The sequence below is a fragment of the Bufo bufo genome, chromosome 1, assembly GCF_905171765.1.
Source record: "Bufo bufo chromosome 1, aBufBuf1.1, whole genome shotgun sequence".
Lineage (NCBI taxonomy): Eukaryota > Metazoa > Chordata > Amphibia > Anura > Bufonidae > Bufo > Bufo bufo.
Genome location: NC_053389.1, coordinates 357,739,757 through 357,811,845, shown reverse-complemented (window position 1 = coordinate 357,811,845; position 72,089 = coordinate 357,739,757). Strand labels below are relative to the sequence as shown.

Sequence of the window (72,089 nt, the reverse complement as noted above, 5' to 3'; positions counted from 1 at the left end):
CGATCAATGATGGTATTGACCCGGCGGTTTGTTCTGTAGTATATACATCGTTCGACGCGGCGGTGAGTTGGGTGAGGCGTTTTGGGGCGGGGGCATTAATGGCAAAGACGGACATTGAGGCAGCGTTTAGGTTGTTGCCGGTTCATCCGGAGTGTCAGCATTTGTTGGGGTGTTTTTGGGATGGGGGGTTCTTTGTGGATCGTTGTTTACCCATGGGGTGTTCGCTGTCGTGCGCCTACTTCGAAACTTTCAGTTCGTTTTTGGAGTGGGCGGTTGTGAACTCGTCAGGTTGTGAATCGCTGATTCATTACCTGGACGATTTTTGGTGTATTGGTCCCCCGGGGTCGCCAGTTTGCGAGTTGTTGTTGGAGACGTTGAGCTCGATTTTTGGGAAGTTTGGGGTCCCGCTGGCAGAGGGCAAGACGGTGGGGCCGGTAACAGAATTGAGTTTCCTTGGCATAGTGATTGATTCGGTGAGGATGGAGTGCCGGTTGTCGGGTTATAAGCTGGAAGATCTGAAAGGTTTGGTGGCTAGGGCGATTCGGGCGAAAATGTTGCAGTTGAGGGAGCTTCAGTCGCTGTTGGGGAAGCTTAATTTCGCTTGCCGGATAATGCCCATGGGGCGAGTGTTCTGTAGGCGGTTGGCGCAGGCGACCGGGGGGTGGTGGTTCCGCATCATTATATTCGGTTAAGGAGGGAGCTGCGGGCGGACTTACAGGTTTGGAGTTCTTTTCTGGACCAGTACAACGGTCGCTCGCTGTTTATGGGGGGAGTGGTTGAGGCTTTTGATTTTGAGTTATTCACTGATGCGGCGGGGGGTTCAGGTTTTGGGGCGTTTTGTGGAGGTCAATGGTGCGCTGCGGTTTGGGTGGAACGGGGCTGGGTGAGGAATTTAGCTTTGTTGGAGTTGTTCCCTATTGTGCTGGCGGTTGCGTTGTGGGGAGAGCGGTTCCGGGACAGGAAGGTTCGTTTTCACTGCGACAATATGGGCGTAGTTCAAGCGATAAATGGTCTGTCGGCGTCGTCACCATTGGTGGTGCGGCTGCTGCAGCGGTTAGTGTTAGAGTGCTTGTCGCTTAATGCTTGGGTTGTAGCGGTACATGTGCCAGGGGTGGACAATTGTATTGCTGACACCCTTTCTCGTTCGCAGTGGAATCGTTTTCGGCAGTTGGCTCCGGAGGCGGATGCGGTTGGTTTGGAGTGTCCGGCTTGCCTGTGGGAGCTGTTGGAGGAGCATTGATGGGGCTTATTCGGGCGTCATTGGCTCCGGGTACGTGGGATACGTATATGAGGGCTTGGAGGGCATGGGAGGATTGGTTTGCCGTTTCGGGAGGGGGGCTGGAGGAGCCGGAGTTGGCTTTGTTAATGTTTTTGGGTCATGGTAAGGAGCAGGGTTGGTCGGTTAGCAAGTTTAACAGTTACATGGCTGGGTTGGCTTTTGGTTTTAAGGCTCGGCGGATGGTGGATGTTACGAAGTCCTTTTTGGTGGTGCAGGCATTGAAAGGGTGGAGGAGGATGGGTGCTGGGGTGGATGGGAGGAGGCCAGTCTCGTTTGGGTTGTTGCTTAAGTTGGGGGGGCAGTTGCAGACGGTTTGTCGGTCGGAAGGGGAAACGCGGTTGTTTCGGTTGGCTTTTTCGCTGGCGTTTTTGGGGGCAATGCGTGTGGGGGAGTTGGTGTGTGAGTCGGGTAGGGGGACTTTTGAGGAGGGATGTTGAGTTGTTTGAAGATAGGGTGGAGTTTGTTATCTGGCGGTCGAAGACGGATACGTTTGGTAGAGGGCGGAAGGTGGTGCTTTTCCGGGTGGAGGGTTGTGATATGTGCCCGGTTCAATGTTTGCGGGATTATGGGATAGGTGGAGGGGATGGATCCCCGTTGTTGGTTCATGCGGATGGCACCTTTTTGTCTCGCTTCCAGTTTTCTGCTATTTTTTCAAGGTGTTTGAGCCAGGTGGGGGTGGATAAGGTGGGGTATTTTAGCCACTCCTTTAGGATTGGAGCAGCGACAGAAGCGGCTAGATGGGGGCTTGGTGACGATGTTATTAAGAGGATTGGTCGTTGGGAGTCGGCGAGGTTTAAGTCTTATGTTCGTTTGGATCGCCTATAGAGAACAGGGGGGGTTTGGTGTTTAGGTTTGTTGTGTTGGTGTAAAACTGCGGTATTGTTCTCTTGTTTCTCTCGTTGCATATGCGGCGCCCGCTCTGGTGTGGATTTTGGGGCATTCTTATGTCTTCTGGGGGGCTGTCCGGGCAGCGGTTCGGCCGGACGGTCAACAGCTAGGATTTGACAGGGAGTCTGCGGTGGTAAGGTGGATTGGGAGGCGGGGTATGGTTTGGAAGGGGGTGCTGCCTGAAATTCATAGATTCATGAGAATGGATAGGGCACCGGATGTGTTGGTGGTACATGCGGGGGGCAACGATTTGGCGGCGAAGCCTATTCGGGAGCTGATTAAGGAGGTCAAGTGGGATTTCTTACGGTTGTGGTCGTTATTTCCGGGTATGGTGACCGTATGGTCTGATATTGTTCCCCGGCAGGTGTGGAGGGAGGCTCGGTCTGTGGATGCGGTGAATAAGGCAAGGGTAAAGGTGAATAGGGCAATCGGGCGTTTTATGGCTAGGAACGGGGCGGTGGTAGTCAGGCATAGGGATTTGGAGGCTGGAACGGGGGCTTTTTGGAGATCGGACGGAGTGCATTTGAATGCGGTGGGGCTGGATATGTGGAGTTTGGCGTTGCAGGATGGCATTGAGGTGGCCCTAAGGTTGTGGAGGAACGCCCGGAGTTGAGGTGGTCAAGTCCAGTCGTTGGTGGCAGTGGGGGGGTCCTTGGAGTTGGGCACGGTGGAATCTGAGGACAACTGGGGGGGCCCCACGGCTGGACTCCCAGGTGGATCGAGCGGTTGTGGTGAATCGAGGGGGGGTCATTCGGTGGTGCCTTTGAGCTGGACGTTACGGCTGGAGGCAAGAATAGCTCACCCCGGTTCGACAGCTCAATTTTTTTGGGGGTTCAAGGACCTTCCCCCATTGGGGTTTACAGTATTATGTTATGTTATTGTTGTAATTGTTATTTAATAAACGGCTGCTGTGGCCATTACATTTCCAATTGGTGGTCCGAGTTGTTATTGGGATTGGGGCTCTGTGGCGGGGAGGTGTAATGGTGGTAAAGGGGTAAAAGAAGGACATGAAGATAAATGGAAGAGGCGAATGCGGATAACCAATACCCTCGTCATGGCTCATGTTTGGGGGATGGGATAACTACACTCTTGGGGATTGCTATATCATAATACTCCCCTGAGTATAAGCTCTTGTAAGAGCTTGTTCCTGGTTCCTGTCTCTGCATTTAGGAGAGGTTCACCCACTGGAGCCTGGAGCCTTGGCGTAGGTCCAGGGTGGGTTGGAGACTGCGAGACCTCCACCAAGCTTCGGCGGTTTGTGGGGTCTGCAGTGCTGACGGTGTCAAGTGGAGTGCTTGGAGTCCTCTGGAAGCACTAGGAGCATCTATCAACGGAGGTACCCGGTCAGGGTGCTAGGCGTTCCGTTACAAGCATGCACTCGCATATAATGTTTTAGAGCATCAGCTGAACAGCATGCACTAGCATATAATGTTTTAGAGCATCAGCTGAACAACATGCACTAGCATATAATGTTTTAGAGCGTCAGCTGTACATCATGCACTCGCATATATTGTTTTAAAGCATCATTTGAACAGCATGCACTCGCATATAATGTTTTAGAGCGTCAGCTGAACAGCATGTACTTGAAAATAATGTTTTAGAGCATCAGTTGAACAGCATGCACTTGCATATAATGTTTTAGAGCGTCAGCTCAACTGCAGGCACTCGCATATGTTTTAGAGCGTCAGCTGAACAGCATGCACTAGCATATAATGTTTTAGACAGTCATTTGAACAGCATGCACTCGCATATAATGTTTTAGAGAATCAGCTCACTGGCAGGCACTCGCATACAATGTTTTAGAGCGGCATTTGAACAGCATGCTCTCGCAAATAATGTTTTTGAGCGTCAGCTGAACAACATGCACTTGAACATAATGTTTTAGAGCATCAGTTGTACAGCATGCACTCGCATATAATGTTTCAGAGCGTCAGCTCACTGGAAGGCACTCACAAATAATGTTTTAGAGCATCAGCTCACCGGCAGACATTTGCATATAATGTTTTAGAGCGTCAGCTGAACAGCATGCACTAGCATATAATGTTTTTAGCGTCATTTGAACAGCATACACTCGCATATAATATTTTAGAGCGTCAGCTCACCTGAAGGCACTCGCAAATAATGTTTTAGAGCATCCGCTGAACAACATGCACTTGGAAATAACGTTTTAGAACGTCAGCTGTACATCATGCACTCGCACATAATGTTTTAGAGCATCATTTGAACAGCATGCACTCGCATATAATGTTTTAGAGCGTCAGCTCACCTGAAGGCACTCGCAAATAATATTTTAGAGAGTCAGCTGAACAACATGCACTTGAAAATTATGTTTTAGAGCATCAGTTGAACAGCATGTACTTGCATATAATGTTTTAGAGCATCATTTGAACAGCATGCACTCACATATAATGTTTTAGAGCGTCAGCTCACCTACAGGCACTCGCATATAATGTTTTAGAGCGTTAGCTGAACAGCATGCACTCGCATATAATGTTTTAGAGCATCAGCTCACCTGAAGGCACTCGCAAATAATATTTTAGAGCGTCAGCTGAACAACATGCACTTGAAAATAATGTTTTAGAGCATCAGCTGACAGCATGCATTCACATATAATGTTTTAGAGCGTTAGCTCACCTGAAGTCACTCGCAAATAATGTTTTCGAGTGTCAGATGAACAACATGCACTTGAAAATAATGTTTTCGAGCGTCAGCTCACCTGCAGGCACTCGCATATAATGTTTTACAGCGTCAGCACACCTGCAGGCACTCGCATATAATGTTTTAGATGGTCATCTCAGCAGCAGGCCCTCGCCCCTCATGTTTTGGAAGGTCAGATCAGCAAGCCCTTGCTCCAAATGTTTTTGAGGGTCGCCAGCAGGCCACCAATAATAATTTATCAATGGTGTGTATGATGCCCTCCTTTATGTGTAACAAAGGGTGTTTTGGAGTGCCGATTCCTTGTAATTTTTGGCAGCCCTTTCACTTCGTGCATAGTCTTTATGAGTGTCGGAGTCCTACTACCTCAACTATTGTACCACAATGTTAATGAGGGCCTCCTATATGTGTAAATGGTTGATTCTTCCTTTTCTCATCCTCCTCTTCCATCATATCACCATGCTTATTCGTCGCATATAATGCCTTTGCATATTATTTTATACTGAGTCAGCTTACCTGCAGGCCCTCGCATGTAATGTTTTACAGGGTCAGCTCAACTGCAGGCACTCGCATATAATGTTTTACAGGGTCAGCTCAACTGCAGGCGCTCGCATATAATGTTTTACAGGGTCAGCTCAACTGCAGGCCCTTGCATATAATGTTTTACAGGTCAGGTCACCTGCAAGCCCTCACCTAAAATCTTTTACAGGGTCAACTCAACTGCAGGCCCTTGCATATAATGTTTTACAGGGTCAGCTCAACTGCAGGCGCTCGCATATAATGTTTTACAGGGTCAGCTCAACTGCAGGCGCTCGCATATAATGTTTTACAGGGTCAGCTCACCTGCAGGCCCCCGCATATAATGTTTTACAGGTCAGGTCACCTGCAGGCCCTCACCTAAAATGTTTTACAGGGTCAGCTCAACTGCAGGCCCTTGCATAAAATGTTTTACAGGGTCAGCTCACCTTCTGATGATGACAGGGAAGTCTTGCCTGTTGGTACTATGGCACACATGGCTGACTTCATGTTAGGCTGCCTTTCCCTTGACCCGCACATTATACACATTTTAGACAACACAGATTACTGGTTGTTCACCCTTCTCGACCCCCGCTACAAAGAGGACTTCTCATCTCTCATTCCTCTGGTGGAGAGGATGAGCAAAACAGTGCTATACCAGAAGGTCCTTGTTGAAAAATTGCTCTAAAGTTGATAGGGCAGACATCCAAATGGATTGTTGCCGTCATGGGGATGTGCAATCGCCTAGAAGTTATCTAGAGTCAACAAAGCGGCAGCAGGCCCTCACCTACAAGTCCAGTCTCAGTAGCCAAGAGTCTGGTCAACACAATCCTCACCATGATGGCACACTGGGTGAACGTTGTGAAGGCCGGGAGCAAGTTGGCTGCTGGCACCAGACTTGTCCTTCAATAGATCCTCGTTAATGGAAAGTTCACTCGTTCCAATAACAGGGCCGCTTAGGAGTGCTGTATTGTTATTTATCGTCACTATCTCCCCGAGTCGGGAGTGGGTAATTGCTGCGCGCCTGCTGCCTTCCTTGGATGGTTGAGCTTTAATAACTTGACCCACCCTCTCTGGGTGGTTCACAATTAGGAAAAAAGGGGCAAGGCAACAACAGCCAATCAGATTTTAGCCATTGACCTCCCTCAGATGTGGTATCCCTTTCTCAAGCTGCCTCTCCGGCATGGAACCCTGATTCCACGTTACCCATGATCACCATGGTAGGCGCAGAAAAGAACATCGAAAGTTGATAGGGCAGACATCCAAAAGGATTGTCGCGTCACGGGGATGTGCAATCGCCCAGAGGTTATCTAGAGTCACCAATGCGTCAGCAGGGCCTTGCCCCTAATATTTTAGATGGTCAGATCAGCAGACCCTTGCTCCAAATGTTTTTGAGGGTCACCAGCAGGCCTTCAATCATAATTTTTCAAGGGTGTGTATGATGCCCTCCTTTATGTGTAACAAATGGTGTTTTGGAGTCTCGGTTCCTTTCACTTAGTGAATAGGCTTTATGAGTGTAGGAGTCCCACTACCTGAACAATTGTACCACAATGTGAATTATGCCCTCCCTTATGTGATATACAGGCTGTTTCAGAGTGCCTCCTGCTTGTGATTTTTTTTACAGCACGTGCACTTTATATACAATTGAATATACAGGAAAGAATGTTTCCTAACAATTTTTCCTGTAAAATTGATTTTTTTTTTTTTTTTTTTGGGGGGGGGGTGTTTATGTACGTATTTTTGTCAGTCTGTAAAAGTGGCGTACAACTCGGACAACATGGTTCCCAGCAGCGACCTGGGAGTCCAAAATGCATCCAGACATCGTCCCCATGCTGTTCCCGATCCATTTCGGTGGTGTTTCTGTCACTTTCTGACCTTTTCCAATGGACCAGGCACCCTACCCTCTTCAGAGCAGGGGGTACCTGGTTGTCTCCTATTGACTTCCATTATACTCGGGTGCTCGGTCGAGCACACAAATATAGCAATGTGTTTGGGCCAAACACCCGAATACTTTGGTGCTCGATCATCACTAGTCATGAGATAATTATATAGAGTTGGGTGTTACAGACGCGGCGATACCTAATATACCCCTTATGTACAGTAGGGGCAAATTTTTTGCGGGATGAGGTGACGGTTTTATTGGTATCATTTTGTGAAACATATGCCTTTTTGATAGCTTGGTGTTGCACTTTTTGTGATGTAAGGTAACAAAAATGGCTTTTTTTAACAGTTTTTTATAAAAAAATTTATGGTGTTTATCTGACTGGGTGGATCATGTGATATACTTATAGAGCCAGTCGATATGAAAGCGGAAATACCTATTATGTGTGTTTTTTTTTTATTTTTATTTTTTTTATTATAAAATCAGGGGAAAAGGGCGTTTTTTTTTTTACTTGATACAATTTTTTTATTAAAAACACAATTTTGTTAGTTTTTATTTTATTTTATTTCTGAATTTAACTTTTGTGGGCTCTGATACCCTTTGCAATGCATTACAATGCATCTGTATTGTAATGCATTGCCTGTTAGTGTATTACACAGAGTAATACACTAACAGGTTGCCTAGGAGACCCAGCCTGAGGCAGGATCTCCTGCGCACCTGTAGAAGGCAGGTCCCAATGCCGTGCAAAGCATTGGGCAGCCTCTGCATGGCATCGGGTTGCCTTCTCACCCATTGGGTCCCCACCACAGCAGCGCGGGAACCCGATGGGCTCCCTCATCCGCAGCAAACCCCTTCTATGTTGCGGTTAGCGCTGACCACAGCATAGAAGGGGTTAATGCACCGGCATCTGTGTTTTCATCGATGCCGGCGCATACAGCAGGGGTCCGGCTAACGGGAACAGCTGGTCCCCTGCATCTGATCGGGCGGGTGCAGCTCCTGCACCCGCCCGATCAGCAGGCCGTAATAGTACAGTGCTAGGCAGCAAATCACGTACCGCTGCGCCGTACTATTATGGCACTGGTCAGGAAGGGGTTAAGATTTAAAGCATACTGTACATGTCTTGTATGTGCAAGAATGACAACCCTTTATCTGACCATTATATTATATCTGGCATTATTTAGAAGTTCTCTCCTTTGCATGCTGCAGCTCCAATTCTCAGGATTGGAGGGGAAATGTTTCTTCTATTACCCTGTAATATTAAAGTATGCAAAGTTTTACCTTTATGTATTTAGAACATGGTACATATTCACTACCACAAATGTCTATATACCATACACATGATGCTTATCAAAAAATAAGTGGCACACTTATTTAGACCGGCGGTTTAGACACCGATCTTAATAAAGTCTCATAGCTAGCAGTGGTGTGCCTGGGCTCCTTCCTGCAAGAATGATGCCCCTTTGGGCACCTTACTGGCTCATTTGCATACCAAAGAGACTGGGTTTTCAGAAGATAGAAAACATCTATTGCTGAAACAAAGGCGCATCTGGAAATAAGGTACTAAGTGCTATTAGGCCATGGCTTTACTTCAATAGTGATTATCCTGGTGACAGATTTCCTTTAATACTAATTTGCCATGTAATTTGGCTCCTTGTTTATTGGTAGTTATTACATTTTTTGAAGCTCTAGTATATGCTGCTTGCAGCCTAGTAATTGTTATATAACGTAATGTGAAGAATATTAAAGGGTTTGACTACTGTTGACGTATGTGCTTTTAAGATGGCTATATTGTACTTACTAATATAGACTTTGTTGATATTCTGCACCATGTTCTATATTTCATATGGTAAACTCCCTTGTTTGCAAAGTCTGTTGTGCTGTCCACACAGAGGTCTTGTCCATAAAATGGGTGCTGATGGAGGGATATGTGACCAGGGAAATCACCTTTATGTGAGAAAGTAGCCAACCTCTTTAATAATTTAGATACGTTTGGTAGTGTTATATCATTACTGTTTGCTATATCAGTTTATTTATAAGACTGTAGTGTAGTCTATACTTACTTATGAATATATTCATGTATATTAATACAAGGGGGGGGGGTTATGCATGGCTAGGGCTTGGTTGCTTTGTACAATTTTTATACCGCATTATTTCTTTGGTAATGTAAAAGCAGGGTTCTGATTGTTCAGACTAAAACATTACGATGATAATTTTTGGATTGCCTTTTCAACAAAGAATTATTAGTGTGGAATCAGTGTAATTTCAGAGCCAAGTGGCTCTTTGTGTTGATATTTGGATTGGGATTCTAATCTTGCAACAAAAATTACAGAGTGTCTGAAATCACTGGAAGCAGAGACAGATGCCTGGGAGCGGGACATACCTCACGCATTCAGGACTGCAGGACAGCCACTGAAATCTGGGACTGTTCCGCCAGATCCGGGGTGGTTGAGAGGTATGCATATATACAGTCGTGGCCAAAAGTTTTGAGAATTACATAAATATTGGAAATTGGAAAAATTGATGCTTAAGTTTTTATAATAGCAAATTGCATATACTCCAGAATGTTATGAAGAGTGATCAGATGAATTGCATAGTCCTTCTTTGCCATGAAAATTAACTTAATCCCAAAAAAAACATTCCACTGCATTTCATTGCTGTCATTAAAGGACCTGCTGAGATCAATTCAGTAATCGTTTTGTTAACTCAGGTGAGAATGTTGACGAGCACAAGGCTGGAGATCATTATGTCAGGCTGATTGGGCTAAAATGGCAGACTTGACATGTTAAAAGGAGGGTGATGCTTGAAATCATTGTTCTTCCATTGTTAACCATGGTGACCTGCAAAGAAAAGCATGCAGTCATCATTGCGTTGCATAAAAATGGCTTCACAGGCAAGGATATTGTAGCTACTAAGATTGCACCTCAATCAAACAATTTATAGGATCATCAAGAACTTCAAGGAAAGAGGTTCAATTCTTGTTAAGAAGGCTTCAGGGCGTCCAAGAAAGTCCAGCAAGCGCCAGGATTGTCTCCTAAAGAGCATTCAGCTGCGGGATCGGAGTGCCACTAGTGCAGAGCTTGCTCAGGAATGGCAGCAGGCAGGTGTGAGCGCATCTGCACGCATAGTAAGGCGAAGACTTTTGGAAGATGGCCTGGTGTCAAGAAGGGCAGCAAAGAAGCCACTTCTCTCCAAAAAAAACATCAGGGACAGATTGATCTTCAGCAGAAAGTATGGTGAATGGACTGCTGAGGACTGGGGCAAAGTCATATTCTCTGATGAAGCCTCTTTCCGATTGTTTGGGGCATCTGGAAAAAGGCTTGTCCGGAGAAGAAAAGGTGAGCGCTACCATCAGTCCTGTGTCATGCCAACAGTAAAGCAAAGAGACCATTCATGTGTGGGGTTGCTTCTCATCCAAGGGAGTAGGCTCACTCACAATTTTGCCCAAAAACACAGCCATAAATAAAGAATGGTACCAAAACACCCTCCAACAGCAACTTCTTCCAACAATCCAACAACAGTTTGGTGAAGAACAATGCATTTTCCAGCACGATGGAGCACCGTGCCATAAGGCAAAAGTGATAACTAAGTGGCTCTGGGAGCAAAACGTTGACATTTTGGGTCCATGGCCTGGAAACTCCCCAGATCTTAATTCCATTGAGAACTTGTGGTCAATCCTCAAGAGGCGGGTGTACAAACAAAAACCCACTAATTCTAACAAACTCCAAGAAGTGATTATGAAAGAATGGGTTGCTATCAGTCAGGAATTGGCCCAGAAGTTGATTGAGAGCATGCCCAGTCGAATTGCAGAGGTCCTGAAAAAGAAGGGCCAACACTGCAAATACTGACTCTTTGCATAAATTTCATGTAATTGTCGATAAAAGCCTTTGAAACGTATGAAGTGCGTGTAATTATATTTCACTACATCACAGAAACAACTGAAACAAAGATCTAAAAGCAGTTTAGCAGCAAACTTTGTGAAAACTAATATTTGTGTCATTCTCAAAACTTTTGGCCACGACTGTATATACAGTCAGGTCCATAAATATTGGGACATCGACACAATTCTAAAATTTTTGGCTCTATACACCACCACAATGGATTTGAAATGAAACGAACCAGATGTTCTTTAACTGCAGACTGTCAGCTTTAATTAGAGGGTATTTACATCCAAATCAGGTGAACGGTGCAGCAATTACAACAGTTTGCATATGTGCCTCCCACTTGTTAAGGGACCAAAACACTGAAGTTTTGCTTTACAAACTGTTTCTTTGCCTCTGTACTGCGTCCGCTAACCTGCCTACCAGAGCGAATCCCCACAATATATCAAAAATAAATAAATAAATAAAAAATATATATATATTGGATATAAAAAGTCTACACATCCCTGTTAAAATGTCAGGTTTCTGTGATGTAAAAATATGAGACAAAGATAAATCATTTCAGAACTTTTTCCACCTTTAATGTGACCTATAAATTGTACCACTCAATTGAAAAACAAAATAAAATCTTTTAGGTAGAGGGAATAAAAAATATAAAAATAAAATAATATGGTTGCATAAGTGTACACACCCTTAAACTAATACTTTTTGAAGCACTTTTTGATTTTATTACAGCACTCAGTCTTTTTGGGTATGAGTTTATCAGCATGGCACATTTTGACTTGGCAAGATTTGCCCACTCTTCTTTACAAGAATACTCCAAATCTGTCAGATTGCGAGGGCATCTCCTGTGCACAGCCCTCTACAGATCACCCGACAGATTTTTAATCGGATTCAGGTCTGGGCTCTGGCTGGGCCATTCCAAAACTTTAATCTTCTTCTGGTGAAGCCATTCCTTTGTTGATTTGGATGTATGCTTTGGGTCGTTGTCATGCTGAAAGATGAAGTTCCTCTTCATGTTCAGCTTTCTAGCAGAAGCATGAAGGTTTTGTGCCAATATTGACTGGTATTTGGAACTGTTCATAATTTCCTCTAGCTTAACTAAGGCCCCAGTTCCAGCTGAAGAAAACAGCCCCAAAGCATGATGCTGCCACCACCATGCTACTGTGGGTATGGTGTTTTTTTTTGTTGATGTGCAGTGTTTTTGCGCCAAACATATCTTTTGGAATTATGGCCAAAAAGTTTAACCTTGGTTTCATCAGACCATAACACCTTTTCCCACATGATTTTGGGAGACTTTAGATGTGTTTTTGCAAAATGTAGCATGGCTTGGATGTTTTTCTTCGTAAGAAAAGGCTTTCGACTTGCCACTCTACCCCATAGCCCAGACATATGAAGAATACGGAAGATTGTTGTCACATGTACCACACAGTCAGTACTTGCCAGATATTTCTGCAACTCCTTTAATGTTGCTGTAGGCCTCTTTCTAGCCCCCCAGACCAGTTTTCTTCTCGTCTTTAAATCAATTTTGGAGGGATGTCACTGTTGTGCCATATTTTATTCACTTGATGATGACTGTCCTAACGGTGTTCCATGGTATATCTAATGCCTTGGAAATTCTTTTGTACCCTTCTCATGACTGATACCTTTTAACAATGAGATCCCTCTGATGCTTTGGAAGCTCTCTGTGGACCATGGCTTTTGCTGTGGGATGTGACTAAGAAAATTTCAGGAAAGACCAACTTGAGCAGCTGAACTTTATTTGGGTTTAATCAGAGGCACTTTAAATGATGGCAGGTGTTTGCTGACTCCTATTTAACATGATTATTCATGATTAACATGATTCATTTTTTTACAGCACAGAAACCTAACATTTCAATAGGGGTGTGTAGACTTTTTATAATATATATATATATATATATATATATATATATATATATATATAAAGAAAAAGATGGCAGCACCGTCACAGTTAGAAAAAATGAAAAAAGGGTGCACAGGCCCAATGTGGATATAAGCCAATCCAGATGAATACAAAATATCAAAACCGGCAGCACTTCAGCGGATAAAAAGATGAAAATAACTTTATTTACCCATAAGGCTGATGCGACGTTTCGGCTCTACATAGGAGCCTTCCTCAAGCAGTGTGTACAAACCAAACACTGAACATACAGTTGCAAGAAAAAGTATGTGAACCCTTTGGAAAGATATAGATTTCTGCACAAATTGGTCATAAAATGTGATCTGATCTTCATCTAAGTCACAACAATAGACAATCACAGTCTGCTTAAACTAATAATACACAAAGAATTAAATGTTACCATGTTTTTATTGAACACATCATGTAAATATTCACAGTGCAGGTGGAAAAAGTATGTGAACCCTTGGATTTAATAACTGGTTGCACCTCCTTTGGCAGCAATAACTTCAACCAAATGTTTCCTGTAGTTGCAGATCAGACGTGCACAACGGCCAGGAGTAATTCTTGACCATTCCTCTTTACAGAACTGTTTCAGTTCAGCAATATTCTTGGGATGTCTGGTGTGAATCGCTTTCTTGAGGTCATGCCACAGCATCTCAATCGGGTTGAGGTCAGGACTCTGACTGGGCCACTCCAGAAGGAGTATTTTTTTCTCTTTAAGCCATTCTGTTGTTGATTTACTTCTATGCTTTGGGTCATTGTCTTGTTGCAACACCCATCTTCTGTTGAGCTTCAGCTGGTGGACAGATGGCCTTAAGTTCTCCTGCAAAATGTATTGATAAACTTGGGAATTCATTTTTCCTTCGATGATAGCAATCCGTCCAGGCCCTGACGCAGCAAAGCAGCCCCAAACCATGATGCCCCCACCACCATACTTCACAGTTGGGATGAGGTTTTGATGTTTGTGTGCTGTGCCTCTTTTTCTCCACACATAGTGTTGTGTGTTTCTTCCAAACAGCTCAACTTTGGTTTCATCTGTCCACAGAATATTTTGCCAGTACTGCTGTGGAACATCCAGGTGATCTTGTGCAAACTGTAAACGTGCAGCAATGTTTTTTTTTGGAGAGCAGTGGCTTCCTCTGTGGTATCCTCCCATGAAATCCATTCTTGTTTAGTGTTTTACGTATCATAGATTCGCTAACAGGGATGTTAACATATGCCAGAGACTTTTGTAAGTCTTTAGCTGACACTCTAGGATTCTTCTTCACCTCATTGAGCAGTTTACCCTGTGCTCTTGCAGTCATCATTACAGGATGGCCACTCCTAGGGAGAATAGCAGCAGTGCTGAACTTTCTCCATTTATAGATAATTTGTCTTACCTTGGACTGATGAACAGCAAGGCGTTTGGAGAAACTTTTAAAACCCTTTCCATCTTTATGCAAGTCAACAATTCTTAATCGTAGGTCTTCTGAGAGCTCTTTTGTGCGAGGCATCATTCACATCAGGCAATGCTTCTTGTGAAAAGCAAACCCAGAACTGGTGGGTGTTTTTTATAGGGCAGGGCAGCTGTAACCAACACCTCCAATCTCATCTCATTGATTGGACTCCAGTTGGCTGACACCTCACTCCATTTAGCTCTTGGAGATGCCATTAGTCTAGTGGTTCACATACTTTTTCCACCTGCACTGTGAATGTTTACATGGTGTGTTCAATAAAAACATGGTGACATTTAATTATTTGTGTGTTATTAGTTTAAGCAGACTGTGATTGTCTATTGTTGTGACTTAGATGAAGATTAGATCACATTTTATGACCAATTTGTGCAGAAATCCATATCATTCCAAAGAGTTCACATACTTTTTCTTGCAACTGTATATAGTGTTGTATCAAGTCAAAACAATTTACATGTCAAGTGAGCATAATTCATTGCAATTCATAAATGATCAAAATAAACAGTGCATTACAAATGTATAGAGAGCTTTAACACCAACTATCAACATTGCATAGTCGTGACACACATGATTTTACAAAAAATGCATTCATAATTATAAAGTGTAACAGAAAATATACATAGATACATAATTAATATTATTACTAGTGCCAGCTGTGATTGATTAAATAAAGTGTCGAGTGCTTACTGCGCAGGTGATATGAACAGAGAGTGAAGGAGGGAGGCTGGCCGTCATCCATGCTCACATGTGCGGTCCGGCGTGCCTGAATCGCCATTGCGCATGTCCACATGACGTATAATTCAAGCTTCTGTCTTGCGTTGATCTCATCATATGGCGCATGCCCTTTAAGGCCATATCAACAAATCGGCCATCTTAGATAAGGGTAAATCCAACCCGTTGATTTGCACAGGCGCACATACTAACAGTCAAGTCCCGTACACAGCGGGATCGGGATGGTAATGGCATTTCACTATGCCGTATACTTCCAAAGGTGGCTAGGTGGGCTCGGGTGAAGGTTACCACAACAACATTGAAGTGGAACCGCCAACCGTGACCATAGAGCGGTTGCGCATCTGCATGTGAATGCAGGGTCGCATCGCTGCAGCGATCAAAACCCACCCATCACCACCATAATAAGAGGGTTCTCCTCATAACCCGCCATACATGTAACAGACCATAACAGACGAACATACAAAAATGAAAAAAATATATATTTTGCTGAACCAATATTCAGTACATCATGATCGCACAGCCCACATGGATGCAATGCCGCCTCTCCTCTCTCCAGACTCCGTAACGTACCATCTGCAAGAAAATAATAATAATGATATAATAAGTTTAGAAAGAAAAAAAAGTTTTTTTTATATATAAAAACTTGCAAGATAAGCAAGAGTCTATGTTTTATACACACAAATCACATAATAAACACAGGGACAGTCAACATTAAAGTGCATAAGTACAGGGCAAACCACATAACTAGCCAACCCCAACCTTGTAGTCCACATTCAGACCATGCGGTTTAAGGGAATCCAATGTGTAGATCCATTTTAATTCTCTCTTTTTTAAGAGACCCATCCTGTTGCCACCTCTCCTAGGCATTGGTACATAATCAATGTAGTATTATTGATTATGTACCAATGCCTAGGAGAGGTGGCAACAGGATGCAATGTTGATAGTTGGTGTTAAAGCTCTCTATACATTTGTAATGCACTGTTTATTTTGATCATTTATGAATTGCAATGAATTATGTTCACTTGACATGTAAATTGTTTTGACTTGATACAACACTATATATGTTCAGTGTTTGGTTTGTACACAAGAGTTGCGACTCAAAGGCAGATCCCTGATCTGTAAGGATTCTTTCTGGGCATCCATATGGTAACAAGAAATGTTTCCAGAAAGCATCTGCAGTTGTTTTAGCGGTGAAGTCTTAACAGGCATGGCTACAACAAATTTAGTGTAATGATCAATGATGGTCATAGCATATGTGTAACCTGAGCGACTTGGTTCCAGCTTTACATGGTCAATTGCAACTATTTCTAGTGGTGTTCGGCTTACAATGGGATGTAGGGGTGCTTTTTGGTCATGTTTCTTGTTTCTTCCAACAGCACAGGTGGAACATTCTCGACACCACTTTTCAATGTCTCCTCTCATCCCGATCCAGTAGAATCTTCTACGGATGGTGGCTTCTATTTTCTGCCCGCCAAAGTGTCCTGATTGATCATGGTACATCTCAAGAATTATTCTTGCATCTCAGCGTGGTATTAAGATTCGATACAGACCATCCAAGGTAATTGGATCTAAAGTCCTTCTTAATAGTATAAATGAAAATTACATACGACCCATTAGCACGTATTGAGACTCTGTATATGAGAATATTTTCATTTGGTCAGTAAGACCACAAATTGTCTCTTGGTTAATACGTGCTACTAAATGTATTAGTTATTTATATATAAAATTTAATGTTTATTCCATACGTTTAAAAATAGATGCCTTGAACTCACACATTAAAACTATCAGTGGTGCCTGCCCTATTACAATGTATCTTGTATTGTATCCTTTTGTGATATGCTTGTTAGCCACTGGGGGGCCCTTTACTGTTCTCTTAGCTAGTTCCTGCTGTCTCGATTCAGCAGTGATCGCCGTTATTTCAGGTGCACTGTTATTATCACAGTGTACTCCTCTAAGTCACGGGCTTATTTCCAGAGTACTAGTTGGTATCTGCGCACTGTTTTTTCCACACTGTGCTCTCTGAGCGGCGGGCTTCTTCCCAGTGTACTAATTAATGACTAGTATATGATACTTCTGCTGCTTGGCATAGCACTCACTGCCTAAAATAACATTAATCACACTCTGCCCCCCGACATGTTTCGCCAAGCTCTCTTGGCGTCTTCAGGGGAATGGGCAGTGTTTGTGTTGGGGGTGGAACCTGGCTTTTAACACCTCCTTTGCAATGTCATAATCATATTGCCCTATGTGCGTCCCTCTTGCTGTGCTCCGTTCTTATCTAACCAATCCCTACTAGCGTTAGATGCATAGTTCCGTGATGGGATCCTCCCACTTCTCTCTCCTTCAATCGGCATTAGGCTGCGCCGCTCATCTGTGCACACGGACTTGGCGTGGTCCGCTGTGTCTACTTGTCAGCTCTCTGTACGCATGCCCGGGCACTTAGATCCTACCTCCATAGTTGTACTGGTAGGGCGCCTGCGTCGAGACTTGATGCCGATCATAGATGCTGCATCCTATTTGCGCATGCTCCCGAACTTGGTAATCGGTGCAGCTTTGCTTGTGGTTTCTATGCGCATGTGTCCGGACTTTAGGCTGCTCCTACTTACCTAGTACTGACTGGGCATGCTCGGGCTCATAGTACTTATTTTAGATCTGATATTCAACGCTGGATATATTCGTCTTTCTGATCTATGGGATCCTATTGGGGTAGCTTATTCTTATGTACCATCATACCTACCTTAGTTCCTTCCTATATTACTATCTTTATGGTGTATATTACTATAAGGGGGGGTACTATATCCTCTATTGATATTGGCTATATCTCTCTTTAAGTGTAAGAGATCTGCGTGCCCATTATTCATAATATTACTTGATTAATCATCTTCTGCATCCCCTTATTATATTTGTATTTATTTGTTATATATTTTTTTTATATAGGTATTACATGCTTGCACCCTTCATAATTGTGACTTCAACCTGGTAAGTGTAAAAATCATGTGAGTATACTTTGTTATTGGTGATTTCATTTTGATGTGTATTTTTTTTTTTTTTATTTAATTTTTTTTTTTTTTTTTATTGGTGTTATTATTAATTTTTATTATTTTCTATATTTTAGAGAGCTTATTTTTTGTTTTTATAATTTTTATAGATTTTGGAAGGAATTTTAATTAGATGTTTTAACTAAATTGATAGGTATATTTGATATTCTTTATAGGGGTCCCTTTATGGTGATATGCAGCATTCATTAAATTTTGTAGACATCAGAGGCTTGCACCTTCAGTCAGTGTGACTTTCACTACTAATGTATATTCCATTATTTGAATATTCTTTCCTTATTAGCAATTTGATTTTTATATATATATTTTTATACCATTTTTTTAAAAAGTTGTTTTTAATTTTTTTCTAAGATTTTTTTATTATTATTGAATTTTTGGATGATGTTTTAATTAGATATTTTTGCTCAATTGATAAGTATTTTGGTAATAATGCTTTTGTGGAGGTCCTTTTGCAGTGATAATTTATTGGTTCCAGCATGGGGAGGCATTTTAAAGTTACTTTATAATTATATTTCTATGGGGCTACCTGGTTCCTTCCCTCTTGTATCTCTTTAATGAAGTTCTATAATGGTCTGGGTTTTTCAGTGTTCATTATTACAGTTGTTCATTGGAATCTTTTTTATAAAAATGATGCATACGTAAATCCCTCATTGAGGCCTTGTGGGGTTAGACTATTGAGGCGGTAAATCCACCGAGCTTCCTCCTGCTGTAGTCGTATATCCAGGTTGCCCATCCTGGGGCCTAGTTTCAATTTTTGGATTCCCCACTGTCACGGGGTTCCGAAGGTGCACTCGGTCCCCCATTGCCCGCAGAACTGTTGCTTAGCTTTTGGAATGAGGTTCTGTGTTTGACCTCATTCCCAGGGCGGCTTTACTAGCTGGGTGGCTCCTTGCTCCTAAGTCTGCCTTGAGCGCCGAGCTGATCACTCGGTGCTCGACTGGTTGGTCTGTCGGTCATGTGACGCTGGCCACGTCACATGACCCTCACTCCCCACTATAAATACAGGCAGCTTGCTGGCTACAGGTTGCCTGTTAATTTCTAGGTTCCTGGCTATTTGTTGGACTGCTGAATACTTACCTGATCCTGTTCCTTGACCATCCTTTTGCCTGATCCTCCTGTACTGCGCATCCGTCCTGGTATTGTGACCTCGGCTCCCACCTGACTACTCTCTAAGGACTCCTCTTGTACTTCTCTGCTTTCCTGGTATTTATGACCCCGGCTTCTCCTGACAATTCTCTGCTTGCTCCATTTGTACTTTGCAGCTTTCCTGGTATTGACTCGGTCCGTTCACGTCCTGTTGTTTGTCTGTCTGTCATCCCTGCACTTACTCCAAGTTAGGGATTGCCGTCCAGTTGTCCCCTGTCATTAGTAGTGATGATCGAATATGCCCATATTCGAATTCGCGATATTTCGCGAATATTTCGTAAAATATTCGCGATATATTCGCAAATTCGAATATTCGTATTCGTCATCATTTAATTGCGCAAGATCATTGTTACTGGCAGGCAAAGGCAGTATTCGTACAAAATCGATTACATCATATTTACCTAGTGCAATAAAATATACCATCTACATGTTATCTGCTTTTCAATCTTTATTTACCATGTATTAAATAATCGCTAATATTGCGCATGCGCATTGCGATCAATATTAATTAGAATAACGCGACCGGCGGACATGACGTCTTTGTATGCGACGCGACGCGCAGTTGGCTGGCAGAGTTGCAGACAGTAAGAAGATGGTGCGCCGCACATTTAGCGATCGAGAGGAAAAACTGCTTATAACTGTAAGTATCAACTTTTAGTCTTGTTCTTAATGTGAATGCATATTAAAACCTTTTATAGGCGCGTATGCGAAATTATGCAAATTTTTTTTTTTTTATGTCTTGATTTTTCTGGTGATTTTTTTTTTTTGTGGCTTGGATTTTATGTATATAAAGCTGACAAGTAATTAATTACATGCATACTGTACATCCATCCACACAATAAACACCACACATATAGTTCGAAACACTATATACCACTTAACCACTTCAGCCCCCCTAGCTTAATCCCCCTTTATGACCAGACCACTTTTTAGAATTCCGCACTACGCTACTTTCACCGTTTATTGCTCCGTCATACAAATTACCACCCAAATGAATTTTACCCCCTTTTCTTCTCACTAATACAGCTTTCATTTGGTGGTGATCAATGTGGATGAAAAAATCTCTAAAAAATGTGCAAAAAAAAAAAAAAGAGGGGAAAGCTGTAAAACTGCGATCGCTAAGGGACCCTTAGGCCTCATTCACACGTCCGCAATTATGTTCCGCAAAATTTTGCGGAACGGAATTGTGGATACATTCAATTCCATGGGGACAGGCTTTGTCCTGCTCAGATCCGGAATTGCGGATCCGCATTTCCGTATCCGCAAAAATGTAGAACATGTCCTATACTTGTCCGCAATTGCGGACAAGAAAAGGCATTTTCTATATAGTTCTGGCAATGTGCGGATCCGCAAAATGCGGAAAGCACATTGCCGGTGTCCGTGTTTTGCGGATCCACATATCCACAGATCCGCAAAACACATACGTTCGTCTGAGTGAGCCTAAAGGGGGGTGATCAGTGACAAGGGGGGGTGACGGGGTGATCAGGGGGGTGACATGGGTGATCAGGGGTTAATCAGTGAGAGAGGGGGTGGGGGGGGCTCTTGTGTGGTGATTGGTGCAGATACTTTCATTTTCCTCCGGTGGTCCCAAGCAAAAGGGACCACCAGAGGAGGGTGTAGGAGCCATATCAGACGCTGTTCACAGAACAGCGTCTGATATGCGTTTTTTTTAACAATCTGCAGCCTGCCAGCGACCGATCATTGCTAGCAGGCTGCAGATTAATTTCTCCTGCGGCGATTACAGCTGCGCACCGCGCAGGCGGCCCGGCGCGTCTTCTCGCCTCTAGCGAGAGGACGCGCCGGCGCTTCCAGGAGGAAAAAACCTCCCGCCGGCAGGACGCGATTATGCGTCCGCCGGTCGGGAGGCGGTTAACCGCAAACACGGGTAATCTATAGATCCGAGTTTATATTGTCTGTCTGTCAAAATCTTTTTCGGCAGATCGCCAGTATTTGCTGGTTCATTTAGCATTACCCAGGGTGCACCACGGGGAGGCGAACCAGCTGTACACCCCATAAAGTACCATCACTTAATAGACGGGTACTATATTCTAGGCACTATATAACGCACCAATACTGGGCATGAAGCTCCTGTTCCACCACATCCCAAAGATACTCTATTGGGTTGAGATCTGGTGACTTTGGGGACCATTTTAGTTCAGTGAACTCATTGTCATGTTCAAGAAACCAATTTGAAATGATTAGAGATTTGTGACATGGTGCATTATCCTGCTGGAAGTAGCCATCAGAGGATGGGTACATGGTGGTCATGAAGGGATGGACATGGTCATAAACAATGCTCAGGTAGCCCGTGGCATTTAAACGATGCCCAATTGGCACTAAGGGGCCTAAAGTGTGCCCAGAAAACCTCCCCCACACCATTACACCACCACCAGCCTGCACAGTGGTAACAAGGCATGATGGAGACATGTTCTCATTCTGTTTACGCCAAATTCGGACTCTACCATTTGAATGTCTCCTAATCATCAGATCAGGCAACATTTTTTCTAGTCTTCAACAGTCCAGTATTGGTGACCTCATGCAAATTGTAGCCTCTTTTTCCTATTAGTAGTGGTGATGAGTGGTACCCGGTGGGGTCTTCTGCTGTTGTAGTCCATCCGCCTCAAGGTTGTGCGTGTTGTGGCTTCACAAATGCTTTGCTGCATACCTCGGCTGTAACGAGTGGTTATTTCAGACAACGTTGCTCTTCTATCAGCTTGAATCAGTCGGCCCATTCTCCTCTGACCTCTAGCATCCACAAGGCATTTTCGCCCACAGGATGGCCGCATACTGGATGTTTTTCCCTTTTCACACCATTCTTTGTAAACCCTAGAAATGGTTGTGCGTGAAAATCCCAGTAACTGAGCAGATTGTGAAATACTCAGACCGGCCCGTCTGGCACCAACAACCATGCCACGCTCAAAATTGCTTAAATCACCTTTCTTTCCCATTCTGACATTCAGTTTGGAGTTCAGGAGATTGTCTTGACCAGGACCACCCCCCTAAATGCATTGAAGCAACTGCCATGTGATTGGTGACTAGATAATTGCATTAATGAGAAATAGAACAGGTGTTCCTAACAATTCTTTAGGTGAGTGTATATTATATGCTTGTATCTTTTATCTTGCAGAGAATGGTAAAGAAGGGGTATGACCGTACCAGGCGGCATGACTCAAAAAAAGAAATAGTTCGCAGCATACAACAAATGCTGAGAGAAAAATTCGCCCGCGAGCACTCTGAAAGTGCAATAGTAAAGAGGTGGTCGGACCTAAAAAGGCGAGACCCAGAATTCGTCAGAGAAATATCTGAAAGAGTCTGCCCCGGTAAGATGCTTACTGTAACATTACACAATGTGGATGAGAAATAATGTAATGTACAGTGATGTCTAGAATTATTCATACCCTTGTCTTATTATCACATAAAGTTACGTTTAATCCAAAATACAGCTATCATATATACAAAGACGTTATTCACACTAAAATTAATTATAAGCGATGTACAAAAGGCATTATTGTGGTCCCCCTTTCCATACCAAGGAGAGAAATTCCTGTTTAATTGCAAAAAAAAAAAAAAATCTTGGTATCAACATAGGAAATAACATTAAAGTAATAGCAACATATATACAAAGAACAACTTCACATTAAACTGAAAAATTATAAATTAAACTATACCATACGCTAAGCTATAGATGAAATATAGAATGTATTTTAAGTATTATTTTTTGAAACTATTTACAAGTAATACTGGAAACCCTACCCTTACTATAAAACTAGCTAAAAGACGTTCTACTACCCTAATAATAAACGATGTACCAAAGGCATTATTTAAAAAATATATATATATATATTTCCTTGTGTACTGTTTTTTTTTTGAGTAAACGTAACTAATTTCACATAAAATTATGTTATTGTATGGTCTCTGATTATTATGCTTATTGATCAGGTTTCCACCATTAATTGTCTCTTGTCAAAGTTCTAAATTTTGGTGAAGACCAAGTCCGCCCCTGAATTTTGTCCTTGTAGTTGTTAATATGTCAAAGGATAGACCTTTCTATCCCCCTTTCCATACCAAGGAGATAATTTCCCTGTTAATTGCAATAAAAAAGCTTCTGGGTATCGACATAGGGATTCCCTGTCAAAAAATACATAACTCCAGGGAGGCTGATAATTTTAACAAGGTTAACATGGCTAACCCAAGAGACATAGATGTCTCTCCAATCATCAACATTTGACTTAATATTAAAGGACTTTAATAAAAAAAAATTAAAAATCAACCGCATAAGATACAGATTAATGGTTAAATTGTTTAGTTATATTCGTTGATTTTCCTGTCTAAATCATTAACAATGTGTAATTACAGGCCAGCCTGTTCCAACAGTGCGCTCAACACCTGCGCACCGGGATATCCACGTGGTGGAGGTCTCTGAGGAGGAGGAAGAGGAGGCAGGCCCCCCCACCGCGATGGAGACGAGCGACACTGCTCCCCCAGATGTCGCCGAACATGTGGAGGTGGAGGTGGAGGAGGAAGGCGGTCCCTCTCAACCCCACACCTCACCGGCTGCCGCAATACCTCCGGCCGAGGTGACCGAGGAGGAGGAGGAGCAAGAGGTGGCCGCACAGTCAGAGGAGGAGGAGGAGCTTGTGACCACCCCACAGCAGGAGGGTAAATATCTACAAAAATCTTTATAAAAATAACTAACAAACCTAATTCAACTTAATTATACTATCAAAGGTAGTTTTGTAATCTTGGTTAGAATTTTTAAAGTAAAAAGTAAGGGTGGGGTTTGAGCAAGGAATGATGGGTGAATGATAAGGGACAGAGCGGCTAGTTTTAACTGGTCTCCCTGTGTCCCTGAGCCAACACCCTGCTGGGTAATGAATGGCAAAGGAAAACAGGGTAGGGAAAAAGGAACAGAAAACCAATACATATTACAGTACACATTTAAACAAATAAAAAAAAGCCTTGATGGCGGTCAGGACACACAAAATGGAATTAAAGTGTAGCCAGAGTCCAGGTACACACACTAAACAGTCAATAATATTAATGTAATAGCAACATATATACAAACAACAACTTAACAGTAAACTGAAAAATTATAAGGTAAACTCTACTAAACTCTAAACAATTCATGAAATATATAAATTTTTAAACTATTGTTTTATCAACTATTTACAAGTAATACTGGAAACGCTAGCCATATTACAAAACTATATGTTAACATACGTACAAAGACTTCATTCACAATAAGCCTAAATAAAATTATTTTAACACTAATCTAGTCTCAAAAATCTTCAAAATATATAATTCTATTGAACACTATATAAAAATCTATTTACAAGTTAAAATGGAAACACTAGCCATACCATATAACTAAATGCTATCTTACATACCTAGACTATATTAACACTAACCCTAGTAATCATTTAAACGCTAATAAACAAAATAAATTAATATAAATTATTTAATTTTTTAACATAAAGTATACTTAAAATATTTACAATTAACAAAAAAGGAAATACTAGCCATACTACAAAAATAATTGATATAATATATACAAATACACTGTTCACACTAACCGTAATCACTAATTTAACCGAATAAAAGTATAACCTAATAAAAATATATATATATAATCTTTTGGAATAAATCATATTTCATACATTTAAACAGTTAACTATTAACACTAACAATACTACAAAACTGAATTCCATCAATGCCTACAACTGTGACTGATTATCTCTATTTTTATCTTTCACCATAGGGATAAATAATCTAATTAAAAAAATAAAAGGGGTCATAAAAGACCAAAAAAAAAAAAGCGAGGCTTTCCGCCTCCAAATGCAAGAATTGGAGAAGAGGCACCGGCTCCTGGAGAGGCAGAACCAGCGGGATCTGCGCGAGGTCCTGGACCAATTGGAACAATTAAAGAAGCACCGTTAGCTTCTTTGTTTTATTCATTTTATATGTTGGGGCTGGGAGGGGATTGTTATTTTGTTTTATATATATATATTTTTAATTAAAAAACAAAAAAAAAAATCAGATAGAGCATAGTCTGATTAAAATATTTTTTTGATTCCAAATTCAAAGTTTCTGTTCTTTTGTTAAAGTATGTACTATATAACTTTGAATTAAGCAAGATTTAGTCCAGTTTGTGAATTATGCAGAGTCCAGTCAGAAAGTGTAATGTCATATATATATTAACAGTGCAGTATAATGCCTACACATAACTTAATCAGGACATTGCAGCTAATCAATTTTATTAGGTATACTTAAAGCAATACAAATTACCTAAATTTAATCCAAAAAAACAAAATGTAAGATAACGGTGTCGTGTAAGGCCCACACAGATAAATACACTAGTTGAGGACAGCAGCAGTGTAAAATAACGGTGTAGTGTGAGGCCTCACGGATTACATACACTAGTGGAGGACAGCAGCATTGTAAGATAACGGTGTAGTGTGAGGCCTCACGGATTACATACACTAGTTGAGGACAGCAGCAGTGTAAGATAACGGTGTAGTGTGAGGCCTCACGGATTACATACACTAGTGGAGGACAGCAGCAGTGTAAGATAACGGTGTAGTGTGAGGCCTCACGGATTACATACACTAGTGGAGGACAGCAGCATTGTAAGATAACGGTGTAGTGTGAGGCCTCACGGATTACATACACTAGTTGAGGACAGCAGCAGTGTAAGATAACGGTGTAGTGTGAGGCCTCACGGATTACATACACTAGTGGAGGACAGCAGCAGTGTAAGATAACGGTGTAGTGTGAGGCCTCACGGATTACATACACTAGTTGAGGACAGAAGCAGTGTAAGATAACGGTGTAGTGTGAGGCCTCAAGGATTACATACACTAGTGGAGGACAGCAGCATTGTAAGATAACGGTGTAGTGTGAGGCCTCACGGATTACATACACTAGTGGAGGACAGCAGCAGTGTAAGATAACAGTGTAGTGTGAGGCCTCACGGATTACATACACTAGTTGAGGACAGAAGCAGTGTAAGATAACGGTGTAGTGTGAGGCCTCACGGATTACATACACTAGTGGAGGACAGCAGCAGTGTAAGATAACGGTGTAGTGTGAGGCCTCACGGATTACATACACTAGTGGAGGACAGCAGCAGTGTAAGATAACAGTGTAGTGTGAGGCCTCACGGATTACATACACTAGTTGAGGACAGAAGCAGTGTAAGATAACGGTGTAGTGTGAGGCCTCACGGATTACATACACTAGTTGATGACAGCAGCAGTGTAAGATAACGTTTTAGTGTAAGGCCTCACGGATTACATACACTAGTGGAGGACAGCAGCAGTGTAAGATAATGTTTTAGTGTAAGGCCTCACGGATTACATACACTAGTTGAGGACAGCAGCAGTGTAAGATAATGTTTTAGTGTAAGGCCTCACGGATTACATACACTAGTTGAGGACAGCAGCAGTGTAAGATAACGGTGTAGTGTGAGGCCTCACGGATTACATACACTAGTCGAGGACAGCAGCAGTGTAAGATAACGGTGTAGTGTGAGGCCTCACGGATTACATACACTAGTGTAGGACAGCAGCAGTGTAAGATAACAGTGTAGTGTGAGGCCTCACGGATTACATACACTAGTTGAGGACAGAAGCAGTGTAAGATAACGTTTTAGTGTAAGGCCTCACGGATTACATACACTAGTTGAGGACAGCAGCAGTGAAAGATAACGGTGTAGTGTGAGGCCTCACGGATTACATACACTAGTTGAGGACAGCAGCAGTGTAAGATAACGGTGTAGTGTGAGGCCTCACGGATTACATACACTAGTCGAGGACAGCAGCAGTGTAAGATAACGGTGTAGTGTGAGGCCTCACGGATTACATACACTAGTGTAGGACAGCAGCAGTGTAAGATAACAGTGTAGTGTGAGGCCTCACGGATTACATACACTAGTTGAGGACAGCAGCAGTGTAAAATAACGTTTTAGTGTAAGGCCTCACGGATTACATACACTAGTGGAGGACAGCAGCAGTGTAAGATAACGTTTTAGTGTAAGGCCTCACGGATTACATACACTAGTTGAGGACAGCAGCAGTGAAAGATAACGGTGTAGTGTGAGGCCTCACGGATTACATACACTAGTGGAGGACAGCAGCAGTGTAAGATAACGGTGTAGTGTGAGGCCTCACGGATTACATACACTAGTGGAGGACAGCAGCATTGTAAGATAACGTTTTAGTGTAAGGCCCACACAGATAAATGATTTGGAGGACAGCAGCATTTTCACGTAGAAGATTATATTACTAAGTAGATTCAAGATCTACTTATAGCTCGTCAAAACATAGCAGAAACAGAATGCAGCATATTCTTATCTTGTATCAGGTAAGTGTTTAAAGGTAAGTTTGACAGTGCTAATAACATTCTTTCAATAATAATGAGACTTGTAAATTAACAAATTATATTATTCTGAGATTTTTGACAAAATTTTTTTTAATGGAACACACAATATTTAGTATCGCAAGCATTGTGTACAGTTTATTTGTCTACAAAATAATATACACATCATATATTTTGTGATGGTTTTTTATAATATAATTTAAAAAATTTTTATTAAAATGTACGTGGACTAATTGTGTTTGGGGAGACTATAATCGGTCCATTATTCTCCTATTTTTAAAAAATATTTATAACAACAAAAATAATAATTGAAAAAAAAGCTGATTTGATTCCAAAAATAATGTAGTGGCTATTAACTAACCAGCACGGATTACCAAAAAAACACAATAGTGTATTTCGGATTTATTATTTATTATTTAACAATATATATTAACATCATGTGCCCATAATCCAAAAATGTTTGTCAAGAATTATCCTATAAAATATTCATGTATTTTTTGCTTAATAAATGTGGCAATAATGCTCTACTCACAAATACGGATTTCCACACGGATGAGTATAACGCCAGTCACACCCAACCATGTAGAGAGGTCAACACGGAAGTCCAGCATCCTTTCCAGGACGACAGACAACACCATGCTAGTACCCAATTCCGTATTTAAAAAAAACGAAATAAATAAAATTAAATGAAGTTATTAGGTTTATCAATCGGTCGTGTAACATGGTCAATGAACAAGACCTTTTGAAAAGGGAAGCCCTGGTGCGTTGCCCACCATGATATAGTGAGAACCACATCCATTGCCCATTAACCCAATTTCTTCAAAATAATAAAATATTTAAATAAAACAAAACAATTTTGTAAATGAAGCATAACACCACATGATATTTTAATAACTTTTCTTATTATTTAATAGATTTATTTAACTCGTGACAATACCTTTTGAACTAAGCACATGTGCCCACATAAAAAGTTTATAATAAATAACAATCAAATTCCAAAAATTTAATTTAGAAAATAATATGGATAAAATATGGTACATGCTGGTAGTCTCCACATAATCATTCTGAAAATACAGCATAAAAAAATAAAATAAAAATAATGATCACAAAATTTATAAAAAATTTGAAGTTGCCATAACAATGGCACACAATATTCCTAGTAAGCCAACAGTTTTAGGCATACACACTGTTTGACCGAAGCTCTCAATTGTATATCGGATAGGCTCATGTAAATGTGAACTTGTTATTTTATTTTAATTTGTAAAAAAATGTGTACGCAGGGATGGGAATAACTGTGGATTCTTGAATTCTTAATTTCATACTATCAGTCATTTAAAAAAAAAATTCTATAGAAAAAAGCTATTAATAACACTATCAAAAGCAGCAACTAGATGTTTATCATTTAACTGAATGTCTAAACATATATTGTAGACCAACATAGGATGACAGGCAGCAGTAGGCGCTAGTAGCTACTGCAGCATTTAGAAGTTTATGGGTCAACCTTTTGACTAATAATATATCTTGAACTAAGTGAACTGAACACAACGTGTAGCAGCACGGTTGGAGTGTTTTATGCGAACCAGAAATATCCTCTCAGGAATGGGCCCCCTCCCAGACCTGGACAGCAGCAGCAGCAGCAGCGTGTAGTATAGTCGACTGGCAGAGCAGCAGGTATAATGGTGCAGCAGGAATATCCTCTCAGGAATGGGCCCCCTCCCAGACCTGGACAGCAGCAGCAGCAGCAGCAGCGTGTAGTATAGTCGACTGGCAGAGCAGCAGGTATAATGGTGCAGCAGGAATATCCTCTCAGGAATGGGCCCCCTCCCAGACCTGGACAGCAGCAGCAGCAGCGTGTAGTATAGTCGACTGGCAGAGCAGCAGGTATAATGGTGCAGCAGGAATATCCTCTCAGGAATGGGCCCCCTCCCAGACCTGGACAGCAGCAGCAGCAGCAGCAGCAGCGTGTAGTATAGTCGACTGGCAGAGCAGCAGGTATAATGGTGCAGCAGGAATATCCTCTCAGGAATGGGCCCCCTCCCAGACCTGGACAGCAGCAGCAGCAGCAGCAGCAGCGTGTAGTATAGTCGACTGGCAGAGCAGCAGGTATAATGGTGCAGCAGGAATATCCTCTCAGGAATGGGCCCCCTCCCAGACCTGGACAGCAGCAGCAGCAGCGTGTAGTATAGTCGACTGGCAGAGCAGCAGGTATAATGGTGCAGCAGGAATATCCTCTCAGGAATGGGCCCCCTCCCAGACCTGGACAGCAGCAGCAGCAGCGTGTAGTATAGTCGACTGGCAGAGCAGCAGGTATAATGGTGCAGCAGGAATATCCTCTCAGGAATGGGCCCCCTCCCAGACCTGGACAGCAGCAGCAGCAGCAGCGTGTAGTATAGTCGACTGGCAGAGCAGCAGGTATAATGGTGCAGCAGGAATATCCTCTCAGGAATGGGCCCCCTCCCAGACCTGGACAGCAGCATAAATAGATAAAAAGAGCAGGTAGATCAGGATGTTCCATGTGTGCAGCAGGATTGTGTTAAAAATGACGCTAAATTCTATATTGTCCAATGTCTACAATGTACATCACAAATACATTTGCTCCACACGTTGGCTGCACAGGGCTGCTCTCAGTTTCCACATCTGGCACATCCAGTGTGTGTAGCAGAACACAGTGGTAAGGCATCCAGCCTCCCTGTGTGCAGAACCCTTCACGCCAGAGGGCAGTAGTAGTGGCGGGGATTAGCCGCAGCTCTCTCATCCTCCATGTGTCTGTGAGGAGGAAGGGATACCGGCTGTCTCCACACCCATACATGATCATCAGCGCCCACACGCGGTGCTCCATCCTACCGGTGGACCTATCCTTCCTGCACCGGTCTGAACACCGAACTCAGTGAAGATCCAGCTATTCTCAGCAAGGATCTTGACGTGTCCGTAGTGCCTGCTAAGGCTACTTTCACACTAGCGTTCGGAGCGGATCCGTCTGATGTTTCATCAGACGGATCCGCTCCGATAATGCAGACGTTCGCATCCGTTCAGAACGGATGCGTCTGCATTAAAACTTAGAAAATTTTCTAAGTGTGAAAGTTGTCTGAGCGGATCCGTTCAGACTTTACATTGAAAGTCAATGGGGAACGGATCCGCTTGAAGATTGAGCCATATAGTGTCATCTTCAAGCGGATCCGTCCCCATTGACTTACATTGTAAGTGTGGACGGATCCGCTCGCCTCCGCACGGCCAGGCGGACACCCGAACGCTGCAAGCAGCGTTCAGGTGTCCGCTCACTGAGCGGAGCGGAGGCTGAACGCTGGCAGGCGGATGCATTCTCAGTGGATCCGCCTCCACTGAGAATGCATTGGGGCCAGACGGATGCGTTCGGGGCCGCTCGTGAGCCCCTTCAAACGGTGCGCACGAGCGGACACCCAAACGCTAGTGTGAAAGTAGTTTTAACCCGTCATGTCTAGTTCACGTCCCTCCCCAGTAGTGTAACAGAAGAGTCAGCTGTATTCCCCAGCTACGGGGATGGCGCTTTGTGGCTGACTCCAGTGCTCAGCACTGATCATCGATCTCATCTCATGGTGCTGAATAAGGCCTTATAGGCGACATATCTCTACAAAGGGTGGAGTATTACTTTTCCCCTTTAAGGCTTTCCCAGAAAGGGTATGGCTATCAAAGTGCTGCAACTTCACTTTCACTAAGCGGGGCCTAGTAAGGATTCTGGTATGAAGGCATTATGTGTCTGGGTCTTGTATTGATTTTTGGATAAACTATACCTAGATAAGGACAGTAGCTGTGCTACAGTTACTTGTGCTTGAAATCAAAATTGACATTAAAATTAACTACAATAAATACATAAATAGGATTGACTACAATGCAGATTACGTGAAGTAGAGACTATAGAATAATGCAGACCTTCACAGGAGTGAAGTGTTATTTATTAAAAAATATATATTGATATATACTATATGTATATTTATATATGTGTGCTGTCACACTACGATATATATATAGAACCTTTCACTTCTGAAAAGTGAATTATGGAAAATTTACATCCTCCGGATAGCAGCATTGCAGATGATTGTGTTAGTGGACTTTATGTAAGAATCTTAACTACTCCTTTTTTTATATTACAACTCAACTAAAATGAAGCACAGCTGCAGTGCATTGGGTATGCGGGTAAAGGTAAGCTTTAAACGATAGTTCTTCTTAAAACCCAGACACATAATGCCTTCATACCAGAATCCTTACTAGGCCCCGCTTAGTGACAGTGAAGTTGCAGCACTTTGCTAGCCATTCTATTTCAGGGAAAGCCTTAAAGTGGAAAAGTAATACTCCACCCTTTGTAGAGATATGTCGCCTCTAAGGCCTTATTCAGCACCATGAGATGAGATCGATGATCAGTGCTGAACACTGGAGTCAGCCACAAAGCGCCATCCCTGTAGCCGGGGAATACAGCTGACTCTCCTGTTACACTAGCGTGGAGGGACGTGAACTAGACATGACGGGTTAGCAAGCACTACGGACACGTCAAGATCCTTGCTGAGAATAGCTGGATCTTCACTGAGTTCGGTGTTCAGACCGGTGCAGGAAGGATAGGTCCACCGGTAGGATGGAGCACCGCGTGTGGGCGCTGATGATCGTGTATGGGTGTGGAGACAGCCGGTATCCCTTCCTCCTCACAGACACATGGAGGATGAGAGAGCTGCGGCTAATCCCCGCCACTACTACTGCCCTCTGGCGTGAAGGGTTCTGCACACAGGGAGGCTGGATGCCTTACCGCTGTGTTCTGCTACACACACTGGATGTGCCAGATGTGGAAACTGAGAGCAGCCCTGTGCAGCCAACGTGTGGAGCGCTGTATGGCTACTACATTGATTATAGTTGAATAGATTTTTGATTATAGTTCAATAGATTATTGAGTTTTTTCAATTTAAAAAAATGATATATATTAAAACATAATCCATATTTAAGTCTATATATACATAAAAGATATGTTTAAGGGAAAATTCATATAATTATTTTCTATAATTCATATATTTACACTACACAACACATGATTAAAGAAATTTAGAGACATTATTAAAATAAATTATTAAATAAAATTTCTTTATCAGACTCTGTACATGATTCACCAAAATTAATAAATTAATTCAAAATATATTGACACATATATACATATGAGAAGATTAAATTTAATAAGTAATTTTTTCATAATTAAGTAGATTTGATTAAAAAAAATAACTTAATAAAGAATATTAAAAATCAGATTAAAATCAATAAAAAATTCATCAATAAATTCATAAATATATACAACACATATAAAAAGAAATTCATAAATAGGATAAAAAATAACTTCATATTAAGATAAGACAATAAATTAGTTAAAAAGGTTAAAAAACAACGGATTTACGGAGGGAGAGCGAGGGAGAGGGATGGACAAGGGACCCTTCAACGGCCTGAACCGACAGCTGGGGCCAGGAAGTCACTGCCGATCCAGGACTCGTTCATTTTGATGAATGTCAGTCTGTCCACGGAGTCAGTGGACAGACGGGTCCTCTTGTCTGTGACCACCCCACCTGCCGCGCTGAATGTCCGCTCAGACAGTACGCTGGAGGGGGGGACAGACAATAACTCCAGCGCATACTGAGCGAGCTCACGGCAGGTGTCCAGTCTGGCAACCCAGTACTCCATGGGGTCGTCAGTGCTCATGCTGTCGGAAGCACCAACGGACCCCATGTAGTCTGCCACCATGCGGGCCAGCCGCTGGTGGTTGCTGCTGCTGCTGCTTGCACTGGGTCTTGCAGACTGGTAGAACAGCCTCATCTCACCCATTAGGTCACCTGCTCGGCTGGTGCTGCTGGGTCCAGCCACCTGCTGGGTGAGATGGGCGGGGGAAACTGGAGCTGGAGGCCGAGGGGTAGTCTGCTCCAGACGCTTGATCAGACAGGCCCGCAGTTGTTCCATCCGGGCCTGCCGCCGACTTGATGGTATAAACTGTTCCAGTTTCCCCTTGCATCGTGGGTCTAAAAGGGTGGCCAACCAATAATCATCCCTCCCCTTAATACTCTTGATCCGGGGGTCCCTCCTGAGGCATCGCAGCATGTGGGCAGCCATGGGGAAGAGGACAGCCCGCTGTGACTCGTCATGGCTGCCCGGGACCATGACCTCTTGGTCCTCCTGCTGCTGTTGCTGCTGCTCCCGGTTGGAGCTGCCCCACCCCCGGACTAACGGTGCCCCCATCACCGGCTCTCCCTCCTGACCAGGCCCAAACTCCTGGACGTCCACTGTGTCATCCTCCTCCTCCTCCTCAACGTCCTGGGCCTGGTCCTGGTGGAGCAAGGCAGCCTCATCTTGCTCCACCAAGGCACTCTCCCCAGCTTCAAGCAGCCGATCGAGTGTCCTGTCCAGCAGGAACACTAATGGGAGCACGTCATTGAGGCCGACATGCTCCCCGCTGACCATCTTGGTCGCCTGCTCAAAAGGGGCCAACACGTGACAGACCTGCTGTATCTGCCCCCACTCCGCATTAGTGACATAGGGGAGTGGGTGTGATGGCCCTGAAGTGCCTAGGTCCAGCAGGTATTCCCTCACCGCCCGTCTCTGCTCCCACAACCTTTCCAGCATGTGGAGGGTTGAGTTCCACCGCGTCACACTGTCCACAATCAGCCTGTGAGGGGGCAGGCTGTTGTCCCGCTGAAGTCTGGACAGGGACGCGGTGGCAGTTGGGGAGCGTCGGAAATGGCTGGCAATCCTACGTACCCTTGACACAATGTCACTCAAACCTGGGTACGTACGGAGGAACTTCTGTACCACTAGGTTGAGGACATGTGCCATGCAGGGCACGTGGGTCAGACTGCCAGCCTGAAGGGCGGCGAGTAGGTTGCTGCCGTTGTCACAGACAACCAAACCTGCCTGGAGCCTACGGGGTGTCAGCCACTTCTGGACCTGAGCCTGAAGTGCGGCCAGAACTTCAGGTCCAGTGTGTCTCCTGTCTCCCAAGCTCACAAGCTGGAGCACGGCCTGGCAACGGACGTGCCCCACACTTGCATAGTTACGGGGACGCTTACTGGGGGGCTCAGCAGCAGTGGAGACAGTGGCTTGTGGGAGAGCAGCAGTTCTCCCCTGGACACCCCGCGGCGGCACCACAAACTCTGATGCCGCCGATCCCTCCCCGGCGCCTCGGAGGGACACCCAATGGGCAGTAAAACTCAAGTATCGTCCCTGCCCATGTCTGCTAGTCCAAGCATCCATTGTGAGATGTACCCTGTCGCTGACAGCATGTGTCACGGAACCATGAACCAGACGTACAACAAGAGATAAGTGAAAATAAGAAGGCTTTATTGAAAATAAAGCTGTAAAGCAAAAGTCCAAACGGATGGTGAAACCGAGCAGAGTCTTTGCGAAGCCAGAGGTCAGGAACCAGAAGGGTAGTCAGACGAAGCCAGGATCAGGAACCAGCAGGGTAGTCAGACGAAGCCAGGATCAGGAACCAGCAGGGTAGTCAGACGAAGCCAGGATCAGGAACCAGCAGGGTAGTCAGACGAAGCCAGGATCAGGAACCAGAAGCAGCAGCAGTCTTAGAAGCATGTGAACACAAGAGGACCAAGCAAGGAACTGAAGCCACAGACCTCCTATATATATGAGCTAGGCATCCAGCTCCTCCCAGGGGAAGGAGGAGCCGCAGGGTGGAAGGCTACAAGAAACCCAGGACCCAAGATGGCCGCCAGCACATGTCAAACGAAGGAGAGCAGCAAGCAGGTAAGACCATGACAGTACCTCCCCCTCAAGGGCCCCTCCTCCGCGGAGCACAAAACGGTTTCTGAGGGAAGCGTGCGTGGAAGGCTCGGAGCAAGGCAGGAGCATGGACATCTGCGGAGGGAACCCAGGAACGCTCCTCTGGACCATAACCACGCCAATGGACCAAAAACTGCAACCGACCGCGGACCAGGCGTGAGTCCAGGATATTGCTCACCTCATATTCCTCACGATTGCCCACTTGGACCGGACGAGGCCGAGGAACCGAGGAAGTGAAACGATTACACACCAGTGGCTTCAACAGGGAGACATGAAACACGTTGGAGATCCGCATGCCAGGAGGAAGCGCAAGGGCATAGGCTACCGGGTTTACCCTGCGAAGCACTCGGAAGGGACCAACAAAGCGAGGCGCCAGCTTGGGAGTGGGCACTCGAAGGTTGAGGTTGCGGGTGGACAACCATACACGGTCTCCGACCTGGTAGGAAGGAGCAGGCGCTCGTCTGCGATCAGCCTGGAATCTCTGGCGCTGCGCAGAGACCTCAAGGGACTTCTGGATCTGTACCCAAGAAGCACGTAGGACGGAAAGGTGATCCTCCACAGCCGGAATATCCTGGGGAGAGAATACCTCCGGTAACACGGCAGGTTGGAACCCATAATTGGCCATGAAGGGAGACGTCCCAGAGGAAGAGTTCACCGCCGTGTTCCTGGCAAACTCAGCCCAAGGCAGGAGGTCAACCCAATTGTCTTGGTGATCGGAGACATAGCAACGAAGGAATTGCTCCAAGGCCTGATTGGATCGTTCTGCGGCCCCATTGGACTGAGGGTGGTAGGCCGAGGAGAAGGAGAGATGAATCCCCAACTGGGAGCAAAAGGCGCGCCAGAACCTGGACACAAACTGACTCCCCCGATCCGACACAATCTCCTTAGGCAAACCGTGCAACCGGAAGACCTCCCTGGCAAAAATCGTGGCCAACTCTTGCGCAGAGGGTAACTTCTTGAGAGGAACACAGTGGCACATTTTGGAAAACCGATCCACAATCATGAGAATGACCGTATGGCCTCGGGATGCAGGGAGGTCCACAATGAAATCCATCCCCAGGTGTGACCATGGGCGCTCCCCGGTGGCTATGGGTTGCAGAAGGCCCAACGGAAGGTGCCGAGGGGACTTACTCTGGGCACAAACGGAGCATGCCGCTACATATGCGGCGATGTCGGAACGTAGGGAAGGCCACCAGAACAGACGTGAAACAGCCCAGGACAGCTGATTCTTTCCAGGATGCCCCGCGGTCTTGGAGTTATGGTAGGTTCGCAACAACCGAGTGCGCAACTCCTCAGGCACAAAACATCTGCCGTTGGGTCTCCCAGAGGGAGCACCAGATTGAGCCGCCAAAATCTGCTCACCCAGGGGAGAGGTCAGGCTGGTGCGAATGGCGGCCAGGATCTGATTCGGAGGTATGACCGAAGTCGGAATCGACTCCTCCCTGGACAGCTCGGAGTACTGCCGTGATAAGGCATCCGCCCTGATGTTCTTGGAACCGGGTAGGTAGGAGACCACGTAATTAAAACGTGACAAGAACAGAGCCCATCTGGCCTGACGTGGTGTCAATCTCTTGGCCTCAGAAAGGTAGGTCAGATTCTTGTGGTCCGTCAGGATGAGAACCGGAACCACCGAACCCTCGAGCAAGTGCCTCCATTCTTTAAGGGCCTGCACGATGGCCAATAACTCCCTGTCACCAATCTGATAGTTGCACTCCGCGGAAGACAGTTTCCGGGAGTAAAACCCACAAGGAAGCAGAGGACCCTCTGGTGTTCTACGCTGAGACAGAAGGGCGCCTACTCCCGTCTCAGACGCGTCCACCTCGAGGACAAAGGGCAACCCAGGGTTGGGATGCGACAGAATCGGAGCCGACACAAAGGCGGACTTTAGGGCCTCAAAAGCTCGGATGGCCTCGAGCGGCCAGACCTGGGAATTACTGCCCTTCCTGGTCAGATCCGTGAGAGGCTTGGCCAGCATGGAAAAGTCCCTGATGAACTTCCGATAATAATTGGCGAAGCCCAAAAAGCGCTGCAGGGAACGAAGACCACTGGGCTGGGGCCACTGTAAGACAGCCGAAACCTTCTCAGGATCCATGGAGAACCCCTCAGCGGAAATGATGTAACCTAAGAAGGTTACCTGGGATCGGTGAAATTCGCATTTCTCAAGCTTACCGAACAGCTTGTTCTCTCGTAACCGTTGCAACACTCGTCTGACATCCAGAATGTGGGCCTCCATGGATTCAGAATATACCAAGATGTCATCCAAATAGACTACCACACACTGCTGCAACAGGTCACGGAAAACATCGTTGATGAATTCCTGAAAGACTGCGGGCGCATTGCACAACCCAAAGGGCATAACCAAGGATTCGTAATGACCGGTCCTGGTGTTAAACGCGGTCTTCCACTCATCGCCCGCCTTGATCCTTACCAGGTTATATGCCGCCCTCAGGTCGAGTTTGGTAAAGACCGTGGCCCCTTTAAGGCGATCGAACAGCTCGGAAATCAAGGGTATCGGGTAAGCGTTCTTGATCGTGATGCGATTGAGACCCCTGTAATCGATGCAAGGCCTCAACTCACCGCCCTTCTTTTTCACAAAGAAAAATCCAGCCCCTGCCGGGGACGAAGATTTGCGAATGTGTCCGCGTGAAAGCGCCTCCCTCACGTACTCCTCCATGGCCTCATTCTCCGCTACCGACAGTGGATAGACTTTGCCACGAGGAGGAACGGCACCAGATTGTAACTCTATGGCACAATCGTATGGGCGGTGCGGAGGTAGGGCAACCGCGCGCACCTTATCGAATACATCCCGGTACTCCTCGTATTCAGGAGGCAACAGAGAGTCCGAGGAAGTACACAGCAACTTGACAGACCCATGGATGCAACTAGCCCCACACTGCGGTGACCACGAGAGGATCTCGACCGATCTCCAATCGAAAGTCGGATTATGCTTCTGGAGCCAGGGGTACCCCAAGACCACCGAGTAGTGTGGAGACGAAATAACCTGGAGGCAGACCGACTCTCTGTGAACGGCACCAATGGCTATCCCCACTGGAAGGGTCTCATGAGTCACGTGTGGCGGCAGAAGGGGTCTGCCGTCTATCGCCTCAAGAGCCAGTGGGGAACCTCGAGCCTGCAGAGGAATAGAATTGGCGGCAGCGAACACACTATCAATGAACAAACCACCAGCACCAGAGTCCACCAACGCCTGGGTCGTCACCGAGCCCCCGACCCAGGAGAGGACAACAGTGATCAGTGGTTTGTCAACACGGGAAACCGGGGACGAGGAGACTCCACCCAAGATCTGCCCCCGACAGGATCTCAGGGTACGAGCGTTTCCCGGACGGTTCGGACATGCCAACCGAAAATGCCCACCGAGACCACAGTACATGCATCGGCCCTCGCGTCTCCGGAGTGCCCTCTCCCCCTCGGACAGGCGAGCAAACCCCAGCTGCATGGGTTCACCCCCAGACAAGTCATCCCCAGGAGGCGTGGGAGGAGAGGGAGACACGGGTGGGACAGCAAACGTAGGCACCAATCTGTTAGAAGACCTCCGCAGGTTCTCCTTAAAGGAAGGTCTCTCCCTGAGTCTGGTGTCAATCAAAATCAGGAAAGAAATAAGAGACTCGAGCTCAACTGGTAGGTCCTTAGCTGCAACCTCATCCTTCAAGGCATCCGAGAGACCATGAGAGAAAGCAGCGACCAGAGCCTCATTATTCCAGCCCACCTCTGCTGCCAGGGTACGAAACTCAATGGCGTATTCAGCTACGGATCGTGAACCCTGTCTGATGGACATAAGGAGCTTCGCAGCAGAGGCAGCACGAGCCGGCACATCGAATACCTTCCGAAGAGAAGCAACAAAACCGGAAAACTCGGCAACCACCGGATTGTTGTTCTCCCATAAAGGGCTGGCCCAGGCCAAGGCCTTGTCCGAGAGCAGCGAGATCAAGAAGCCCACCTTTGATCTCTCAGTAGGAAAGGCATGTGGCAGCAACTCGAAATAAATGCCCACCTGGTTAAGGAAACCTCGGCACTGAGTTGGCTCTCCCCCAAAGCGCTGTGGAAGAGGGGCAGAACCGGTCATACCCCGAAACACCGCAGGCGCAACAACAGGTGTCGGGGTAGACTCTGGCGCAACAACCGGAGCGGCAGTAGGAGCGAGCCCAGGAGCGACAACCGACCCATCGGCAACGGAAGCAAAATGAGCCGTGCGTTCAAGCAGGGTTTGCAACGCCACAGCGAACCGACCCAACAGGTGATCCTGCTGATCAAGTCTGGCAACCAGCGTGGGTAGCGAGGATGGCCCTGTACCGTCAGAATTCATGGCTTGGTCCTAATGTCACGGAACCATGAACCAGACGTACAACAAGAGATAAGTGAAAATAAGAAGGCTTTATTGAAAATAAAGCTGTAAAGCAAAAGTCCAAACGGATGGTGAAACCGAGCAGAGTCTTTGCGAAGCCAGAGGTCAGGAACCAGAAGGGTAGTCAGACGAAGCCAGGATCAGGAACCAGCAGGGTAGTCAGACGAAGCCAGGATCAGGAACCAGCAGGGTAGTCAGACGAAGCCAGGATCAGGAACCAGCAGGGTAGTCAGACGAAGCCAGGATCAGGAACCAGAAGCAGCAGCAGTCTTAGAAGCATGTGAACACAAGAGGACCAAGCAAGGAACTGAAGCCACAGACCTCCTATATATATGAGCTAGGCATCCAGCTCCTCCCAGGGGAAGGAGGAGCCGCAGGGTGGAAGGCTACAAGAAACCCAGGACCCAAGATGGCCGCCAGCACATGTCAAACGAAGGAGAGCAGCAAGCAGGTAAGACCATGACAGCATGATCCAGCGACAGGCATACTTTCTCCACAAGGTGCTGGTATAGGGCAGGGACGCCAGTCCTGGCAAAGTAATGGCGGCTGGGGACACGCCATCTGGGTTGTGCCTGCTCCAACATCTGCCGGAACGGATTGCTGTCCACAAGATTGTAAGGGAGCAGATGTTGGCCAAGAACCCTTGCCAGGAGCCCATTGAGTGAACGCACACGTCGGTCCCCGGGGGCATAGGGCGCGGTGCGTTCAAAAGCGTCAGCAACTGATGGCTGGCGCCGGACGGCAGTGGAGGAGGAGATAGAGGAGGGTGCAGTGGAGGCAGAGGTATGGCTGCCGGTCCCAGTACCTCTATGAGAGGGAGTGGCGGAGTGGGAATGACTTACGGGGATCTGTTGTGGGGGCTGCTGTACTGTGGCAGGAGCTGCTGTCCCCTGCACACTGCTGGTGGCGCTGCTGCTACCACCCTTCATCTGTTCCCACTCCCGCCAGTGGTTGACCCGTAGGTGCTGGTTCAGTGCTGTAGTACCCAGCCGAGCCACCACCCTCCCTCTCTTCACCCTGGCACGGCATAGCTGACAGATTGCTACTGTAACATCGTCAGCTGCCAGGGTGAAGTAAGCCCAAACAGGCGACTTATGCACCGACCGCCGGTCAGATGGGTTGGTGCTCACTTGCGTCTGTTCGGGCTCGGTGCGCACAGGTGGAGGTGGCTGCTGCTGCTGCCTCCTACTGCTGACATTACCAGTGGAGCCCCTGCTGCTAGACTCACTGGTAACCTGGCGCACCGTTTGCCTCCGGTGCCGACCTTCCTCCTCATCAGTGCTGCTGATGCCTGACAAGGGAGGTGGTATCCATTCTTGGTCACCCTCCTCTTCATCCCCCGATGTGTCAGACCCAGGGCCAAGCCTTGGTGAACAGAGGGGAGCAGCTGACATAGAGCCCCTGACCGGGCTCTGCTGTCCCCTCGCTGATGCCTGGGTCTGACTAGGTACAGGGGTTATGTGGCTGACACCACCTGCACCTATTGGAAGGGATGTCACTGGCACCATCTCCCCCTCCATCTCTTCCAAGAGTTGCTGACCATGGGGAGGACTGAACTGCAGTTCTGCCTCCTGTTCCTCCTGAGTTGCCTGCCCAAAGATATCAGAATCAACATCCTCAAAAAGATCAGGTGATAAATTTTCGGGGGTGGGGGTTGATTCTGCAGGAGGCGGAACCCTGCAGATGCTGCTGCTGCTGCTGGTTGTGGCTGGGCCGGAGGACTCTGTGGCACTGGACTGTGCCATCATAGCCACAACTTGTTGGGCATCCTGAGAACTAATTGGGCGGCTGCCACGCCCAAAGAACTCTCTGATTAGTCGGACGCCCCTCACACTTGAACCTTCGTGGGTAGAGGAGCGGTCCCGTGCAGGCAGCGGTCCAGCACTGGAACCAACTCCCCTACCACGACTTCCAGAACGCCCGCGTGATGTCATACTGGTCAGAGATTGGTCTTACTGTCACAGACAAAAAAAAAAGTGTGGGATTTGGGGAAAACTTTATTGGGATGGGGAATCTGGGGCTAAAATGAAAAACGAATTCAATAAATTAAATCAATAAATTAATAAATCCTAACCTCTATATAATTTTTTTTTGTTTTTTTCAACTATGAAAAGACGCAGACTCTGACGCAGACAGACACAAAAGCAAATAAACTATTCAACAACTACCCTATATAAACTTTTTTTTTTTTTTTCTTTTTTTTCAAACTAAAGGAAGACAAGGACACTGACGCAGACAGACACAGAACCTAGTAGACTAAGGAAAAACTACCCTATATAAACTTTTTTTTTTTTTTTTAGCTAACAAAAGACACAGACACTGACACTGACAAACACAAAAGCTACTAGACTAAGGAAAAACGACCCTATATAAACTTTTTTTTTTTAGTTTTTTTCTTTTTTTTAACTAAGAAAAAGACGCGGACTCTGACGCAGACAGACACAAAAGCTACTAAACTATTGAACAATTACCCTATATAAACTTTTTTTTTTTTTTTCTTTCAACTAACAAAAGACGTGGACACTGACACTGACAGACACAAAACCTACTAGACTAAGGAAAAACTACCCTATATAAACTTTTTTTTTTGTTTTTTTCAACTAAGAAAAGACGCGGGCTCTGACACAGACAGACACAAAAGCTAATAAAATATTTAACAACTACCCTATATAAATTTTTTTTTTCTTTTTTTTCAACTAACAAAAGACGCGGACACTGACACAGACAGACACAAAACCTACTAGACTAAGAAAAACTACCCTATATAAACTTTTTTTTTTCTTTTTTTTTTTTATCTAACGTAAAACACGGACACTGACAGACACAAAACAAATACTACACAAACTAAACTATTATAACCTAAGGAAATACACTAACACACTTAACTAAAACACTAAAACTAAACTAAACTAAAGCCTACAATATAACTAAACTTAAGCTCCCTCAATCTACACTAATCACTCCCTACTACTACAACCTACACTATAGAATTAATAATTAGATTGTGAAATATATTGCTTTTAAAAAAGCACAATTCCACACCACACAGCACAGCACAGTTTTTAGATCCTAACACAACCAACTCCAAGTAAAACTGCACAGAATGGCTGCTGGGAAGAATATTATATAGTAAAGAGGTGGGGAGCTTTCCGATTGGTTGCTAGGGAGGTTGCTAACCTATGACAACTGTAGGTACATCATTTTCATTGGACAAAAAGACAGAAGGGCGGGATCTATGTACTTTGACGGAAATGATATATTCGCATAAATTCGCATTACGAAAAAAAATCGCAAACTGAACTAAAATTAGTGTAAACTTTATAATTAAGTGATGATTGGAAGTCTCACCTCACCCTACCAATTTAATTTCCACCACAAGCTACAAGCAGCCTGCTTCTAGCTTGTGGTCCAATTGAGATTTAGATAGTTTATACTGTGCAAGGCATAGAATATTCGTGTATGCGAATTTTCGAATATATTCGCAATTCGCAGCGTTTACGAATTCGCAAGCGGGAAAAAAATCGCATGGCAAAAAAATCGCAAAAACACTTTAACTTTCATGGCCGGGATGGTCAAGTCAATCAATGCGCAGGAAGAATAGCACGTGTGAAAGAAATCGCATCGCTTAATAAAAATCGCATTACGAAAAATCGCAAAAAAGGCAGGATTTTGGCTATGGCTTTGAAAAAGAGCCTTGATGCAAAACAACACCTTAAATGAATGAAACTCAGAGTCACTCAAACTCATTTATCAACACAAGTGAACTGAAGTTCGTGAACTTATTGTGTATCATCTAATTTAATCAACGCGAATATTCGCAATATCGAATTTATGGCATGATATTCGAAAAAATCGCGAAATCGCGAATATGCGATATTCGCGCGAAATATTCGCATTGCGAATATTCGCGCCCAACACTAGTCATTAGGACTCGCGAGGCAAGTAGGCAGGGCCAGGGGTAAGAGTGGAGCGCAGTGGTCACTTCCCTCCCCCCTGTGTGTGTGTACGCGACCGTTACACCCACACTATTAGACTCTGAGTACTTCCATTATGTATATTTTGTACATGTCTAGCAAGTGGTGTATCGCTAAGCATATTGATGGTACTCAAGTGTTTAGAAATGCGTCTTCTAAGCTCCTGTGTTGTTTTCCCCACGTACAATTTTGGACAGCCACACTGTATGGCATATATGACTCCCATTGATTTGCAATTTATATACTCTTTAATCTGATACTTTTTATTATCAGCTGGATTGTAAAATTCTTTTTTCGGTACCATTCTCCCACAGAAACTGCAGTCACCACATGGGTAGGATCCTAAAGTATGGAGCCAGGTTGGTTTCTCTTGTTTTTTGTCTTGCATGAAATGACTGTGCACCAATTTTTCTCTTATGTTTTGCCCTCTCCTATATGTGATAGCTGGTCTGGGGGTCAGGATTTCCTTTAGTTCATCATCTGAGAGCAGTATATGCCAATGTCGTTGTCATGGTCTTGCCTTCTTGCTGTTCTCCTTCGTTTGACATGTGCTGGCAGCCATCTTGGTTTCTGGGTTTCTTGTAGCCTTCCACCCTGCGGCTCCTCCTTCCCACTGGGAGGAGCTGGATGCCTAGCTCAGATATACAGGAGGTCTGTGGCTTCAGTTCCTTGCTTGGTCCTCTTGTGTTCACATGCTTCTAAGACTGCTGCTGCTTCTGGTTCCTGATCCTGGCTTCGTCTGACTACCCTGCTGGTTCCTGATCCTGGCTTCGTCTGACTACCCTGCTGGTTCCTGATCCTGGCTTCGTCTGACCACCCTTCTGGTTCCTGACCTCTGGTTTCGCAAAGACTCTACTCGGTTTCACCATCCGTTTGGACTTTTGCTTTACAGCTTTATTTTCAATAAAGCCTTCTTATTTTCACTTATCCTTGTTGTACGTCTGGTTCATGGTTCCGTGACATTAGGACCAAGCCATGAATTCTGACGGTACAGGGCCATCCTCGCTACCCACGCTGGTTGCCAGACTTGATCAGCAGGATCACCTGTTGGGTCGGTTCGCTGTGGCGTTGCAAACCCTGCTTGAACGCACGGCTCATTTCGCTCCCGTTGCCGATGGGTCGGTTGTCGCTCCTGGGCTCGCTCCTACTGCCGCTCCGGTTGTTGCGCCAGAGTCTACCCCGACACCTGTTGTTGCGCCTGCGGTGTTTCGGGGTATGACCGGTTCTGCCCCTCTTCCACAGCGCTTTGGGGGAGAGCCAACTCAGTGCCGAGGTTTCCTTAACCAGGTGGGCATTTATTTCGAGTTGCTGCCACATGCCTTTCCTACTGAGAGATCAAAGGTGGGCTTCTTGATCTCGCTGCTCTCAGACAAGGCCTTGGCCTGGGCCAGCCCTTTATGGGAGAACAACAATCCGGTGGTTGCCGAGTTTTCCGGTTTTGTTGCTTCTCTTCGGAAGGTATTCGATGTGCCGGCTCGTGCTGCCTCTGCTGCGAAGCTCCTTATGTCCATCAGACAGGGTTCATGATCCGTAGCTGAATACGCCATTGAGTTTCGTACCCTGGCAGCAGAGGTGGGCTGGAATAATGAGGCTCTGGTCGCTGCTTTCTCTCATGGTCTCTCGGATGCCTTGAAGGATGAGGTTGCAGCTAAGGACCTACCAGTTGAGCTCGAGTCTCTTATTTCTTTCCTGATTTTGATTGACACCAGACTCAGGGAGAGACCTTCCTTTAAGGAGAACCTGCGGAGGTCTTCTAACAGATTGGTGCCTACGTTTGCTGTCCCACCCGTGCCTCCCTCTCCTCCCACGCCTCCTGGGGATGACTTGTCTGGGGGTGAACCCATCCAGCTGGGGTTTGCTCGCCTGTCCGAGGGGGAGAGGGTACTCCGGAGACGCGAGGGCCGATGCATGTACTGTGGTCTCGGTGGGCATTTTCGGTTGGCATGTCCGAACCGTCCGGGAAAACGCTCGTACCTGAGATCCTGTCGGGGGCAGATCTTGGGTGGAGTCTCCTCGTCCCCGGTTTCCCGTGTTGACAAACCACTGATCACTGTTGTCCTCTCCTGGGTCGGGGGCTCGGTGACGACCCAGGCGTTGGTGGACTCTGGTGCTGGTGGTTTGTTCATTGATAGTGTGTTCGCTGCCGCCAATTCCATTCCTCTGCAGGCTCGAGGTTCCCCACTGGCTCTTGAGGCGATAGACGGCAGACCCCTTCTGCCGCCACACGTGACTCATGAGACCCTTCCAGTGGGGATAGCCATTGGTGCCGTTCACAGAGAATCGGTCTGCCTCCAGGTTATTTCGTCTCCACACTACTCGGTGGTCTTGGGGTACCCCTGGCTCCAGAAGCATAATCCGACTTTCGATTGGAGATCGGTCGAGATCCTCTCGTGGTCACCGCAGTGTGGGGCTAGTTGCATCCATGGGTCTGTCAAGTTGCTGTGTACTTCCTCGGACTCTCTGTTGCCTCCTGAATACGAGGAGTACCGGGATGTATTCGATAAGGTGCGCGCGGTTGCCCTACCTCCGCACCGCCCATACGATTGTGCCAAAGAGTTACAATCTGGTGCCGTTCCTCCTTGTGGCAAAGTCTATCCACTGTCGGTAGCGGAGAATGAGGCCATGGAGGAGTACGGGAGGGAGGCGCTTTCACGCGGACATATTCGCAAATCTTCGTCCCCGGCAGGGGCTGGATTTTTCTTTGTGAAAAAGAAGGGCGGTGAGTTGAGGCCTTGCATCGATTACAGGGGTCTCAATCGCATCACGATCAAGAACGCTTACCCGATACCCTTGATTTCCGAGCTGTTCGATCGCCTTAAAGGGGCCACGGTCTTTACCAAACTCGACCTGAGGGCGGCATATAACCTGGTAAGGATCAAGGCGGGCGATGAGTGGAAGACCGCGTTTAACACCAGGACCGGTCATTATGAATCCTTGGTTATGCCCTTTGGGTTGTGCAATGCGCCCGCAGTCTTTCAGGAATTCATCAACGATGTTTTCCGTGACCTGTTGCAGCAGTGTGTGGTGGTCTATTTGGATGACATCTTGGTATATTCTGAATCCATGGAGGCCCACATTCTGGATGTCAGACGAGTGTTGCAACGGTTACGAGAGAACAAGCTGTTCGGTAAGCTTGAGAAATGCGAATTTCACCGATCCCAGGTAACCTTCTTAGGTTACATCATTTTCGCTGAGGGGTTTTCCATGGATCCTGAGAAGGTTTCGGCTGTCTTACAGTGGCCCCAGCCCAGTGGTCTTCGTTCCCTGCAGCGCTTTTTGGGCTTCGCCAATTATTATCGGAAGTTCATCAGGGACTTTTCCATGCTGGCCAAGCCTCTCACGGATCTGACCAGGAAGGGCAGTAATTCCCAGGTCTGGCCGCTCGAGGCCATCCGAGCTTTTGAGGCCCTAAAGTCCGCCTTTGTGTCGGCTCCGATTCTGTCGCATCCCAACCCTGGGTTGCCCTTTGTCCTCGAGGTGGACGCGTCTGAGACGGGAGTAGGCGCCCTTCTGTCTCTGCTTCCTTGTGGGTTTTACTCCCGGAAACTGTCTTCCGCGGAGTGCAACTATCAGATTGGTGACAGGGAGTTATTGGCCATCGTGCAGGCCCTTAAAGAATGGAGGCACTTGCTCGAGGGTTCGGTGGTTCCGGTTCTCATCCTGACGGACCACAAGAATCTGACCTACCTTTCTGAGGCCAAGAGATTGACACCACGTCAGGCCAGATGGGCTCTGTTCTTGTCACGTTTTAATTACGTGGTCTCCTACCTACCCGGTTCCAAGAACATCAGGGCGGATGCTTTATCACGGCAGTACTCCGAGCTGTCCAGGGAGGAGTCGATTCCGACTTCGGTCATACCTCCGAATCAGATCCTGGCCGCCATTCGCACCAGCCTGACCTCTCCCCTGGGTGAGCAGATTTTGGCGGCTCAATCTGGTGCTCCCTCTGGGAGACCCAACGGCAGATGTTTTGTGCCTGAGGAGTTGCGCATTCGGTTGTTGCGAACCTACCATAACTCCAAGACCGCGGGGCATCCTGGAAAGAATCAGCTGTCCTGGGCTGTTTCACGTCTGTTCTGGTGGCCTTCCCTACGTTCCGACATCGCCGCATATGTAGCGGCATGCTCCGTTTGTGCCCAGAGTAAGTCCCCTCGGCACCTTCCGTTGGGCCTTCTGCAACCCATAGCCACCGGGGAGCGCCCATGGTCACAGTGGGGATGGATTTCATTGTGGACCTCCCTGCATCCCGAGGCCATACGGTCATTCTCATGATTGTGGATCGGTTTTCCAAAATGTGCCACTGTGTTCCTCTCAAGAAGTTACCCTCTGCACAAGAGTTGGCCACGATTTTTGCCAGGGAGGTCTTCCGGTTGCACGGTTTGCCCAAGGAGATTGTGTCGGATCGGGGGAGTCAGTTTGTGTCCAGGTTCTGGCGCGCCTTTTGCTCCCAGTTGGGGATTCATCTCTCCTTCTCCTCGGCCTACCACCCTCAGTCCAATGGGGCCGCAGAACGATTCAATCAGGCCTTGGAGCAATTCCTTCGTTGCTATGTCTCCGATCACCAAGACAATTGGGTTGACCTCCTGCCTTGGGCTGAGTTTGCCAGGAACACGGCGGTGAACTCTTCCTCTGGGACGTCTCCCTTCATGGCCAATTATGGGTTCCAACCTGCCGTGTTACCGGAGGTATTCTCTCCCCAGGATATTCCGGCTGTGGAGGATCACCTTTCCATCCTACGTGCTTCTTGGGTACAGATCCAGAAGTCCCTTGAGGTCTCTGCGCAGCGCCAGAGACTCCAGGCTGATCGCAGACGAGCGCCTGCTTCTTCCTACCAGGTCGGAGACCGTGTATGGTTGTCCACCCGCAACCTCAACCTTCGAGTGCCCACTCCCAAGCTGGCGCCTCGCTTTGTTGGTCCCTTCCGAGTGCTTCGCAGGGTAAACCCGGTAGCCTATGCCCTTGCGCTTCCTCCTGGCATGCGGATCTCCAACGTGTTTCATGTCTCCCTGTTGAAGCCACTGGTGTGTAATCGTTTCACTTCCTCGGTTCCTCGGCCTCGTCCGTTCCAAGTGGGCAATCGTGAGGAATATGAGGTGAGCAATATCCTGGACTCACGCCTGGTCCGCGGTCGGTTACAGTTTTTGGTCCATTGGCGGGGTTATGGTCCAGAGGAGCGTTCCTGGGTTCCCTCCGCAGATGTCCATGCTCCTGCCTTGCTCCGAGCCTTCCACGCACGCTTCCCTCAGAAACCGTTTTGTGCTCCGCGGAGGAGGGGCCCTTGAGGGGGAGGTACTGTCATGGTCTTACCTTCTTGCTGTTCTCCTTCGTTTGACATGTGCTGGCAGCCATCTTGGTTTCTGGGTTTCTTGTAGCCTTCCACCCTGCGGCTCCTCCTTCCCACTGGGAGGAGCTGGATGCCTAGCTCAGATATATAGGAGGTCTGTGGCTTCAGTTCCTTGCTTGGTCCTCTTGTGTTCACATGCTTCTAAGACTGCTGCTGCTTCTGGTTCCTGATCCTGGCTTCGTCTGACTACCCTGCTGGTTCCTGATCCTGGCTTCGTCTGACTACCCTGCTGGTTCCTGATCCTGGCTTCGTCTGACCACCCTTCTGGTTCCTGACCTCTGGTTTCGCAAAGACTCTACTCGGTTTCACCATCCGTTTGGACTTTTGCTTTACAGCTTTATTTTCAATAAAGCCTTCTTATTTTCACTTATCCTTGTTGTACGTCTGGTTCATGGTTCCGTGATAGTCGTCCCAAGATGTTACGTATTTTTTCATACTGTCCATCGTAGTTTCCTATACATCGTATCACTGCGCTTTTTTGACTAGCTTGTTGTTCGCCCTTGTGAAGTAGAATGGTACGATCACTTCTTTTCGCCTTGTTGTACTCGTAATGTAGGGTTTTCTTCGGGTATCCTCTTGCTAGAAATCTACTATACAGGAGCTTGCTTTCATTCTCAAAACTCTCCGTGGTGGAGCAGTTTCGTTTGGCCCGTAAATATTGCCCTATCGGGATGCCCTTTTTAAGGGAAGTGGGGTGATGACTTTGCCAATGCAGAAGGCTGTTTGTGGAGGTCGGCTTCCTGTATATTGTAGTATTAACGCTGCCATCGTTTTCCAAGGTAATGGTAAGATCTAAAAAATTGATGGTTCTTTGGTCTATTTCCGCGGTGAACTTTAGGCCTAGAAGGTTATCGTTCAATTCCCTGACAAATTCAAGGAAGAGTGTGCTCGTGCTGTCCCATAATATTAGAATGTCGTCGATATAACGACCCCAGTATAGTATGTGTTTAGTGAAATGGTGATTCTCATCTGTGAATACAGTGCGCTCCTCCCACCACCCTAGAAATAGATTTGCAAAGCTAGGGGCACAGATCGTCCCCATAGCTGTCCCAGTGATCTGTAAATAAAACTTCCAGTTAAACATAAAATAATTGTGTGTTAACAAAAATTGTAATAGTGATAAAACAAAGGTGCTGTGCTCGTGGTATTGTATCCCTTTCGTATTTAAATAATAACGAATTGCTTCTAGGCCTAAGTCATGTTGTATGCTGGTGTAGAGTGCTTCTACATCCAGACTCGCTATCAGCGTGGTTTTATTAACTTGGACATCCTGTAGCTTGGTCAGTGTATCTTTTGTGTCCTTCAAGTATGAGGACAGGCTAGGTACAAATGGGGATATTATCTGGTCCACATAGCCACTGATCCCTTCACATAGACTTTGATTACCCGACACTATTAGCCTACCCGGTATAGGCTCACGTTTTTTGTGCACTTTTGGGATTGCATAAAAAGTGGCTGTCATTGGACTAGGATTATAGAGTACTTTCATCTCTTCCTTGGTAATAAGATCTTTCAATTTTGCTTGGTCTAATATGGCTTTTAGTTCTAATTTATACTTCTCTGTGGGGTTATCTTTCAACAGTTGATATGTATTATTGTCCTCTAGGAGGGCCATCACCATGCGTACATAGTCGTCCTTTTTAAGGAGCACTATGTTGCCACCTTTGTCAGAGGGTTTAATCTATATGTTCTTATTCTCCATCAGATTGTCTAGGGCCGTTTTTTCTTGATGATTTAGATTGGATCCCAGTTGTGACTAATTTGCCTTTATTTTCTGAAGATCTTTAGTAACTAAGTCTACAAAAGACTCGATTTTACTGTATTTTGTGAATGGGGGGGTAAATTTGGATTGTGGAGTCAGGGTACTATGTGGTGCCCTCGGTGATACTATTTCTCCCCTATGTTCTTTTTCCAGATCTTCTAAGATTTGTATTGCCTTAACTTCTTTTGCATTGAATTTGGTGGGGTCTCTCTCTAGATTCTTATGTTCTTTATGTAAAGCTAACTTCCTAGCAAACAGATTGATATCTTTTACCCACCCAAAACAGTCAAAATACGGTAAAGGTGTAAACGATAGGCCCTTATTCAATACGTTTTCATGTTCCAATGTTAGTGTCAGGTCAGTAAGGTTGATAATTTGCATTCCTAGGTTAGGTGATCCAGTGGCTATGTCCCCTGACGATATCCCCACTTGTCTCGATCCCTGAGTTGTACCCCAGGCACTAAAAAATGGGGCATGAATGTTTGTGTTGTGGTCCCTGCTTGGATAGTGGTTCCTGCTGGGACACCTCCCGACGCTTGAGGTAACAATGGACAGGAGGATGGCTGTGCTGAAGATGACTGTCCTTCTCCTCCACTTGTTGTTCCACTTGTATTTATTGGCACCGGATTGGGACATCTTGGAGGATTCTGAGGATTCCCTTGATACCTAGCTTGATTGTAATTGGATCTATTATTACCTCTACGTTTGTATCTAGGCCTATAGCCTGTTCTGTATGCGGAGGTATTGCTCTCAGGTTCGGAATTATCTGACTCTGAGATGTCAGTGTATTCGCTGCGATTGTAGTTGCTGCGATAATTAGTTTGGCTATTTTTTTGTTGTATACATTTTTCCTGTTTCAAAATCTTTTTTGTCCCTATTATATTTACGGTGCTTCCTTTCTTTCACTTCGCTTTGTAAATATTCAATATTTTTTTGAAGTTTTATTTCAAGGTTTGTAAAATCAGTCTGAGAGCGGAATACCTGAATATCATTGATTTCTTTTTCAAGTTGTAACGCAATTTTACTCAATATCTTTTTTTCATATTCTAACAGGTATGCCTGCATCCGCAGGGAGCTCTCTGTTAACAGGGCTTCCCAGCCTTTCTGAAATTCTGGGTCGTCCTGATGAGAATTGGGTCTTATATTGATTCTAATACCTCTAAACACAATATTCTGTTGGAGGTAGGTCTCCAGTCTAGTTACCTCCCATATTGATCTAATGTATTGTTTGTACGTTTTGTTGAGTTCCTTAAAAGCGAAGTTGATGTCTAAAGCATTCACAGGGAGATCTAGTGTGGAAAACACTCTACTGGCTTCAGATAGAAATACTGAGGTTGTGGGTTGATTGGATAGGAAGCTTGCCATCCTCTTTGATACACCTTATATACTTGATGACTAGATTCCTTTGGATATTCTTTGCAGTTTCTGTGGGAGAATGGTACCGAAAAAAGACTTTTACAATCCAGCTGATAATAAAAAGTATCAGATTAAAGAGTATATAAATTGCAAATCAATGGGAGTCATATATGCCATACAGTGTGGCTGCTCAAAATTGTACGTGGGGAAAACAACACAGGAGCTTAGAAGACGCATTTCTAAACACTTGAGTACCATCAATACGCTTAGCGATACACCACTTGCTAGACATGTGCAAAATATACATAATGGAAGTACTCAGAGTCTAATAGTGTGGGGAATCCAAAAATTGAAACTAGGCCCCAGGATGGGCAACCTGGATATACGACTACAGCAGGAGGAAGCTCGGTGGATTTACCGCCTCAATAGTCTAACCCCACAAGGCCTCAATGAGGGATTTACGTATGCATCATTTTTATAAAAGAGATTCCAATGAACAACTGTAATAATGAACACTGAAAAACCCAGACCATTAGAGAACTTCATTAAAGAGATACAAGAGGGAAGGAACCAGGTAGCCCCATAGAAATATAATTATAAAGTAACTTTAAGATGCCTCTCCATGCTGGAACCAATAAATTATCACTGCAAAAGGACCTCCACAAAAGCATTATTACCAAAATACTTATCAATTGAGCAAAAATATCTAATTAAAACATCATCAAAAAATTCAATAATAATAAAAAAATCTTAGAAAAAAATTCAAAACAACTTTTTTAAAAAATGGTATAAAATATATATATAAAAATCAAATTGCTAATAAGGAAAGAATATTCAAATAATGGAATATACATTAGTAGTGAAAGTCACACTGACTGAAGGTGCAAGCCTCTGATGTCTACAAAATTTAATGAACGCTGCATATCACCATAAAGGGACCCCTATGAAGAATATCAAATATACCTATCAATTTAGTTAAAACATCTAATTAAAATTCCTTCCAAAATCTATAAAAATTATAAAAACAAAGAATAAGCTCTCTAAAATATAGAAAATAATAAAAATTAATAATAACACCAATAAAAATAATAAATAAAAAATAAAAATTAAATAAAAAATAAAAAATACACATCAAAATGAAATCACCAATAACAAAGTATACTCACATGATTTTTACACTTACCAGGTTGAAGTCACAATTATGAAGGGTGGAAGCATGTAATACCTATATAAAAAAAAATATAACAAATAAATACAAATATAATAAGGGGATGCAGAAGATGATTAATCAAGTAATATTATGAATAATGGGCACGCAGATCTCTTACACTTAAAGAGAGATATAGCCAATATCAATAGAGGATATAGTACCCCCCCCTATAGTAATATACACCATAAAGATAGTAATATAGGAAGGAACTAAGGTAGGTATGATGGTACATAAGAATAAGCTACCCCAATAGGATCCCATAGATCAGAAAGACGAATATATCCAGCGTTGAATATCAGATCTAAAATAAGTACTATGAGCCCGAGCATGCCCAGTCAGTACTAGGTAAGTATGAGCAGCATAAAGTCCGGACACATGCACATAGAAACCACAAGCAAAGCTGCACCGATTACCAAGTTCGGGAGCATGCGCAAATAGGATGCAGCATCTATGATCGGCATCAAGTCTCGACGCAGGCGCCCTACCAGTATAACTATGGAGGCAGGATCTAAGTGCCTGGGCATGCGTACAGAGAGCTGACAAGTAGACACAGCGGCCCACGCTAAGTCCGTGCGCACAGATGAGCGGCGCAGCCTAATGCCGATTGAAGGAGAGAGAAGTGGGAGGATCCCATCACGGAACTATGTATCTAACGCTAGTAGGGATTGGTTAGATAAGAACGGAGCACAGCAAGAGGGACGCACATAGGGCAATATGATTATGACGTTGCAAAGGAGGTGTTAAAAGCCAGGTTCCACCCCCAACACAAACACTGCCCATTCCCCTGAAGACGCCAAGAGAGCTTGGCGAAACATGTCGGGGGGCAGAGTGTGATTAATGTTATTTTAGGCAGTGAGTGCTATGCCAAGCAGCAGAAGTATCATATACTAGTCATTAATTAGTACACTGGGAAGAAGCCCGCCGCTCAGAGAGCACAGTGTGGAAAAAACAGTGCGCAGATACCAACTAGTACTCTGGAAATAAGCCCGTGACTTAGAGGAGTACACTGTGATAATAACAGTGCACCTGAAATAACGGCGATCACTGCTGAACAGAGACAGCAGGAACTAGTTAAGAGAACAGTAAAGGGCCCCCCAGTGGCTAACAAGCATATCACAAAAGGATACAATACAAGATACATTGTAATAGGGCAGGCACCACTGATAGTTTTAATGTGTGAGTTCAAGGCATCTATTTTTAAACGTATGGAATAAACGTTAAATTTTATATATAAATAACTAATACATTTAGTAGCACGTATTAACCAAGAGACAATTTGTGGTCTTACTGACCAAATGAAAATATTCTTCTTAATAGTAGGCCCTTCTGTAGAAAGAGGTGTTTTCTGTGTCTCCATAGTTTTGACAATTCTGGGTCAGCATTCCTCCTGCGGATTCTTTCTGGTGTTCTTCCGCTGGTGAAGAAATCTTGCAGTTCACCCAACACTCTGCTTTCATTTTGCAGCTTGATCCATCTTTCTTTATCCACTTGAGATTTTGGATCCACTTGTTGTTGAAGATTAAGGACCTTTTTCCCTTTGATGGTGATGATGTCTTGGTGGGCAAAGTTTTTGTAGAAGGATGGCATCTCTACCTCTTCCCAAACATCTTCTTGTGAAGTAGGGTCTTCTTGGTTTGGCAGACGGGATAATGCATCCGCATTTTCATTTGCTTTACCTGTTCTGTATTTCACGGTGAAATTGTAGTTAGCAAGGCGTGAGGCACATCTTTGTTCTAATGCTCCCAACTTGGCGGTGTTAAGATGCGCTAGCGGGTTGTTATCTGTGAAGGCCACGAAGGGTGTTGCGGCAAGGTAATCTTAAATTTTTTCTGCAACAGCTCACACGAGTGCGAGGAATTCCAATTTGAAGGAACTATAGTTTTGGTCGTTTCTTTCAGTACCTCTAAGAGATCTACTAGCGTAGGAAATGACTCTTTCTTTACCTTCTTGTATTTGCGACAAAACAGCTCCCAGGGCTTTCTTACTGGCATCTGTGTAAAGATGAAATGGCTGTTGGTAATCCGGATAGCCTAAGATTGGTGGTTCTGTTAACTTCTTTTTCAGGAGCTGGAAGGCAATTTCTCTTTCAGTGTTCCATTCAATCGGTATTGGTGATTTCTGATACCTTTTAGGATGTCCGCTCAGAAGTTCTAATATTGGCTCTGCAATTTGGGCAAAGTGAGGAATAAAGTGTCTGTAATATCCTGCGAAACTGAGGAAAACTTCTAACTTTTTTCACCGTAGTAGGAGTAGGCAAATTTCGGACTGTGGCTATGTTCTCTGGATGCGGTTTAACACCTTCAGAGCTGACAATATGTATTTGACTTCTGGCTTCAGTAGATAACATTTAGATGGTTTGACTTTGAGTCCATGTTTAATGAGGACTTGAAAAACTTCGGCCAGGTGTTTCAAGTGATCTTCATAAGATTTGGAGTAGATGATGACATCGTCTAAGTACAACAGGACAGTTTCAAAATTTTTGTGGCCCAGACAACGCTCTATTAATCTTTGAAAAGTTCCAGGTGCATTGCAAAGTCCAAAAGGGATGCAGTTGAACTCAAATAGGCCCATAGAGGTGGTAAATGCAGTCTTCTCACGATCTTCAGGTGCCATTGGTACTTGCCAGTATTCACTGGTTAAATCAAGAGTAGAGAAATAGGCTGAAGATCCTAAAGCTGTCAAGGATTCCTCTATGCGTGGTAAAGGGTAAGCATCCTTGTGAGTGATTTGGTTGATTTTCTGTAGTCCACACAGAATATGATCTTGCCGTCTTTTTTGCGGACAAGGACTAGTGGTGCAGCCCATGAATTATGGCTGTCTTTGATATTGGAGTCTTTCATCTCCTGGATCATTTGCTTTACGGATTGGTACATAGTTGGTGGTATAGGCCGATACCTTTCCTTGATCGGTGGGTGTGAAACTGTAGGGATGGAGTGCTTAATGATATCTACTTCTCCATAGTCTGTAGAATGCTTACTGAAGGCACGGTGATGCTCCTTCACGATTTTCAGTACTCCCTTAAATTGGTGTTCTGGTGTTGAATCACCTCCCAAATGAAGTTCTTTCCACCAGGGGGTGCTTACATTTTGGCCCTGTGGGTGCTGTTTCTTAGTAAGTTGCTCTTTGGTATCTGTAGCCACACTGATGACATCTTGAAATGTAACTTGGATCAGCTGTGCAATGGGACGGTATTTTGTTAATGTTACATTGTTATTACTAGGGATGAGCGAACCCGAACTGTATAGTTCGGGTTCGTACCGAATTTTGGGGTGTCCGTGACACGTACCCGAACCCGAACATTTTCGTAAAAGTCCGGGTTCGGTGTTCGGCGCTTTCTTGGCGCTTTTTGAAAGGCTGCAAAGCAGCCAATCAACAAGCGTCATACTACTTGCCCCAAGAGGCCTACTATTGGCATGGCTGTGATTGGCCAGTGCAGCATGTGACCCAGCCTCTATATAAGCTTGGGTCACGTAGCGCTGCACGTCACTCTGCTGATTCAAGCATAGGGAGAGGTTGCAGCTGCGACGTTAGGGCGAGATTAGGCAGATTAACTCCTCCAAAAGACTTCATTCTGTGATCGATCTGCAGCTGTGGATCATTGAAGTGCTATTATTGACTTGCTCACTTTTTTGAGGCTGCCCAGAGCCTTTTTAGATCACTTTTTTTCTGGGGTGATCGGCGGCCATTTTGTGACTTGTGGTGCGCCAGCACGAGCTATCACCAAGTGTATTTAACCATCGATAGTGTGGTTATTTTGTGCTATATCCTACATCAGCTGCAGGCTGAGCCTGTGTCACCCAAGTGCATTTAACCATCAACAGTCTGGTTATTTTTTGGCCATATATTACATCAGGGGCAAGTTGAGCCTGTCACCCAGCGCCTAAAAAATAGACCTGACATTTCTATTCAACCAAATCTGCACAGTTTTAGCTGGTCAAGTTATTTGCAGTGACCGTCAAAGCAGACTTTTTGTTCTGGGTTGAAAAAGCATTCCCAAATTTGCCATTCTGAAAATAACTAGTTTGTGGTATTTCAGGCCTACTTGAAATCTATCCCAAAAAGAAAATCTTACATTGAAGTTATTGATAGTGTCATTCAGAAAAACCTAAAACACACGCTAGCGTGCTGATAGAAGTGTCATTCTGTGATTAAACCTATAACTGTCACACAGCGCAAAAAAAAACAGGTCTCACATCTCTATTCAACCAAATCTGCACAGTTTTAGCTGGTCAAGTTATTTGTAGTGACCGTCAAAGCAGACTTTTTGTTCTGGGTTGAAAAAGCATTCCCAAATTTGTCATTCTCAAAATTGTGGTGAACGGGAACAATGAGGAAAACATCTAATAAGGGACGCGGACGTGGACATGGTCGTGGTGGTGTTAGTGGACCCTCTGGTGCTGGGAGAGGACGTGGCCGTTCTGCCACAGCCACACGTCCTAGTGAACCAACTACCTCAGGTCCCAGTAGCCCGCAGAATTTACAGCGATATTTGGTGGGGCCCAATGCCATTCTAAGGATGGTAAGGCCTGAGCAGGTACAGGCATTAGTCAATTGGGTGGCCGACAGTGGATCCAGCACGTTCACATTATCTCCCACCCAGTCTTCTGCAGAAAGCGCACAGATGGCGCATGCAAACCAAGCCCATCGGTCTGTCACATCACCCCCATGCATATCAGGGAAACTGTCTGAGCCTCAAGTTATGCAGCAGTCTCTAATGCTGTTTGAAGACTCTGCTGCCAGGGTTTCCCAAGGGCATCCACCTAGCCCTTCCCCAGGGGTGGAAGAGATAGAATGCACTAACGCACAACCACTTATTTTTCCTGATGATGAGGACATGGGAATACCACCTCAGCACGTCTCTGAGGATGACGAAACACAGGTGCCAACTGCTGCGTCTTTCTGCAGTGTGCAGACTGAACAGGAGGTCAGGGATCAAGACTGGGTGGAAGACGATGCAGGGGACGATGAGGTCCTAGACCCCACATGGAATGAAGGTCGTGCCACTGACTTTCACAGTTCGGAGGAAGAGGCAGTGGTGAGACCGAGCCAACAGCGTAGCAAAAGAGGGAGCAGTGGGCAAAATCAGAACACCCGCCTCCAGGAGACTCCGCCTGCTACTGACCGCCGCCATCTGGGACCGAGCACCCCAAAGGCAGCTTCAAGGAGTTCCCTGGCATGCACACTTCTTCAAACAATGTGCTGACGACAAGACCCGAGTGGTTTGCACGCTGTGCCATCAGAGCCTGAAGCGAGGCATTAACGTTCTGAACCTTAGCACAACCTGCATGACCAGGCACCTGCATGCAAAGCATGAACTGCAGTGGAGTAAACACCTTAAAAACAAGGAAGTCACTCAGGCTCCCCCTGCTACCTCTTCTGCTGCTGCCGCCTCGGCCTCTTCTGCTGCTGCCGCCGCCTCGGCCTCTTCTGCTGCTGCTGCTGCCGCCGCCTCGACCTCTTCCTCTGCCTCTGGAGGAACGTTGGCACCTGCCGCCCAGCAAACATGGGATGTACCACCAACACCACCACCTGCGTCACCAAGCATCTCAACCATGTCACACGGCAGCGTTCAGCTCTCCATCTCACAAACATTTGAGAGAAAGCGTAAATTCTCACCTAGCCACCCTCGATCCCTGGCCCTGCATGCCAGCATTTCTAAACTACTGGCCTATGAAATGCTGTCATTTAGGCTGGTGGACACACACAGCTTCAAACAGCTCATGTCACTTGCTGTCCCACAGTATGTTGTTCCCAGCCGCCACTACTTCTCCAAGAGAGCCGTGCCTTCCCTGCACAAACAAGTGTCCGATAAAATCAAGTGTGCACTGCGCAACGCCATCTGTGGCAAGGTCCACCTAACCACAGATACGTGGACCAGTAAGCACGGCCAGGGACGCTATATCTTCCTAACTGCACACTGGGTAAATGTAGTGGCGGCTGGGCCCCAGGCGGAGAGCTATTTGGCGCACGTCCTTCCGCCGCCAAGGATCGCAGGGCAACATTCTTTGCCTCCTGTCTCCTCCTCCTCCTACTCAGCTTCCTCCTCCTCTTCTTCCACCTGCTCATCCAGTCAGCCAGACACCTTCACCACCAACTTCAGCACAGCACGGGGTAAACGTCAGCAGGCCATTCTGAAACTCATATGTTTGGGGGACAGGCCCCACACCGCACAGGAGTTGTGGCGGGGTATAGAACAACAGACCGACGAGTGGTTGCTGCCGGTGAGCCTCAAGCCCGGCCTGGTGGTGTGCGATAATGGGCGAAATCTCGTTGCAGCTCTGGGACTAGCCGGTTTGACGCACATCCCTTGCCTGGCGCATGTGCTGAATTTGGTGGTGCAGAAGTTCATTCGCAACTACCTCGACATGTCAGAGCTGCTGCATAAAGTGCGGGCCGTCTGTTCGCGCTTCCGGCGTTCACACCCTGCCGCTGCTCGCCTGTCTGCGCTACAGCGTAACTTCGGCCTTCCCGCTCCCAGCCTCATATGCGACGTGCCCACCAGGTGGAACTCCACCTTGCATATGCTGGACAGACTGTGCGAGCAGCAGCAGGCCATAGTGGAGTTTCAGCTGCAGCACGCACGGGTCAGTCGCACTGCGGATCAGACCCACTTCACCACCAATGACTGGGCCTCCATGCGAGACCTGTGTGCCCTTTTGCGCTGTTTCGAGTACTCCACCAACACTTCTATACAATACCACTTCTATGTCTCCTTGAGAAAACACTTAGGGCGATGATGGAAGAGGAGGTGGCCCAGGAGGAAGAGGAGGAAGAGGGGTCATTTTTAGCACTTTCAGGCCAGTCAGAGGGAGGTTTTTTGCAACAGCAGAGGCCAGGTACAAATGTGGCCAGACAGGGCCCACTACTGGAGGATGAGGAGGACGAGGATGAGGAGGAGGTGGAGGAGGATGAGGATGAAGCATGTTCACAGCGGGGTGGCACCCAAAGCAGCTCGGGCCCATCACTGGTGCGTGGCTGGGGGGAAACACAGGACGATGACGATACGCCTCCCACAGAGGACAGCTTGTCCTTACCTCTGGGCAGCCTGGCACACATGAGCGACTACATGCTGCAGTGCCTGCGCAACGACAGCAGAGTTGCCCACATTTTAACGTGTGCGGACTACTGGGTTGCCACCCTGCTGGATCCCCGGTACAAAGACAATGTGCCCACCTTACTTCCTACACTGGAGCGTGATAGGAAGATGCGCGAGTACAAGCGCACGTTGGTAGACGCGCTACTGAGAGCATTCCCAAATGTCACAGGGGAACCAGTGGAAGCCCAAGGCGAAGGCAGAGGAGGAGCAAGAGGTCGCCAACGCAGCTGTGTCACGCCCAGCTCCTCTGAGGGCAGGGTTAGCATGGCAGAGATGTGGAAAAGTTTTGTCACCACGCCACAGCTAAGTGCACCACCACCTGATACGGAACGTGTTAGCAGGAGGCAACATTTCACTAACATGGTGGAACAGTACCTGTGCACACCCCTCCACGTACTGACTGATGGTTCGGCCCCATTCAACTTCTGGGTCTCCAAATTGTCCACGTGGCCAGAGCTAGATTTTATGCCTTGGAGGTGCTGGCCTGCCCGGCGGCCAGCGTTTTGTCTGAACGTGTATTCAGCACGGCAGGGGGCGTCATTACAGACAAACGCAGCCGCCTGTCTACAGCCAATGTGGACAAGCTGACATTCATAACAATGAACCAGGCATGGATCCCACAGGACCTGTCCATCCCTTGTGCAGATTAGATATTAACTACCTCCCCTTAACAATATAATTCTACTCCAGGGCACTTCCTCATTCAATACTATTTTTAATTTCATTTTACCATTATATTGCGGGGCAACCCAAAGTTGAATGAACCTCTCCTCTGTCTGGGTGCCGGGGCCTAAATGTGTGACAGTGGCCTGTTCCAATGGTGGGTGACGTGAAGCCTGAATCTCTGCTATGACATGAATACAGATTCTGCGCTGACATAAGGCCAGATTCTCTGTTACGGGACCTCTCTCCTCTGCCTGGGTGCCTGGGCCTAAATGTGTGACAGTGGCCTGTTCCAGTGGTGGGTGACGTGAAGCCTGATTCTCTGCTATGACATGAATACAGATTCTGCGCTGACATAAGGCCAGATTCTCTGTTACGGGACCGCTCTCCTCTGTCTGGGTGCCGGGGCCTAAATGTGTGACAATGGCCTGTTCCAGTGGTGGGTGACGTGAAGCCTAATTCTCCGCTATGACATGAAGACAGATTCTGCGCTGACATAAGGCCAGATTCTCTGTTACGGGACCTCTCTCCTCTGCCTGGGTGCCGGGGCCTAAATGTGTGACAGTGACCTGTTCCAGTGGTGGGTGACGTGAAGCCTGATTCTCTGCTATGACATGAATACAGATTCTGCGCTGACATAAGGCCAGATTCTCTGTTACGGGACCGCTCTCCTCTGTCTGGGTGCCGGGGCCTAAATGTGTGACAGTGGCCTGTTCCAGTGGTGATTGACGTGAAGCCTGATTCTCTGCTATGACATGAAGACAGATTCTGCGCTGACATAAGGCCAGATTCTCTGTTACGGGACCTCTCTCCTTCTCCCTGGGTGCCTGGGCCTAAATGTGTGACAGTGGCCTGTTTCAGTGGTGGGTGACGTGATGCCTGATTCTCTGCTATGACATGAAGACAGATTTTGCGCTGACATAAGGGCAGATTCTCTGTTACGGGACCTCTCTCCTCTGCCTGGGTGCCTGGGCCTAAATGTGTGACAGTGGCCTGTTCCAGTGGTGGGTGACGTGATGCCTGATTCTCTGCTATGACATGAAGACAGATTCTGCGCTGACATAAGGCCAGATTCTCTGTTACGGGACCGCTCTCCTCTGTCTGGGTGCCGGGGCCTAAATGTGTGACAGTGGCCTGTTCCAGTGGTGGGTGACGTGAAGCCTGATTTTCTGCTATGACATGAAGACAGATTCTGCGCTGACATAAGGCCAGATTCTCTGTTACGGGACCTCTCTCCTCTGCCTGGGTGCCTGGGCCTAAATGTGTGACAGTGGCCTGTTCCAGTGGTGGGTGACGTGAAGCCTGATTCTCTGCTATGACATGAATACAGATTCTGCGCTGACATAAGGCCAGATTCTCTGTTACGGGACCTCTCTCCTCTGCCTGGGCCTAAATGTGTGACAGTGGCCTGTTCCAGTGGTGGGTGACGTGATGCCTGATTCTCTGCTATGACATGAAGACAGATTCTGCGCTGACATAAGGCCAGATTCTCTGTTACGGGACCTCTCTCCTCTGCCTGGGTGCCTGGGCCTAAATGTGTGACAGTGGCCTGTTCCAGTGGTGGGTGACGTGATGCCTGATTCTCTGCTATGACATGAATACAGATTCTGCGCTGACATAAGGCCAGATTCTCTGTTACGGGACCTCTCTCCTCTGCCTGGGTGCCTGGGCCTAAATGTGTGACAGTGGCCTGTTCCAGTGGTGGGTGACGTGAAGCCTGATTCTCTGCTATGACATGAAGAGACTGATTCTCTGCTGACATGAAGCCAGATTCTTTGCTATGGCATGAAGAGACTGATTCTCTGCTGACGTGAAGCCAGATTCTCTGCTATGGGACCTCTGTCCAATTGATATTGGTTCATTTTTATTTTTTTAATTTTAATTTTAATTCATTTCCCTATCCACATTTGTTTGCAGGGTATTTACCTACATGTTGCTGCCTTTTGCAGCCCTCTAGCTCTTTCCTGGGCTGTTTTACAGCCTTTTTAGTGCCCAAAAGTTCGGGTCCCCATTGACTTCAATGGGGTTCGGGTTCGGGACGAAGTTCGGATCGGGTTCGGATCCCGAACCCGAACATTTCCGGGAAGTTCGGCCGAACTTCTCGAACCCGAACATCCAGGTGTTCGCTCAACTCTAGTTATTACTCAAGTTTAGGAAACGAATAGGCACTTTACCTTCAGAGACGGTTACTAGGCTTCTTGCAGCTCTAACTAAAGGATAGTCTTCCAAAACAACTGGATCTACCAAGGCTTGGTAGTCTTGACCTTGAATTCCGACTACAGCTATGCACCACAAGAGGGTTTCGGTGTTGGGTTTGAGAATCACAGGTTGATTATCTCAGATGCGGACACAGCAGATTTCTCCTTTTTCGTTGGCGAATCTCTGTTGCACATTTAGTACACGGATAGTTTGTTGGATCACCTTCTTAGAAGCAGAAGAGGCAGTAGGCACTGACTGGTGTAAGGCTTCCAGCATCTCAACATAACAGTTCCTAAGGACATTCATTCCTAGGACTATTGGAGGGTTATTGTTATTTTCTTTGACTTGTACCACAATAATGCCTTGTTGGGATAGTGTAATTCCTCCTACTTGAATGGTAGGTTCCTAATAACCAAGTATTGGTACAGGTTTGCCCTTACTGGCTATGAGACTCAGCCAGGATTCTGGGGGCTGGGTAAGCTGATTTTGGTCCCAATATTTTTCAAATGCTGTTTGTTGGATGGTAGAGACTTGGGATCCTGTGTCAACTAGTGCAACAAAAGGAACGCCATTTATTTGGAGTGTCACTTCTGGACAGGATCCTACATATCTTGGCATCCAATAGGGATCTTCTGGACCTATTGATTTACCTCCCGAGGGTGGTCCTTGGCCTCAGGGGTCGCCCGTTTAAATGCCAGCAGGTTGCTTCAGTATGGCCTGGCTTGTGACAGTATGTGCAGATAGGCCGCTTAGGGGTACTAGTGCGGTCAGGTGGGCGTCCACTCAAATTTCTGGAATAAGTCTCTGTATAGTCAGGAGAGAAGAGCCTTCTGGACACAGGTTTCTCATCCTCCAGCAATAATGTTTTTTCCCACTGTTCCAACTTTTGGTGGACTTTCTCCAGACTTTTAGTCAGGAATTGTACTTGCTCAGTAAGAGCAGCAACTGCGTCAGGAATTGGGGCTTGAGTTGCCTGACTGACAACAGGTAATGGTTTTACAGGGGTGACCATCTGTGTTGCTGGCACTACAGCGGATCCAACAGGTTCTGTTGGTGTACTTTTTCCCAGTATACTGATAGCTAATTCTTTAAAGTCTAAGAAGGCAGCACTTGGATGCTGGGCGGCTAACATTCTTAGCTGGCTCTTTAAATTGTCTGTATTGATGCCTTTAATAAATTGCTCTTTCAGGGTTTTGTCCTGATTCTCTGCCTCACGGGGGTCTACTTGGACAACAGCTCTAAAGGCTTCTTGCAAAGATAATGGAAAGTCTCTGAGTGACTCACCCGATTGCTGTTTCTTGCTGAAGAACCTCATCTTGACCTCTGACACAGTTCTGGGTTCAAAGGTGGTGTAGAGACGTTCAAATATCTGCTCCAGTGTCCTCCTCTCTGAGCTTGGCCAAGATTTCACTTCTCTGAGGGCAGCTCCTTCCAATTGTGCAAGGAGAATCTCCATCTGTTGTTCTGGGGATACAGGGTACAATCTGAACACAGCAAGAATTTTCTCTTTAAAGTCCCTTAAAGTATGAACTTCTCCAGAATACCGTGGGAACCAGGGGGCCCCAAAATAATAAGGCATGGTTAAAGGCATTAAGCTTGGTGCAGGAATCGGCTGCGGCTGCCGCAGGAGATCCTCAGAGGTCAGGCTGCACGTTATCTTCCTGCACAGACATGGTAACAGCAGGTAAATTATGGTTAGGTATGTTAACTGTGGCTGTAGACACATTTTTTTCTTGCACGGTGTTGCTACGAGCAACCGCTATCTTGCGGGTGTATGGCCCTTTAAGAAACTTGGTGCCGACTGAATACAGCGTTTGAACAGAGCTTGTTTAAGTCTCTGACAGCGTTCCTGGCTATCGATGCTCCCTTATGGTTAGCAGGGGCAAATCGGAGTACTCGCAGGTTGTGATTTCTACTTGGGGGATGGCAAGCAATGCGATCCTCTCCGTTAACTCGCATGTGAAATCTTGCGATGTTTAGGATACACGCACGTCTCGCTCTCCTCCCGTGCATGGCGTATTACTTTGATGTGGCTACAGACAGAGGAGGCGGCGCTGCGTTTGCATACAGGGTTGGCCTCTCAGAATTGATACAGTAAAGGTAGGACGGGCTGGCCGGACAATTTTGTATAAATGGGCGGCACAAGATTTTCCCGCTCTTGAGGGGGTGTCGCTAACTTATCCACAGTGATGGCGCAGTATATTTTAAAACAAGAAGGCCTCCGGCGGCCATCTTAAATGCATAGAAACAGTCTATTCAATGACAGCAAGCCATTTTAGTAACACACAAACGTCTGCTTTTGTCACTTTTAACACTGCAATTTTTATGCTGATGACTAGTATAACACTTCTATACGATTACCAAGCAGTTTAAGCAGTTCTGTAGCAATAAGTAAAAGTCTCTCAATAAAGCAAAGGGGCTTATTCTCATGCAACAGTCTTTCAAATATGGCGCAGGGGTTAATATCCTGTTTGTGACGCCAATAAAGATATGCAGCCAGCCAGAACCGCAGGGGCAATAAGTGTTCATCGGTTTACTCACGGTTAGCAGAAAGCCTCCCTGGGCTGGCAGCACAGTATTGAGGAAGACAGCACGAAATCCTCCGGGGCACACTCTGTGGTAGGGAAGCACCAGCCTAGATGAAGGTCAAGGTGCCCTTGATGGCAGTGGTGTATAGGGTGCTTGTGGCGGCTGGGTCCCATGGTGTTATTTGTTGTGACGCCAGTACCGTTAATGGTGGTACAACCAGTTGTAGTAGTGTTGAAGAATGAAGTAGACAGTGGTAGGATACAACTCACAACTTTTACTGATGTTGGTTCCAGTTGCGGCATATACATCCAGACAGAATACAGTCTTTTGCAGTTTAGAGGAATTCTGTTGATCCACTGTTAATAGGTTTGGCTGGGTTTAGCTTAGCTTGAAGGTTCTGTATAAGTATTTCTGGTAGGTGACTTTGCTTCAGGTTCCTTGTAAACCAGAGTAATTTGGTGAGGTTACCTGTGGCTAAAGTATCCTTCACCTAGATTCCAAAAGGTCTTTGATGCCTGGATAGTGTCTATTATCCTTTTGGTTTTTTAAGTCTTTTCTTTCTTTTGTCCCTTCCTGGACTAGACTTTTACTTGAGCAGAAGTGCTGGATCTGCACTCTCTCAAACTCAACAGACTAACTGAACACTCGTCTGTCCCACTAAACCTGACTTTAGTATTTATATGACCTAAGTGCTATCTCCATCTAGTGGTGGGATGTATAAATTACACCTAGCCAGCCTATGAACAGGGATATAACAGGTGTTGTAGTACAAAATAACATGCAATATGAAAATGCAGTTTTAAAGCTATTTTGCAGTTCCCACGTGTCCTGAGTGGGACGCTGCATAAGCCAATGATAAATTGGGCCAGAGGGGAGGTTGAAAAATGGAGACCTAAATGTGATTCTTGTTTATCTTTTGTTCAATCAGGGGTTTCGGCAGAATCCAAAACATTACCTCCATTCATTGAGGAATATATGGATGTATTTTCCTCATCTGACCACGAGAGCTTACCCCCCCATAGACCATATGACTGCGCTATTGAACTAATGGAAGGGTCTAGGTTTCCTAAGGGGCAGATAAATAATTTATCTGGTCCTGAATGTAATTCCATGAGAGATTATGTTAAGGGAAATCTGATTAAAGGGCACATTCGACCTTCTGTGTCTCCTATGGGGGCAGGGTTCTTTTTTGTCAAAAAAAAGGACGGAGGCCTTAGACCCTGTATTAACTACTGGGAATTGAACAAGATCACTATTGAGAATCAATATTCCCTTCCTTTAATTCCCGATCTGTTCAATCAGGTTTTGAGGGCTTCATGGTTTTCCAAACTCGATTTGAGGGGAGCAGAGTTCGAATTAAAGAAGGGGACGAATGGAAAAATGTTTTTAAGACTCCAGAAGAACATTTTGAATATTTTGTCATGCCTTTTGGCCTTAGTAATGCTCCTGCAGTTTTTCAAAATTTCATGAATGACATTTTCAGGGAATTTATTGGCAAATTTATGATTGTGTATCTTGATGATATTTAGATTTTTTTCTTCGAGTTGGGATTTTCATGTTATGCATATCAGACAAGTACTTGATAGTTGATTTTTTCTTAGAATATCTGCTAAGTTAGAAAAATGCATTTTTGGGGTACAAGAAATTTTGTATCTTGGCTATGTCCTCACTCCACATGCTTTTAAAATGGATCCTGGTAAGGTACAAGCTATTTTAGACTGGGTGAGGCTGTCATCCCTAAAAGCCTTACAGCGCTTTTTAGGGTTTTCCAATTATTAGCGTAAGTTTATCAAAAAAATTTCAGTAATTGCTAAACCCTTGACCGACCTTACTAAGAAGGAGGTGGATCTTATTAACTGGCCTTTGGAGGCCATTGAAGCCTTCAAAACCCTTAAAAGATCTTTCAGGAATGCCCCAGTCTTGATTCAGCCGGATCAAGAGAAACCTTTCATAGTGGAGGTGGATGCTTCTGAGGATGGGGTGGGGGCTGTTCTTTCCCAGGGACCCTCTAAACTCACTAATTTAAGACCTTGTGCGTTTTTCTCACGGAAGTTCTCTCCTACTGAGAGGAACTATGATATTGTAAATCTGGAATTGTTAGCCATCAAATGGGCTTTTGAGGAGTGGAGAAATTTTTTTAGTTGTCACTGACCATAAAAATGTGTTGTTTCTCGAGTCTGCAAAAAGGTTAAATCCTTGGCAAGCTAGATGGACATTATTCTTCACGCGTTTTAACTTCTCTATTACTTTTAGGCCAGGAAGTAAGAATGTGAAGGCTGATGCCTTGTCTCGAAGCTTTTGTGCATTTCAACGCCCTGACATTCCACCTGAACCCATCTTACCAGCTAACATCATTGTGGCAGCATTATCCACGGATCTTGTGTCTCATATTGAACATCTAGCTCCGGCACAGACACCTACAGATAAGTTTTTTGTTCCTGGGCATTTTCATCTCCGGCTGCTTGGTAAATGTCATTATTCTGTTTTTTGTGGGCATCCCGGTATTGAGGGCACCAGAGAACTCGTGTCCAGGTCTTATTGGTGGCCCACGTTATCTAGGGATGTCAAGTCTTATGTCTCTGCTTGCGAGGTATGCGCCAAATCCAAGACTCCAAGAACGCGTCCTGCTGGTGAGTTACAACAACTACCCATTCCTAGTAAACCCTGGTCACACATTTCTATGGATTTCATTACTGACTTGCCACCCTCTGAGGGTAAGTCAGAGGTTTGGGCAGTGGTCGATAGATTCAGTAAAATGGTACACTTCGTTCCTCTAGTGAAGCTCCCGAATGCCAAGACTCTGGCTTCTGTGTTTGTGGAACAAGTGGTACAATTGCATGGAGTTCCTGAAAACATTGTGTCTGACAGGGATGTCCAGTTTGTCTCCAAATTTTGGAGAGCTTTTTGTCAGAGATGTAAAATATCTTTGTCCTTTTCGTCAGCTTTTCATCCCGAGACCAATGGACAAACCGAACAGCTTAATCAGGCTGTTGAACAATTTCTAAGATCTTACATCTCTGATAACCAGCAGTTATGGGTAAAATACCTCCCTTTGGCGGAGTTCGCCATTAATAACCGTGTGAACTCTTCCACTGGGGTGTCTCCATTTTTCAGCAATTTTGGTTTCCACCCTCGATTTAATTTTGGTTCATCTGTTCCTTGACCTTACCCTGAAGCTGATAGGGTAACGTCAGAACTGTGCACAGTCTTGGCTCGGGTTCAACTGAACCTGGAAAAAGCTCAGGAGGATCAGAGTATTAAGGCTAATAGGAAGCGTTCCAGAGGGGTGGACTTTCAGGTCGAAGAAAAGGTATGGCTGTCCACCAAAAATTTGTCGCTAAAGGTGTCGTCCAGGAAGTTTGCACCAAATTTTATTGGTCCATATGAGATTCTCTATGTTATTAACCCCGTATCTTTTAGGTTGAAGCTGCCAGATTCGTTCCATATTCACAATGTATTTTACAAATCATTGCTTAAGAAATATGTTTCGCCCGTAATTCCATTGCAGACAGTTCCTCCCCCGGTACAGGTGAATGAGCAAAATTAATTTGTAATTTCTAAAATTATTGACGCCAGGAGAGTTTGAAACTCATTTCAATACCTGGTTCATTGGAAGGGTTATGGACCTGAGAAAAGGTCCTGGGCACCAGTGAATCGGATTCATGCTACTAGGTTGATTAAAAAGTTTCATCATGATCATCCTGACAAACCATCTCCGGTGACTTTGGGTCTGGTGGCCCCTCGTAAAAGGGGGGGGGGTACTGTCACGAGGCGCCGGCTTCATGTTCCCCCTCCTCAGTGCAGCCGGCGCCTTGCGGCTAGTACGGAGCAAAGATGTGTGCTGCGTCCTCGTCTCCACAACAACAGGGGGCGGGGAGGATCCAACAGCACTCACCTCCTTAGCGTGGTCGGTGTCCTTCACTCCAATGGCAACTGTAACTCGGCGCTCGGCTGGTTGCAGGGGAATGAGTCATGTGGCGCTGGCCACATCTCATGACTCCTCTTGTTGGGAATGAGCCATGTGACGCTGGCCACATCACATGACTCCTCTTCCCCACTATATATACAGGCAACCTGCTGGCCACAGGTTGCCTGTGAATAAGGTCCTATCCAGTGTTCCTTTGTGTGGTTCTGTGGCTTTTGACTCCCGACTCGTTGATCGTCTCTGTCCTTGCTTGCTCCTTGTGTCTGCTTTGCTTCTCCTGGTTTTTGACTTTGGCTTGTTCTTGACCCGTCTTTGCTAATCATCTTGTACTGGTGTTACCTCAAGTGTTACGGGGTACCGAAGGTGCACTTGGTCTCCCATTTCCCGCAGACCTGTTGCTTAGCTTTGGGAATGAGGATCTGTGCTTGACCTCATTCCCAGTGCAGATTTGCTGTTTGGGTGGCTCCCTGCTCCTAGTCTGCCTTGAGCGCCGAGCTGATCACTTGGTGCTCGACTGGTTGGTCTGTCGGTCATGTGACGCTGGCCACGTCACATGACCTCACTCCCCACTATAAATACAGGCAGCCTGCTGGTCACAGGTTGCCTGTTAATTTCTAGGTTCCTGGCTATTTGTTGGACTACTGAATACTTACCTGATCCTGTTCCCTGACGATCCTCTGCCTGCTCCTCCTGTACTGCGCATCCATCCTGGTATTGTGACCTCGGCTCCCACCTGACTACTCTCTTAGGACTCCTCTTGTACTTCGCTACTCTCCTGGTATTTGACCCCGGCTTCTCCTGACCATTCTTTGCTTAATCCGTTGTACTGCGTAGCTCTCTTGGTTCTGACCCGGTCCGTTCATGTTCCATATTTTGTCTTGTCTGTCTTCCCTGCACATATCCTAAGTTAGGGACTGCCGTCCAGTTGTCCCCTGTCATCAGGACTCGTGAGGCAAGTAGGCGGGGCAAGGGTGAGGGTGGAGCGCAGTGGTCACTACCCTTCCCCCTGTGTGTGTGTGTGGACGTGACCGTTACAGATTAACAGGCCCAACAACCACTGTATCATGAATCCTCTTATTACCCTGACTGACCATGTCTCTAACTTGACACAGATGGTGCAGGAGCTGTTCTTTTGAGTTTGGGCAAGGTTCTTCCACTCCTCTGCCCTCCAGTCCACATTTTGAACCCCAGATCAAGCTCCCAGAACCCTTTTCTGGAGACCGGAAGAGGCTTCTCTCCTTCAAGGAGAGTTGCAAACTCTACTTCCGTTTGCGCCCCGTGTCCTCCGGTCCCGAGAGCCAACGCGTGGGGATTATCATTTCTCTACTACAGGGTGATCCCCAGGACTGGGCATTCTCGTTACCTCCTGGGGCCAGTTGTCTGACTTCCGTGGAGGGGTTTTTTCAGGCCCTGGGTACCCTCTATGACGAACCAGACAGGGCCCTGGTAGCCGAGACGGCTCTTAGGGCACTGGTTCAGGGCCATCTCCCTGCGGAGGAGTATTGCACCCAATTCAGACGGTGGTGTGTCCCCTCTGGATGGAATGAACCAGCCCTGAAGAGTCAGTTTAGGTCTGGTCTGTCTGATAATTTAAAAGATTTATTAGTCAGTTATCAAGTTCCAGAGACCTTAGAGGAGATGATGACCCTAGTTGTCCGACTTGACCGACGAGTTAGAGAGAGACGACAAGAACGACAGTTCTGTTCTCAGATGGTGGTCCAGCCAGAGGCCTTTTCCAGGGACAACACTGAGGTCTCCACCGAGGATCCCATGCAGGTTGGCATGACCCAGGGTAATCTTCGTCGCAGACGTGGAGAGTGCTTCTACTGTGGAGATCCTGGCCATTGGATCAACAAGTGTCCTAAGAGGGTCCTCTCTGACAAGTCTCCTAAGGCAAGACAACCTAAAGACCAGGTACACCCTGATTTTCCTAAATATAAGCTTTTGGTACCCATAACAATTTCTCTGGGGGTTAATAAGTGGCCGGGTAAGGCCTTTATTGATTCCGGGTCAGCGGCCAGCTTTATTGACTTAGAATTTGCTAGTAAATTGGGTATTCCAATGTTTGCTTTACCTACACCTATCCATGTCATGGCTATTGATGCT

The 72,089-nt window shown here is 45.8% G+C and overlaps 1 protein-coding gene across 1 annotated transcript; it reads left to right on the top strand.

Moving 5' to 3' along the window:
* Positions 1-22,465: 22,465 nt before the first annotated feature.
* Positions 22,466-25,374, top strand: LOC120987011 (neuromodulin-like). Its single transcript, XM_040415672.1, has 3 exons — positions 22,466-22,721; positions 23,758-24,060; positions 25,160-25,374. Exons 1-3 carry the CDS (start codon positions 22,505-22,507, stop codon positions 25,336-25,338), a joined length of 699 nt encoding a protein of 232 aa, XP_040271606.1. The 5' UTR covers positions 22,466-22,504; the 3' UTR covers positions 25,339-25,374.
* The last annotated feature ends 46,715 nt before the right edge of the window (positions 25,375-72,089 follow it).

What these genes read in the sequence shown, in the direction of transcription:
- LOC120987011 (XM_040415672.1), top strand. Translation starts at nt 22,505, where the DNA reads ATGCTTGTATCTTTTATCTTGCAGAGAATGGTAAAGAAGGGGTATGAC. An exon ending in ATCTGAAAGAGTCTGCCCCG is followed by an intron (nt 22,722 to 23,757) that starts GTAAGATGCTTA and finishes GTGTAATTACAG; the next exon opens with GCCAGCCTGTTCCAACAGTG. An exon ending in GACCACCCCACAGCAGGAGG is followed by an intron (nt 24,061 to 25,159) that starts GTAAATATCTAC and finishes CTTTCACCATAG; the next exon opens with GGATAAATAATCTAATTAAA.